The 60948-nt window shown below is 22.8% G+C and overlaps 1 protein-coding gene across 1 annotated transcript; it reads right to left on the minus strand.

Annotated features, from left to right (window-relative positions):
* Nucleotides 1-36177: 36177 nt before the first annotated feature.
* LOC145849232 (uncharacterized) lies at nucleotides 36178-56629 on the minus strand. The gene is made up of 3 exons (XM_082954374.1): nucleotides 56618-56629; nucleotides 55663-56500; nucleotides 36178-36431 (listed from the first exon to the last, which is right to left on the minus strand). Exons 1-3 carry the CDS (start codon nucleotides 56627-56629, stop codon nucleotides 36178-36180), a joined length of 1104 nt encoding a protein of 367 aa, XP_082810500.1.
* Between the last annotated feature and the right edge of the window lie 4319 nt (nucleotides 56630-60948).

Genomic DNA, 60948 nt, shown 5'->3' on the forward strand with positions numbered 1-60948 from the left:
AAATTCTAAAAATGTTTAATAAGAGGGGAAAATGTAACGCCTCTGGCTAAAAATTAAATTTAGCAAAAGAGTTTTCTCTAATTAGGGGTTTTTTATTAATTTGTTAACTTTGCCGCCTTTAGTTTTAAATGATCAGATTTGCAAAAAGCTCAAGCTGAACTTCCTGGTGCTAAATTGTGAGTATTGTCATTAATCTATTATTTTCTAGTTCTGTCTCTTAAATTGAAATTTCTAAATTAGTTAAATTGAAGTTAATTTTACTGTGGTTTGCATAAATTTGAATAAACTCTGCTGTTGATAAAATAAAATTGTAGTTAATTGTACTTTTGATTTTGCATAAATTTAAATAACTAAACTTTGGTGTTAATAGATCATTATATTGAAATTATCTGTAAATTGGTTATACAAAATTGAATAAATAAGCTTTGTTGTGGATAATTAGTTAAGAAGCAAGCTGCTTTTTGGTGCTCTTAATAATCTCTGAAATTTACAAACCAAATTTGATTAATCTAAATATCTAAAATATCTAAATATCTAAATATCTAAAATATCTAAAATATCTAGAATATCTAAATTTAATTAAATAACTAGTGGGCCATACCTAACTATTATATAGTATATAGTGGGTATAGCATAATGAGTAATAGAGCCAAGCCCACCAAAAAGGATAGTATGTTCTCTAAAGAGAACATACATCATGCCTTAGACAAGGTCAACAACCCCGAAACTCGCTGTAGCCAGCGAAACATTGACAGAGGAATCAATAAAAGGGGTGTTGACCCACACTCTTCGCGCCGTAGCCAACCTGGTCCATCAGACCAACCACAACCTACGTGTGAAAGATACTATAATTTCATATACTCTTTATACTTATATTCAGCAAAAATAAAATTCGAAATAGAAACATTTGCATTCAGAAGCTAACTATGAAGTATGTAGTTAATTTTCGTGGTTAATATATATAAATATTTAGACTCATTTAATTAGGTTATACAAACATTATATAATTCGGTGAAAAAAAGTTAATAAGTCACTAAACTGTAACTAAACAAATGTTGAAAATATTTTACTGTGGAAAATGTACTTCGTTACCAATGTTGAAATAAACTTTTTTTTTTAATTAGCTGTTGGTGTAACATACAAGTGACATTTTTTCGGAAGGTGTTTTTACTGACAAAATATTAGATTTTTAAAATATTTTAAAAGCGTGTATCTGATAAATTTATTTATTTTTACATATAAATTTCATTACATAGTTATATTTAACGAACTTTACCACAAGACCAACAACAAAAGGATCCAAGACAACCTACGTCCGGTTTTATCCTAATTAAAACTCATCAGGTATCATAAATAAGTTCTAAAATGTAGAAGTATTGTTTTAAATTATTGAACTTTTGTAGTAACTAAGTAAAAAAAAAAACTTCTGTTTGAAGAAAGCTTTCAAAGCTAAACAACTTACTATAACGGCCTTTTAAACAACTTTTTTTTTACTTTGCCTTTTAAAAATTATTCTTCCATAATTATAAAATTGATAAGCAATTTTTAAATTAATTCTAGTAAATTTAAACTCTAAATGACTTTAGTAAAAATTAAAACAATAAAAACAATAAAATAAAAGATAAAATACTAAGAACATGTGTAAGTGCAGTGTGCTATAAATAAACTTAATTTGATAAAAAAGAAAAACTTTGTTTATTTTTGTACTTATACATAGCAATAAACTTAAGAATTTTTTTTAAACAATCAAATTGAATTAAAATCCACAATGTAACTTTTTTTTTCTACTTTTGCACGAGAATTAATTTAATAACCATTAAAAACTATGCTTATATTATCATACTTAATTTAGTATCAGATAAAATATGATGTATTCACAAATAGTCTTTTTTCAAACGTATTTACAATTGTAATGTTCGAATAAGATAGAACTTAATTCACTTTTAATAAACAAAGTTTACTTTAAACTTAGAGCGTTTAAATTTCAGCTTTATTTTAAATAGGAGAAACTGTTATATATATACTATTTTGAAAAATTCACTTTTACATACTTATTGTAATAAAACAAAAACACTGTTTTCTTTTCTTTGTACTACTATTTGATATATCGGGTAGTGTATTACCATTTTGTTTAAATCTTGAGATAATAAAGAAAAAACTTCTGTTTAAAGAAAACATTACTTATAGCTATATTACTTACTTATATAGACTCGCTTTTCTTGGCTTTTCTACAAAAATGTAGTTTATTTTTATAGGGTAATAAAAATTACTTTATATGCAAGCTGTACAGCTTGTTTCTAATGTTGTTTAATTTATTATCATAAAAATATGATTGTTTAAATTCTATATACTTTAATTTGTATTAAAAAAATATATAAATTAGTATAAAGTTTAAACGTGTAAGTATTCTTTTAGGTTTATAAAAGTATTACATTAAGAAACAAGCTAAAAAACGAAAACAAACACTACATATACTTTCCATAAACGCTCTAATTACATTTATGTAAAAATAACATTTTTTTACAGCATATACAAGCTGTTTTAAATTTCAATTTGTTTGAAGACCGTCTTTAAACCTTAATTTATAAATTATATCTATGTTTGCGTAGCTTTATGTTGCTAATTACACTTGATGACGTCAACAAGTGAATATTTGTACTAAACTTTACTAAAAAAGATATTGCTAAAAGTTTTTTCCGATAATATTTCCTGGATGTTTTCTAACAACTAAAGTTTAATACTTTTTTTGTTGTGTTATAATTTGAATGTTAGACCACAAGTCTGTTTAATTTATGATTTATTTGATATATAATGTACATTACATATAAGATATAATTATAAAATTTGTACTTAAATTTACATCATATTTTATTCCTTATTATTATATTTATGTCTTAAACAACAGTTTTTAAAAATAATATAATTAATTACAAAGTTCCTAAAATTACAAAGTGTGTCTTTTTTTATTTTACATTACTTTTTTAATAGTCAAAAAAAGACTAATTTTTTTTATTGTTTGTTCACTTATAATGTCTAATGTAACAAGTTATATTAATTTTTAAAAGCTTGATTTAAATAAAATAATTTAATTAATTACAAACAGACATTTTTCATAACTTTTTTTATGAATAAACTAATATAACAACAAATATAAAACAATAGTTTTAAAAAATTTTAAAGTTATTTTAAGTAAAAAAGTCGTTAAAACTAATAGTAATTTTTTATCGCAATACTAGTAAAGCAACAGAAACTTTTGGTTACTTATAGTGTAAATAAAATCAGTTTAAAGCTTTTAAAGATCAATTTTGAAAAATCTTATAAAAATATCGAGTACTTATGTTAAATGTTATGTGTTTATAAAATAAATATTGTTTATAGTAAAAAAAAAACTTTATACATAACACTTAATTAAAAGTAACAAAATTTATACTCATTAAAGCATACGATATTTCTTGTAATATTGTTCATATTTACAGACTTTTAACCTAAGCAATATAAATAATTGGTTTGAAAAAATAATTACTGCCAAACTGATTATTTTACATACTACTTAAACAAGTTTAAAAAACTGTAAAGTTCAATATAAATAAGGTTTTATATAAGTTTTATTTTTTCTCCTTTGTTTATAATTTTTGTTCACAGTTTTAATTAATAAAGATTTAACTTTTTGCTACTACTCATTTATTTACATAAGCAATTCATGTTTAGTTAGTAAGGTGTTGATATCTATCTTTACCTGAATAAATATATAAGTTTTTAAATTGTATTCTTAAAGCATATTTATTTTTTTTCTTAAAACTTTGATTAAACTAAAAACTGCAATTGACTTTTATTTAAAGCATTAGGTTTCAAATATTTGTTAAAAATAAATAACTAACCTGTTTTTAACATAAGTAAAATTACAATTAAAAAAGATCACAGGTATAGAATGCACACAAAAAACTAATGTAACCAGAAACTTTAGTTTTATATTTATTCAAAACAAAGATGTTAAATTTAGCGCACATATTTTAAAAAAATAACAATTAATATATGGCGTTGTAAACAAACTTTGAATTTAACAAGCTAAACAGATAGAAGCAGAACAAAACTCGTAGACTTTTAGTTTTAGCAGTAATAAAATTATTTTATATATGTGTGCAATTTTTAAAAGTTTGTTAAATGTACCTCATAAACTCATATGTAAACTTTTTTGAAGCTGTCTATAACGTATGTACCTTAATACATGTAAAAATTCATAAACTTTTCACTTATATCAAGAACTTCCCCGATGTTATTAGGTTTCTGTAAATAAAAGTTTGTATAATTTTATTACGTCAATCATCAGTAATTTTTAAACTTGCAAATTAAATTAAAGCTTCACGATGTTGTAAAACTAGCAGTTTTATAATGAAATAACAAGTTTTCAAAATTTATTAGGTTTATCTAATGCTTCCGAGGTAACGCCCGTGGTACAAGTTTATCGGCTTTGAAAACTTGTTTTAATACAACAGAATAGTTTTTAACAAACATTATACTTATATTTTGAATTTTTGTTTTATAAACAAGCTGTATTTTTTTTTATTTGTAATTTCATAAAAAAACTGTTTAAACAAGCAATAAAAGCTACAATTCATTTTTAAACATATTCGCTTTTGTCTTCTTTGCTTCTAAAATGTAGTTTGTTCTTATATAAAAAAGCAAAATTTCATAAACAAGCTTTAAAATTTTTTTTTAATAAAGTTTACTTTAATTTATATATATGTATGCATCGTTTACATTCAACTTTATTTAGTAAGACAGGTCTAAGTGTTTACAAATAACGCTAAGAACGCTACTAAAAATGGGTACTAATCTAGAATTAAATTTTTGAATCTAATACTTTTAATTTAACACAATAACTGTTATAACCGATGTAACAGCTTATTTCAGTTTTAAAACACTAAAAGTTTAAAACTAAAGTAAACGTCTATTTAATAAAGCTTGGAGACCACTGGTAAATTTAATAAGTATATTGGCTTTAACGAGCTTGTTTTTACAAAATAGAAAATTTATCACACTCTTTACACTAAAATTTGTCAATATGCAAAATTCTTACTTTTTCTGTATTTTAAACTTTTAAGATACATATGACGTAGGTAGTTTACTTAGAGTAATAATTTCAAAAAAATACTACTTAAACTAGTAATTTAGCCTATTTTTTATCTGCTTCTAGATCTTGTTATTTTAAGTCACATAAACGTGACCAAACCAAAATCAAAAACTATAACAGTATAAGTTGTATGTTTTTAATCGTAATTAGCTCATCACCAGCTTTAAAAGTTAGTATTTTTAGTATAAAAAGTTTGTAACTATATTGAAAATGCAACTACATCTAAAATTATTTTCTTAATAAAAATCAAAGCTTAAAAATATTTTTTTTCTTACAGTATTTAGCGTGAAAGAATGCAGTTTACTTATATGATTTCTTATCTACTTTTGAAAAGTGACTTTTTGTTAATATGGATTATATAAGCCAATGACACTAGATAAAGTTTAATAATGTAATACGAATTTTTGTCGAATTTCTTTATTTGTTTAACAAAATTTTGCCTAGTTTTATTCAATTATTTGAAAATACGTAAAATGTTTAAATATACATGCTAAGTATTAGTATATAAATGTTCAAAACTGTTCTGTTTTGGTAATATAATAAAATCACTTACTTAACACATGTTCCTAGTATCTTAAGTTAAGATATTCTTAAGATAACTTTTAAAGTTCTTTGTTCTCATTTTAAGTTTAAAGACACACATGACTACTAAAACAAAGTTAAATTCGATAAAAAACAAACTTTTTTAAGTTTTTTAATACTTTCAAAAACAAATAATTTTTTAAGAAGCAAAACTGGAGTACGCAAATATTTATGAAAGGATAGTTTAATGCGAAGTTCTTTGTTTAAACAGAAGTCTTTTTTTTTCTTTATCACCAAAAACTAAAACAATAATTTTACGTCTTAATAAATTTTTTTGCAACTTATATATAAAACAAACTAGATTAATATGATAAAGCTACGTAAAATATTATAAAAAACAGACAAGTTTATCAATAGAAATAGTTTCTCTAATAATATTTTACATTCTGTTTTTTTTTATCTAATAATTTTTTACAGCCTGTTTAGTAATCTGTTCATTTTAATACAGCTAAAGCTATTAAATTAATTGAAACTTAAAAAGTATAAAAGCATCACTTTTTATAACAATTTAATAATAATTAAGTCACAGTTTCGTGACTTATAAATAATCTAATTACTTTAAAAAATCTAAAAAATAGATAAAATAGAGAGTTTTTTACACAAAAATAAACTACGCTACGTTAATAATAGTGCAAATTTTCAAGTATTTAAGAATGTAAAACACTGAGAGTTTTATTGAAAAAAGTATTTTAGAACCGATACTCTAGTTCGCAAAGCAATACCAACTATTTTTCAATTAATACTTAAAGTTAAACGCTTGAAGCTAAAAATAAAATATACTTATTCAAATTAACTTAAGCATCATATAAACTGAACTTAACACTTCGCCTATATGACTTTTTATCTACATTTAATAAGAGACTGTTTGTAAACATGTTTTGTCCGATTATCTTACACTAATCAAAATTTGATAATATAAGTGCAACTTATGTTGATTATTTCAGGTTTAGTGTGAAATTATAAAAAAAAAACAAAAGTAGCCTCAATCTTAAGCTACATTTATTTTTTAGCCTCATATTTGTACAATTTTAACACAAAAGTTTTACAAATTTTTGTATTGCATAATACTAATATTGTAAATTAACAAAATAGTTTTGTTTCATTAAATTAGGTGTATCAAGAAAACTTCAAATGTTCTTAGTTTTATATATTAACATATTAATTATTTTTTTTATTAACTAAAATAATCTCAAGTTTAGTGATACAAATATTTACTGAAAATAAACAATCCTAAACAAGCTTTACTAAAGACTTATATAGCTTTATTGTTACATTTGAAAAATAATTACTATTTTTGAAGCAAATCATAAGAAAGCAAAGTAATTTAGCTTTGTATGCCTTGTTTAAAAAATTACTACAAAAGTTTTACTAAGAAAAATTTTCTAAGAAATAGCTTGAAATGCTCTTTAAAAACAGTTTAAGTTTTTTATTATTAAAACAAAACTAGAACAATAATTCTATATTTTATAAAATATTGTAAAATTTTGATGTAAAACAAACTAGATCAAGACAAATATATATAAAATTTTGAATAAAGCAATAAGTACATGAGGAGAAATATTTTTGAATAATGATACTATATATTTTGCAGAAACTTTGTTTTAGTAGTCATGTGTGTCTTTAAACTTAAAATGAGAACAAAGAACTTTAAAAGTTATCTTAAGAATATCTTAACTTAAGATACTAGGAACATGTGTTAAGTAAGTGATTTTATTATATTACCAAAACAGAACAGTTTTGAACATTTATATACTAATACTTAGCATGTATATTTAAACATTTTACGTATTTTCAAATAATTGAATAAAACTAGGCAAAATTTTGTTAAACAAATAAAGAAATTCGACAAAAATTCGTTTTACATTATTAAACTTTATCTAGTGTCAGTGGCTTATACAATCCATATTAACAAAAAGTCACTTTTCAAAAGTAGATAAGAAATCATATAAGTAAACTGCATTCTTTCACGCTAAATACTGTAAGAAAAAAAAAAATTTTTAAGCTTTGTTTTTTATTAAGAAAATAATTTTAGATGTAGTTGCATTTTCAATATAGTTACAAACTTTTTATACTAAAAATTTGCAGCACAAAATTTGTGAAATTTTGAAACATTTTAACTCTGAAGCTATTTATGACGTTTTTTGTTTTTGTTTTTTTCGTAAAAAAATTCTATAAATGGTTTATGTAAATTAGTAAGTTATTTATTGTTTAACAATATCTAAGAAGTATATTTTAATGTAACAAAAACGTGACTAAAACAATGTAAAACGATAAGCTGTACTCTTTAAATTTTAAATATTTAATTACTAGTTTTAGCCATATTGAATGAAAATACTATTTAAGTGACCTATTAGTACTAAACATATGACATCATTAATAGAGAATTAATTTTTCCTTGATATACTTGTATGTTTTATACAAAGATATTAAAATCTGTATTTGGCTTTTTTTTGTTAAAATTTCAACAAAAATTTAATAAGTTTTAAAATTATTGCTTTAGTTTAAAAAAAAAAAATATGTTTAAACAAAGCTGTTAAATCTAAATTATTTTTTTTTAAATCTTTACTTTTTGCAGCTTTTCTTAGCAAAATGTAATTTATTTTCTAACGTTAAAAAATATTTGAATAAACAAGTTATAAAACTTAACTTTCTTTCAATTAAGTAATATATTTCATTTTTAATTATTGCTCCTTAGTATAAGTAAAACTTAGTTGAACTTAGCTTAGTTTAAGTAGTAAGTTTCATTTACAATGTTATTTGAGTGAGAATGATTTTGTTTACAGTTTTTTAAACTGCGTTAAAATTAAGCAAATTTTACCAAAATTTTGGTAAACGCAAATCAGTTATCGTGATTGTATTGTATTTCGTTAATATACTTTGCTGTGAACCAAGTTGTTGCGAGTAAATATTATAATTTATATGACGTCACTACTGAATTTGATATTTTTTTTGAAAATTAGATATACACTTTTCTAACCTTATATAAGCACTACATAAAGAACTGAGCTAAAAGTTAATTAATTACAGCGTAAACCAGCTGTTTTAAATTTTTGTACTCTTCACTGTACTAATTTTAAGTTAATCAGTATGATTATTATTAAATATACGTTTGTGAAGTTTAATATTGCTGTTTACTGCTGGTGATGTTAGTAAGCGCTAGTTTCTTTTTTTGTAATTTTTTTCTTATGAAATATTATTTAATGTAAACAAGAGTTTTTTTTAATACTAGTATTGATGCATTTATTTTACAATAAAATTTAAGTATTTTTTTAACATTATATTTTTTATGGAACATTTTTAATAATAATCATTCATTCTTTTGAATTATAACTTATTTTAAAAGTCTTAAAAAACACTTTACAAAGAATAACAGGAACAAAATTATTCAAAATTTCGAAATTTAATTATTTTATTTCATACTTCAATAAAATAATTACCTATAAAAACTTAAAATATTTACTTTATACTTATTACTTAAGTTTTTTTTTTTTTTGTTTTTGCATTTTACATAATAATTATTATCTTTTATCTATGTTTTATATAAAACAGAGTAAAACCTTTTATATTTGTCGTTTTGTTTTAGCTTTTAAGTAAATTTGTTGCATCAGTTTAAAAAACAAACTGTGAAAAAACTAAATTATGCTGTTTTAACAAGGTGTTATATTTTCAATAAAATTACTACTTAATATTTTTTGAGTCGTCTACTAAGCTAATATCAAAATATTATCAGGCTTGTTTTTTAAACAAAAATGTAGAAAAAAAAAATCTAAAGTCTATTAACGTGTTAAGTCTAATTAACTTTCTCATGCGATTAAAGTATAAAGTTTTTTTAAAGCTAAAAACAAGCTAGTTTGATGTTCAAAGCAGATAAATTCTTCTAATTGCAAAAAATTTTTAAAGTTTTCTGTTGTTTTAGTTGATTACTTATAGTGTATTGGTTAAATTATCTTTTATGTGTACTTTAAGATAAGTTTGTATATATTTTAAACCTACAAAAGTGTTATACTATGAAACAAGCTCATAAATATTTTGCTGTTAACAGTTAATGACGTCACTAAGTCAATAAAACATTGATCGACAAACAAAATACTGAATAGCATTTTGAAGCGAGGCAGTAATTAAGTAACCAAAGTAGATATATAAACATTGTAAGTTTAAATTTATAGCTAAATTTGAATCAACTTTAAATTAATAGTTTAATAGTTTAAGTATTTGTATGCTAAAGAAAGATGAGTATTTTATGTTGGCTAAAAAAAAATTAATTTAAAATAATTATTATTTAATTAGAGTTAAAAGACTTTAGGTACTAAATAAAAATAAAATCCTAATGTTTAGTATAGTTTAATGCAGGCAAAACTTGGAGCATTTTTCGCAACAAGTTTAACTTCCGCAACAATAATGCGACTTTTTTTAAATTTAATTAAACTTGTGTATACTTTCGTTTTTAAATACTGTAAGTGTTTTATTTCAAAATATTTCTACAATTTTTTGTCTATTTTATTTTAAAATTTATATATTATAATCTGGTTTTACTGATGGTTGTTATAAAAAAAGAATTAGTTTTTACGGTTTTCAAAATGTTACAACTTATTAAGAAATATTAATTTGTATACATACCTATTTTACTATAATTTAAAATAATAATTATTAAACATTTAAAACTGTTTAAGTTTGTTGTTCACAATTTAAAAACCATGAAAACAGTTATTGTTCAAAAATTCTAAATTTATTAAAAAATATAAAGAATATAATGATAAATTTAAAACTAAGCGACATCAGAATTTAGATTAAAATGATAAATTTAAGCTTACATGAAACATTAATTGATATTTTATCCAACAAAAAAATATATTGGAGTCAAAAATAAAAGCATGTGTACTATTACTTTAACCTAATCTATTATTGAAACAAAGTATAATAAAAATATTATTACGGCTTTTTTTTTTCTCTATTAATAAAAAATCTGAGATTAAAATAAAACGCATAGAAAAGTATTGTTTTACAGCATGTACTAGCTGTTCTAATAAAAGGCAAAATGTTTGGAATGAACCAATTTTTTTAGTTTCCGTTTTGTTCAATCAAGTTTCTATAATATCCGTTTTGATGTTACTCAAAGTTGTGAAGCGTCGTGTCGCAGGAAAGTGTAAATGACGTCACTAGGTGCAAAAAATTAAAACTAAAAGAATTTAGAAATATATTTTTTCTAATAGTATCATTGACTCTTTAAGTTAGCTAATTTTACTGATTGTACTAAGTTTTAGTCTGATTTCATTATTTTTTACATTAAGGTCTAACTATTATTTTTTTAAATAATAATTAATAATATTAGTTATTATATTTATAGTTTAATAAAGTTATGTTTTAAATAGTTTTTAAAGTTACAATTTAAGTTTATGTTTATGTTTTAAGTTTACTGTATAATTTATTTTTTGTAAATTGTTTTAAATCAAACAATTCAAAGTTTTCGACTTAAATGTATTTAAATTCTTATATTTTGTTTGTTTTAACGGTTTCTTGGTAACAGGACAATGCTTCACTCTTGTGTGCAAATGTGGGAGTGAGGCATTTTTTAAATAACAGTGAGGATCCCCTATATGCAAATATGGGAATGAAAGATTGTTTTGTTAGTGATGAACTGTTGTAATAGGTGGTGTACATAATTTAGATTCTACTTTTAAACTTAGTTTTACATATAGTTATTTAGCTATTTGTTAAGTTTTCTTCAGAGTATATTTGTACATTAAAACGTATTATTTCTTCATATATAGATATTTTCATTGCAATTAGTTTTTACAACGATTATAGTTATGAGAATTAGTAATCATAATTGAGCAGTAAAATATGTTATGTTAGAAGTACTTTATATATGTTTTTTTTGAATAAATTTAGATACATACTAAAAAATTTAAAGATATTATTAAAGTATATTATGATTTACAGCTATTGTTATATTCTTGTGATTTTCTTATTTTTATATTTTTAGATGAAAAAAAAAAATTCTAATGCATTACTACGACTTCTCCCTTTTAATGTTATTATGGAACTTTATATTGCATTTTCAATGGCGTTCTTATAAAAAGAGCAAGAAGAAAAGTGTTAACGTACATAATCGTAAAAATTGGGGAAGAGATTGTGCTCATTATAGAGCAGGGGTCGGCAAACTGCCGCCCGCGGGCCAAATGCGGCCCACGAAGGGTTAATCTGCGGCCCGCGAGCATGTTATTTTTTTAAATGGAATGCGGCCCGCGAAATAAAATTTTGCGGCCCGCGAGCATGTAGATGTGGCCCGCTGAGCAAAAATATATTTGGAGTTAATTTTGTCTGATACATTTTGTTTTAAATTCCTGTATAACATTTTTAAACAATTGTTACATTAGCCGATCATAGAGTATAGATTCCATAGTAAATTATTGGCAGATTAAGGTATGAAAAAAGATTGCACACCAACTTTTTCATTAAAAAGTAATATTGTTTATGTTAATTTAATTTCTTGTTGATTTTAAGTTTAATTTTTATTGTTTAAATTAAAACTGCTTAAATAGTGTTATAAACTTTACGGTGCGAGGCTCGATGACCAAAAGGACCCTAGTATTGACATGTAGCTTTCACGTTTTTCTTTCTTAATACCTTTACACAAAAAAAAAATTAAGAACTCTAATTGCAAGAAATTATAGTTTTCAACAAAAATTAGTAGCTTGATTTATAGTCGATCTTGTACAGTTAACTAAAATTGTAAGTAAACTCGGTAACAATACACATAAAGCAAAATAATATAGCATATAATTAATCATTCGCATTGCAGACATTAAATTACAGGCTGTTGTATTGTCTTGTTACCTAGAGCTTTTCTATATCGTAATTAATTCTTCACTATAAAACTTATAGCATTTATAATTTTTTTAGTACTTATTATACAGTATCTTATCTACAATGAAGTATTTCTTAATCACTATAATTCAAAAAAAAATCGTTTTCAACTTATTACTTTCATTAGAACGCAAATTTTGACAAAATAAAATCAAAGGTGTTACAAAATATAAACAAAACAAATCGGGTTGTCAACAAAGTTGAAATAATTTGTTTCACAAAGAGTTTTTGAAATTTTATTAATACATATTCAAAAGTAAATTTATGTTTTGGGTACTTTTTGTAATGTGGAATCATTTTAATAAGTTTTAAATAAGAAAAAAGTTTCCAAATATTTTTTTTTTTTAATGATTATATAAAATAGTATAGGTAAACGTTTACGTTTGATTCAAATTTTCTTTTAGTAAAAAAATACTTTCAACTTTAAGCATTTATTTAAGCAGGAAGTAAATTAAGTTCCATTAAAAAGTGCTTAACAAATTCTTTTTATTGCGTTGAAAAGTATTTGACATTTTACAAAGGAAAGCCAAGGAAAGCGTAGATTTATAAATAAGAATATAAAGTTTCAATGCTATGTTTAAGTATAAGTTTTTTTCATTACAACTAAGCTAAAGCAATATTTTCCCATTTTAATACATTTTTTGAAACTTATAAAAAAAACAAACTAAATATACCTATTTAAACCATTGAATAAAATAGACAAGTGTTTCAATAAAAACTACTTATTAAATAAAGATATCTTATACAAAAAGTTAGTTTACAAAGTATTTTATCATTATGGCTTGTGCTGGTAATTAAATATCTAAGATTTGAAAAATATAACTCTTAACATTGATTTAGTCATGTAATCGTGACATCTAAAAAATTACGTAAAACAGAATTGAAATGTGAAATAGTTACTAGTTTACATATAAAATAATTTGTAATTTATACACCGAAAAAAATACATACGTCATAAATAACTTTAAACTGAAAGTACTTCAAAATTTTTCAAATATTTTAATTGCAAATATTTGATTTAAAAAGTTTCTAAAAATTGATTTAACTCTTTTATTAACTAGGTTTTTTAAACTATAACAAGAGCTTAAAATTATTTATTTTTTGCCAAAATAAGTTTTAAATAAAAATTATACGATGCTAAAATGATTCTTATCTACAGTTAAAGAGATATTTTTTGTAAATATATCTACTAAGCCTCTTATTCTGAATAAAAACTTATACTAAAAAATTAAATTTTATTAATTACTAAATGTTATGTGTAAATAATACAAAATCATCACAATTTTAAGTTTGAAATTGTATTGAAAATTCATAAAAAATTTAAGTTTTAACAATATAACTAAATTAGATTTTTATTACAAAATGTTAGTGTAAAGACGTTTAAAACCGTTCTGTTTTATAAAAAATATATCAGGTACACTATTATTTTTTTTTTTAGGTATTTAATTTAATAAACTATAATAATATTAACAATAAATATAATAACGTTAACACTTACACATGCTCATTAAAAGTAACTTACAATATCTAAAAAACAAGCTTGCTCATAAAAATTTTCATAGAATTTTAAAAGTAATTATATTTTGTGAAGCAAAGCCGTAGGAAGTAAATAGTTTTAAGAAAGTATTTTAGTTATAAATGCGTTATTTATTTATTTTTCCTTAATTTTGCTTATAAACTAATTCTGTAACTCTAAATTTTTGACATTTTTGTGACATTTAAATGTATAAACAAACTGGATTTCTAAAATACACCCTTTTATAATTACATATAAAACAGTTTAAGTGTTTTATAATATATATACATTTTTTATATTTTTCATTATGTACAAATATTAAGTTCGATTTTTTTTTAATATGACTAAATCTGGTATTACTATTTAAAATATTAATTTAAATGTTTGTTAACAAAAGATCCTATCGAAACAAGTTCACTTGAATATAATAAAAACAAATTATACAGTAATCTTCCTTTATTGTACCAACATTAACAACGTTATCACAAAGAAACATATGATGGTACAAGAAAGGAAGATTACTATATAATTAGTTTTATTTTTAAAATCTGGTATTAGAGTTTCTGCGGTAATTGATTTACTAAGTAACATTTATAATTAGCACATCACTGCTTTATTTTTTGAGGTTTATACGCAACTAGAAAATTGCTTGTAAACGAACGACACAGCGATAACTTTAAACTAAAGGTATTTCGGTCAAAAAAAAAAAACATTGTTGAAATTTTGTTCGTGTTAAACACAAAAGTCTTTAAAATCTTTTATCGAGCTAATTTTATTTTAATAGTTTAAAATTAGATAAACAGCTTTGGTTGACCCCAAGGAGCATCAAAAGGTTCCGTGTTTTCACAGCTGATCAATCAGGAGATTTAAATTTAAGAAAAATGAAACGCTTCTCGTTTGATGGTCGGCAGGATATATTAAATATATAGTGTAATGATAATTCAAACCTATAGATTAAACTATTATAAAACAAGTACAGTACATACCGTCTATATTTTTAAAAAGGTTTTAATTTTTACCATTTAATGCTTCTCTTTAACTAAAATTAAAACTAGCTCGTTTAGAACCCTTTTTTCTGTTTATTAAAAAAAAAAAATCAGAGCAATAGTTTGATATCTTTTTATAGATTTGTAAAACTAATGTATAATATTTAAAAAAATTTAAAACATATAAATATAATTTATACAAGTTAAAGTTTTTGGAAAAACTCTTATAATAATAAAAGTTTATACTAATTTTAAGTTTTAGTTAGCATACTTTTGATGCATTTTCATATAAAAAAGACATAGTGCATGTCTAGAACTTGAATAAATATTTAGACATAGTTGTCCAAATTAGAAAAAAAATACTAACTTGTTGAATACTAAAAAAAAACTTATTAAGCTGGAGTATTATTTGTAATGCTATAACAGTACTTTGCAAAATTCTAACATTATAGAGTATTTAATACTATTTATTTAGCTTAAGCTGATAGTAAATTACGTATAATTAAAAACATCCATTTAAATAGTTTTTTAAAATCATTTTAGTCACAGTCTTGTGACTTCTAAAACATTTTGTATACTTAAATGCTAAGCTTTAGCAAATTTACCTGTTTCTATAGAAAATTTATGATATTTTTAAACGATAATAAACTAAATTAAGTCATGAGTAGAATTAGAGTTCTCAAATATTTAAAGTTTATTAATTTTTTTACCGTATATTTCTAATATAAAGAAAGTAAAAAAATTGTTCGGTTTTACTAAAACCATCTTTTTAAAATCAATAGATGTAATGCTATTTGAACTTTTTCGTTTTTGAGAGAACTTATATTTGTTTAAAGCGCAATTTACGTTCGAGCTTGGCTAAATTTAGTCATCGTTGTAGTTTTAACAACCATAATCCTATAGTCACTAAACTTGCTACTCGCGTAACGACGTTGTATGTTTTAAGCTAATAGCTTTAGAAAGCCTAAGTCCAAATATATAGTTTAGCTGTAAAATTTAAAGTTATGAATGCATATATAAAGGCATACAGATAAGAATTACATAAAAGTATAGTGGTGTTAGCTGAAGGTTGGTTACAGCATGGGAAAATTAAATTAATATAAGTTTAATAAACGATAATTGCTGTGATTTCCCAAGTAGATTTTATAAATTTTCAATTCGATAGTTTTCAAAAGACTATTATAACTGAGGATCTCATTAATCTTATTAATTAACTTTTTATACATTGTTTTGTGAAAATTATATTTAAATCAATAAGTTTTGATTATGAATAACAACGGATTGCAAATATTGTAGATTAATGTATGAAGTCCTTTATATATTAATTTATATAACTACATAATAAATTTATCAAGTACAATATACTTATACTTATGTGCTTTAGATCACTTTTTTTTGATATGACTTAATGAAAGTTTTGTCAGTACAAGTTTGAATTTTTGTTGTTTTTTTAAGGTTATAACCTGTAAGATTTATTACACTAATTTTAAAATTTATTTCACTAACCTTTTAAGAAAAAAAATAGCTGTCGACATACGCACATTTGTATATATAATTATATTTTTGTAAATGAATATTTCGATCAAAAGCTTTAAAATACTTTATTCTGTAACCATTTATATATTAAAAACTAGTGCTTCTTATAATGGTTTTTATCATTTTAATAAAGCGATTACTATACTATATACTTATATATAATATAGTTATATATTAAAACTATATTCTTTTTTTATAACTTATAGTTTTAATATATAACTTTTATCAAAATCCATACAATAAATTTTTTTTTTTTAACCCGTTTTTTTGTTAACAAAATGTTTATGACTTTGATATTTTAAAATTGTTAGTTGTCTCAAAGGCGATTTCAATCATATTCGAATAAAATTATAAATTTACATATTTTTTTACAGTTTTAAGTAATTTCAAAAATCTTTAAAAACTTAACTATTTAAAAAATTTAAGAGTTATAAAAGCAATATTAAAAATGTTTTGATATTATTTTGATAGTACGTTTTTTAAACAAAAAAAAAATAACTGTCATAAGATTATACTAATGCGGTGCACTAACTATTTGCCTACTGTTTGAGTCTTAATTCTTATGAAGTTAATGAACTTTAAAAATGTTTCCTTATGGAGTTTTTCATCAACATCGGTGCGCATTTGCAATTATGCACCGAATCAGTATACTGGGTAAATTCCCTAACTTGTCACTAATTGGTATTCGAAATTTCGTTTTACTTTTCAAATACTAGTAAAAAATAGTTGAAAAAAGGCAAATTCAGCAGAAAAAATAAACAGTAAAGGATAAAAAGATTGCATTTTTTTTTACTTTTTTTTTTTTTGGTGGCACGCATGCGCCATTGTCCCTTCCCACGCTACGCCCTTGGTTTACTCGTATTTTGTTTGATTAGTTAACTTTTGTAAGTATTTATTTTGTTTTGACAAGGAAATTAGTTAATTTTTGAAACAATAAACCGCTTAAATGAAAAAAAATTGTTATTAGAAATTAATTGGTACATAAAATCATGTAAACATCTTTCGCTATATTATGTTTCTCTAAAAATTAAAATGTAAAGGTTTTGACCTCATTTAAAGTATTTCCTTAAGTTGATGACTTTTATATGTTTCCTAATCAGTCGTTCTTCAGTACGATATATCCAATCGTTGTGATGTCTAGTTTTTTATAGAGTAGCTTTAAGTATTAGCATCTTTAACAGTTATATCAAATTAACTTTTTGTTTATTGTTGGTCATAGTACACGTTTAAACTACAATATAGCCATACTGTTTATTAAGTAACGTAATCTTCTTTTTATGCAGCTTATAGTGTAAACAAATTTATTAAACTGACAACAAAAAAGTAAATATCACTAAACACTGTGTTTTTGTTCATAGCTATTTATTTTTTCTTAAAAGGTAAGTGAATAAAATTTTGAGTCGAGTATAATAAGTCTTACAAGTTAAAACCTTATAAAAACAAAAGTTGAAATTTTTACTAACAAAAATGTTTTTAAGTTATATCAAAAAAAACTAATGTAAAGCACATAGGTATAAGTATTTTTTAGTTGATCTATTTATCATGTGTTTTTACAAAAAGGACTACATATATTAATTCACAATATTTACAATCCATTGTTTTCATAACTAAAACTTCGATCAAAATCCACCCGCGTTCAAAATCCACCCAATAAAAAATCCGAAATTAAATTCGAAAATAGCTTACCAAACGAAGGTAAGGGTTAGTGGTAACAGTAATAGTAAAAAATAAGAAAATTTTATTAAAAAAATGCAAAACTTATATAAAATAGATTAGAAATAAAGAAAATGTGAAAAAGTCGTGTAGATTTTGATAGCATACCAAGGGAAAATAAAGGCAAACTTTTATACTTTATTTGAAATGAATTTAAGAAAAAAAAAATTTCATTATGGTTGAAAAATATGTTAAATATAGCTTTTACAAGAAATGTATAAAATTAAAAAACTTTTTCTAACAAAAATTTGCCACTAAAAATTTTCTAAAATTTAAACCATTTGCTCTTTAAAGTACTTTATTTATTGTGGTTTATTTTCGTGTAAAAATTACAGCAATTATATATTTAAACTAGTAAATTATAAATACTTTAGCTCTTTACCACGTATGATATTTTGATATTACATTAAAATGGACTAAAGCAACGTCAAAAAATTGAAGTTGTACGTCTTAAATCGTAAAAATTTTATTAACAGCTTTAGCCATATTGAAATAAACTACTTGGTAAATTGGATATTCGTTCAAAATATAAGGTTTTATTGTTATAGAAGTAATGTTTATTGACATACTTGTCTGTTTTATACAATGAGTTTAGTAGCTGTATTTAGTTAGTTTTTACTTATAAACTTCACACTAAATGTATAATTAATTCTTTAATTTTGTGGTAATAAAAAAAAACTACTGTTTTAACATTACATTAAAGTTTGTTTTATGTTTTTAGAAATCTTCACTTTCCTCGGCTTTGCTTCGCAGAATTTCTTTTCCAAAGCAATATAAAAAGTAAAATAAGCAAATTTTTAAGTCTGTTTTTAATAAACTTAACTTTCTTTCATTAAGCATGTATGTGTACATTTAAACTTAAAATTATTTATTATATAGTAAAAGTATAGTTAAGATATATCACTAAAAATATGTGTAAAAAACTTGATTGTCTTGTTTTAACAAACCATAACGGTTTTAGAATATTTTATACTTATTCTTACCGATGTGTAAAAATTTTACAAACTTTCAAATTAGTAAGTTAAATACAATCCTCAATATTGTCAAAGTTATTATTTTTCTTAAACTAAACGCTATTTTCTATTTGAGACAGAAATATTTACATTATTAAACTTTATTTAGTTTAAGAGGCTTAATTAAAATATTCTCACAAAAAGTCTCTTTTCAAATGTAGATTAGCAGTTGTATAGCAAGCAGTAAAGTTGACTACAGATGAAGCTTAATTTATTTCCAAAAAATAATTTATTTTAATCATTAAGAGTTTGAATTATGCTTTAAACAACAAAAAAAAACAGTTAAAAGTAATTTTAATTTAACAAGATTATCGGCTTTAAAACTTATTTCAATAAAATAGAACAGCTTTTCATACTCTTTATATTAAACTTCCGCTATTAATTGTGCTAATACTGAAATATTTGTACTTTAGAATTATCTTTGAAGTATTTAGTTGATTTAGGTAGTTGAATTTTAAATCTTTTATGTAAGAAGAATAACAAACTTTTATAGCTAAAAAAATAAAAACGTTTTAAGCTTCACAGGTCTTTGACTACATTAATTTAGTAAAAAGTATTTTAGTGGAAATCGTGTATTTTAACCATAAACATATCCTTAATTATTATCATAATATTAAATATAAATATTGAGTTAAAATAGCTATAATTATTTAAAAAATTCATAAGATCTTTTTTTTAATGAATTTAGCATTGCTTTATATTTTTTTTAATTTCTTCACATGCAACAAGTCTTCTACTCAATTAAAACGGTACAAAAACTAGTTCTTTAGCAAAAAAATCAATTTATTAAAGTCATTAAGTTAAGATATAATACTAAGAACATGTATAAAAAACTTATTAGTCTCGTTTTAATAAAACAGAAGAAACTTAAGCATTTTCATAGTAGTACTTAGCATGCATGTTTGAAAATATTTTTATATTTTCAAATTAGTAACTTAAATGTAAGTTTCGCATTGTTACAACTTAAGTTTTTAAACAATTATTATTAATTAAATTTTTAACACTATTAAACTTTGTTTAATGCAAAAAGTAAGACAACAGATTCTTTCGAAATCTAGACAAGTAATCATATAATTAAAATGTTATATTTGACCAAATGTTACTTTTTTAATTTCTAATATAAAAATTTTCTTAACTTTAAATTATAATTAAAAAAGTAGGTTAAATGTAGTGTTTAGAACAATAATATTAGCTTTTACAAACTAGTTTAAATTAAACAGAGCTTTTAATTATATTTTAATAATATAATTCGCAACGTTTTTTTAAGAATTAATTTATGGAACTTTTAACCTTTTTTATTTAAATCAAAACTTTGCAACGTTATATTTATTTTTTTTTAATTTACAGTGAATTTTTAATATGAAATAATTTTTTTGCTCATATTATTAAATTAGGTTCAGTATCATAGAATTAAATAAGATGTTTTTACAAATAGTTATTTTTTTAAATGATGAATAAGAATCAATGTAATGTTTAATAAAAATCTTACTTAATTTAATTTCAGTAATGAAAAATTTCTTTATATTTTTATTTTTTAACATGAGCTCTAGTTTTATAAAACTAAAAAAAAAACTAAATATTTTTTTTGGAAAAAAAGTATAGACTTTGAAAAGCTTGTTTTAATAAAACATGGCAATTTCTTTTGCTTTTCGTTCTAAAATTTTGTTACATGAAAAATTGTTTAGTTTCTGAATTATTTGCAAGACTTTTAAAAGCTTGTTTTAATAATCTATAGCAGCTTCTTACATTCTTTATACCAATATTTTGCATTATTTTTTGTTACAATATTTGCTCTCCGAAGCTTTTTATTACGTTTGTAATTTTATTAATTTTTTAAACTATTTAGTTTATTTATACTTTTAAGTAGACAATAATAATAACTGTGTTTTATTTGCATTTTTCTATCAATCACAACACTATGACTAAATCAACTATTAAATTTTCATACATTTAATCGCTTAAATTATTTATAACGCAGTAGATTATTTTAATTTTTTTTTTTTAATTTTAAACAGTAAATACTTTTATTTTAATGACACAATTTATATATACATTATGTTAAATGTAAAGTCTAATATTATAAGTTTTGCTTTGGCGCTTTAAGAATAAATTATTAAAAAAAAGTTATACTTTAGATAACCATAGAAGAATTATAATTAAAAAATTTTTGTTGAAAACTTGTCCAAACAACCTTTAAGTTTTATGTTTATTAATCAAATTTTTGATTTATACAGTTTTTTTAAATAAATGATCCAGAACTTGTTCTTAGACCAAATAAAATTTTATTAATTAGTATAAATAAAAAAAACTGTAAGTTTTTTTTTCAAATAAGCTATAGTGGCAATAGAAAAAAGTTGTTTGGTTTTTATTGTAATATTACTCAGGGCTTTAAAGGATTCTACGGCTAGTAAGCTGTTTAAAATGTTAATATTTTAATTTTTCGTTTATTTGTAGTGCAAACACTTTTTTGTTTGTTTATATATAAGCATGTGAAGCTAGTTGTTGTGGTTTAGAATTATTGACGTTACTAAGAAAATAACTATTTTAAATACCAGTTTAATAAAAAACACATTATAAGTTTAAAATTTATTCGCATGACGACGTTTTGACTATCCATTAGTCATTATTAACAAAATACTGTGCAAAATTCACCAAACAAATACTTTACTATAAACTAAACTAAAAATTATACAAAAAAATATATTTATGAATCATTTAAACTGCTCATGCGAGCTGTGAAAAAGTTAAAGGTTTTTTTGCTCAGAACAATACTAAATCTAAAATTTAACTTTTATTTATATACAATTATATGAAGCTTATTTTATGGGTAAGTACTAATGACGTCACTGATAACATTGAAAACAAATTTATATATAGTTTAAAAGAGTATACAATACATACAGTTTGATTTTTTTACATTCTATATATACTGAATTATTTTCATAATTTTTTTGTACGATTTTAATTAATACTCAGTATTGAAAATGCTTCTATTATGATTTATACATATAATATTGCGTAAATTTTAATGTTTTAGTACTTAGTTTTATAAAAAGTTATACTACTATTTTTAAAACTTTATGTTAAGTTAACTAACTGAAATTATCTAACAAGATTATGAATTGTTTATCTTTTAAAATAATCTAATTAAAAAATAAGAATAATATTATAATAGTTTATGTAAAATAAAGGTTAAAACTAAAAATAAAGTAGTTATAGAAATATTAAAAATACTACAAAAAATTTAAGTATATTTTGGTGAAGATCCCAGGACAATTTAATGTTTGCTAAAATGTGCCAATAATTATTATTGGTAAAATAAGACAAACTTCACAATAAAAGTTTATATACATTATAAGCAATTATATGTAATATCTTTTAATTTTTCCTAATCTGATAAAAATATTGAGTAACTAAGTTAACATTGTTTTTTTTTTAATCAGTATTCTTTTTAAACTTTAAATAATTTTAGTAATCTAAAATAATTATTAATAAAGCAAAATAGGTTTTATACTTAATAGAACTTTTTTGTAAACTTTATGACATTTTTGCATCGTTTTAATGCACAGAATTTTGTTTACTGAAAAATATTATAGTTATACTTAACATACCATTTAAATAAGCTTGAAAAACTTTAAAACTAATTAAAATTAAATTTTAATTTTTTTTTTGGTAGTAAAAACAATTGAAAGTTATAACGATTTATTTTTTGCAACTATTTGTTTCAAATTATACAACAATCATAAATAAACTAAAGAACACTTTTTTTTTCAAAACTTATATATAACTGTTTCTTGAACTGACGAAAAAAAAACTAAACAGATTTGATCTTAATAGAAATTTAGAAAAAAAACTAAAGATATATTCAATTTATGTTAAATAAACTATTAGTATTTATTGATAAAACTAATTACTATTAATAACGTCATACGAATTGAATTTATCCAGTTAAGTTATAAATATCAGTAATGTTATAAATTAAGTGAAGTTACTCAATATAAATAAAATAAAAAAGAACTATATGTCTTACTTTAGTTTATTTATTAAAATACAAAGATAAGTCTATTTGTTTTCATAATCAAGTTTACACATTCTTGTGTAAAGAAAGTCGGAATAAGGTATAAATATGATAACAGATGATATTACTCTTTATGAGGAGACACTTCTTCTCTATGATATCTGTATAGAATGTAACATAACTTTTGTTTTATTGCTAATTGTTAGTAATTTAAGAGCTGCTCACCTTACTACTGTTTTGAACTGTATAAATCAGTTTAAAGCTTAACAATTTCACAGTTATTAACACTTTATAAGCAAAGCCTAAAAAAGTGCTATTTAACAAAGTGATTTACCTATCAATGCTTTGTTTAAAAACAAGTACTAAAGAATTGCAAAATGTTAATAGATAAGTAATTTAGTTTTAAATGCTTTGTTTTAGAGGATTTCGAAAACTTATAAAACTTTTGTTGGTAGAAGTTGAAAATTTACAAAAAAAAGTATACAGTTTTTCTAACTAATAAGTTGAAGCTTGTATAATTTTTATGTAAGATATTTGAAAGTATCGAATTTACCTGTAAAACTTTCTTAAAATAAATACAATTAGTTCTTTTGCAATTTTATGGATAATTTTTTTTATTTAAATTCCATAAAAAATATTACATTAATCTTTTCATGATCAAACATGCTGTATCACTTAATTAAAACAAAATGTTTACGTGTTCATAACTAGTTAAAGTTACAGTTGCTTATTTACAAGAATTACTACTTTTAAATGTAAATATTTTCCCCTTAATCTTTATGTACAACAAATTACAAAATCAACAGTTTACAACCAAAGTTTGACATTTTGTTTTTAAAACATTTTACTTAATTAACTAAGAAAAACTATGTAATGGTCACTTTATTTGCATCAATTTTAATTCAAGGCTTTATTAGAAGAACATAAAATTAACGCTTTGATTACTTTAAAAATGTTGCTTAGCTGTATTAGTTTTAAATTATATTTATTTATTAAAGTTAAACAAATTTATATCATTTTTATACCTTACGTCACAACAAGCTTCTGACTACAGTTGATATTTGTTAAAAATTACAAGAATTTTTTTATTTATTCACTGCAGTTTGTAAGACTTTACTCTTCGAAAAAAAAAGGCTTCTTATTATCGAGTTTAATTTTGTATAAACTTCACTAAAAAGAAAAAGAAGTTAAATTTGTTTAGTGATAATGAACAAAAATAAAACATAGTCAAAAAATAAAAAGTCTTAACTGTTAAAAAACAACAAAACAAATTAAAATGTTACTTGTATGATAAATCAAAAAATTTATATAGGACAGACATTTTCATAAAAACTTGGATATTTGTCAGGACAAAATTAGATATTTTGATGATAACAACACAAAAAAATGAATATGAAACAGTTTTTTGTTTAAGGGGAAATCCCAGAAAGAAATAGATGAAAATGCTTATGCAAATTTGAAAGAGTTTAGATAACAAAATAAAAAACAGCATTCACGAGTTTACTGATGCAAGTTTGCATTTCCATATTACAGCTGTATATAAATAATAATCATTTGAAGTAAGTAATCAGTCTAAATCACTTGCTGCTGCTAACATGCTGTTCATGTAGACATTTGTATCATTTGTTGCTTATTGTAAAGTTCGTTTTTAAACAATACATTTTTTACAAGATGTTTTTTGACATAAATTATAAGTAGGTAAATGTAATGTTGTTTTATATATTCTGAAATATGTTTATCTAAGAAATAAAATGTAAAAGTTTAGATCACACTTTAAGTATTTTTTTAAGTTAGTGTGTTTTATATGTTTCCTAATCAATTGCTTTTTAGTACAATATGATCATTTATTGTAATTCCTAGTTTTATATAGAGTAGCTTTAAGTTTAAATATCAGTAATGGTTCGATTTATTTTATTATTAATTTACTATTGGTTGTAGGGTAGGTTTAAAGTACACTATAAAGCAAAGTAATCTCTGTTTTATGTAGGTTATAGTAAAAAGAACTTTATGAACTTGACAACAAAATGTAAATATTAATTAAACACGAAACGTTTAATGTTCAACGTTTTGTACAAAATATCTCAAGTTAATAAGTGTTATACTAGGGGTTCTTAAAAATAAAACATACACATAAACAAGTATTTTTTCTAATTCCCCTTTCTAATATTTGTGTAAAGCCTTTACAAACTTTTAAATTACGAAACGAATTGAAAATTTACGTGATGACGATTTTCTTTATTCTTAAAATTGATACAAATAACAAAAACTAATCTTATATTATCAAATTCTATTTAGTGTCAAAATTATAAATAACATATACCTAGAAAAAGTCTTTTTTCGAATATGGATACGGGATCAAATAACTGTATATTTTGCTTTAAATGAAACTTCATTTACTTAAGAAATAAAAGTTACATTCAACTTTAAGCGCTTTAAATTGAAACAAAGTTAAATTCAATATTTCGAATAATTGAATAGACTTTGACAAGCTTGTTTTAATAAAACAAAACAATTCCTACAATCTTATCATTAACATTTCGCAACATGAAAAATATTAATTTTAGAAATATTTGTGCTCTAAAGCTGTTTATGACGTATATAAATTATTTTAGTATGAAAATAACATAAATTCTTTATTTAAACTAATAAATTATATTTAGACCTAAGTGTCATCAATTGGAAAAACTTTATAAGTCACAAGACCGTGTGGCTAATTTATTTTTCAATATATTAAAACCCTAATTGTTGGATTCGTTTCTTTTAACCGTATTATTATTACAAAACTTTATCAAAGAAATTAAAAAAACTTAAACTAAATAGTGTTTCAACAATACCTTGGAACTAATTAATTAAAATTAATTACTGTTCGTTTTACTCATGAAATTAACAGTTTTAAAATGGTTGTTTAAATTGTTATAGTGAATTAAATTTTAAATTTATTATTGTTATTAAAACTTGAAAATTAGAAATAAACTTTTGATTTTATAACGATTTATTGCCTAAAATTTGCTTTGCACAATTCTACTTTTAGTTTCAGTCTTTGACAAACTTCTTACAGTAATATGGACTCTAAAACATTTGAATTCTAAAGTTAATTATGACGTATGTAGTTGATTTTTAATTGAAAAGTTTATAAGTTAGCACAAATTCTAAAACAACACCTAAGTACTGTAGTATGTAAAGTAGTTAAGTAAAAAAAAACAAAGCTGTTATAAAATCAATGTTTTAAAATAAGAACATTGGAAATTGTAACTTTTTAATTGCAAGTAAGTAGTAAATAACAGCCGAAAATAAACAAAATAGATAAAACACTTTTAAAATAGTAATTATAAAAACTATTATAATAATAATACAAGTAATACTCTGGCTAAATAATGTTTGATCTATTTTGAAAATTATTGTTGTTTGTTTTTCTAATGAGTATAATTAAATTTTTAACTTTTACTTCAATTCTTACTTTTATCAAATCTTTAATTCAATTAAAACGACATAAAAACCTTTTAAGAAAAACTTCGAAATTAAACAAATTTTTGATTTTTAAATTAAGTATTGTGGAAAATTTACTTCAAAAAAATTGTTCTTTAGTTTCAAGTTCTGAAAAACTTTTTTTTCGAACGAAACGTTTTTCTTACACTTTTTATACAAATATTTCACAATAAGTAATTCAACTAAACTTTTTAAACATTGAACTTTTTAAGCTATTTATGACATATGTAGATTATTTACTTGTAAAAATTTAATACTTTTTATACTAATTATTAAGTTTGCAAAATGTGATAACTTAAAAGTTCACATTATTCTAAAAGTTATAAGACCTTAACTGAATCGACGTAAAATATTATTAATAGTAGAAGTTTTACTTTTAAATGTAAATATTCTAATAGAACATGTGTAGTGTGCTTAATAGACTTGATTTAATGAAAAAGATTTGCTAATTTCCCATTCTAATATTTAACTTTTGTGCAAAACCTTCATAAGCTTTTAAATAACAAAATAAATTAAAATTCTTCATCATTACTATTTGCATGATGACTATAACTTAAAGTTATACAATTCACAGAAGTTAGTACTATGTTATCAAACTTTATTCATTTTAAAAGTTTAAATTAATTGTACTTACAAAACGTCTCTTTTCAAATATAAATCAAATAACTGTATATTTCGCTTTAAAATGAAATTAACTTACTTCGATAAATCTAAATTACTTTTCACTTAAAGCGTTTACTTTTAAACCTCGATTCAAAATTGAAGCTAAGTGGAATATATAAATTAGAACAAGTTTTTAGACTTTGACAAGCTTGTTTATTACAATATCTTTTGAAAATCTTATTGCTAAAATTTACAAACATAAAAAAATTGTTATTTTTTAAAATATTTGTGTTCTGAAGCTATTTATTTCAGTGTGAAATTATCATAATTTTTCTATTTGAAGTAGTAAATCTAAATAAAATTTAAATGTAAATAAAGTGAAACAGTTTGTAAGTCACTAGACTGTGTGACTAAGTAAGTGTAACAAAAAGGGTTAAGGTAGTATCATTCAATTAAAAAATATTTTTACAGAATCTTATTAAAATGCTATATATGATACTTAGCTTTATTATATTTGATTGTTTATACTTTTTTAAATATAATATTTTATTTAAACCAGCTTATTTTTTTTAATTTACAAAGTACTAAACCTTTTTCTCAAATTAAATTTACATAAATATTAAAATCATGAATACCTTTTTAAACTAAAATTTTTATACAAACAATGAAGTTGCTCTCATGTTGAAAAAATAAACAAAATTTCTATACATTAAACTAAAATGTAAGCGTCATAAAAACCATTTATTTTTTAAATAATTGTTAATAATTCTTAAAATTTTTTATTTTTTTTATTCTACTCTACTAAAGAGGTTGTATACTACTTAAAATCTGACTCAAATAATAAAAAAAAGTTTTGTATTTTATTATCGGAAAATATACGCAAAGTAATTATGTTTTTAACTTTTGCGGAAAAGATTTTTCGATTTCTTTTTATCACCCAGTTACAAGATTAGCTTCCCTCACTCAAACAAAAATTCTCTAGATTGTTTTGTATTCATATTTTTTTTTTATTGTATTTCAAAAAAAAATCAAGGACTACATAGCTAAAAAATTTAATTCTTAGATCAAATTCTTATTTGAGATGAGAAACTAGATTAATTTTATACTTTTAATAAATGATAAATCAAAAGGTGATTTTTTTTGAGATTATAAATAAAACTCTCTAAGTATTTTTTTAACGATCGTCTAAAGTTTTTAAAACAACTATTCTTTAAAACATAATATAACTAAATTTTTAATACTCCTAAGAATTAAATACTTAGTGCAAACTAAAGTATTCACTTTTGCATTTTTTTTATCATACAAACTAAAGAGAGTTTTCAAGAATTAAATTTAACTAAAAAAGGGTATCATCATCACTTTTGGGACGATTATGGGTTAAAAAAGGTTTTTAAGGACATTGTATAAAATAATAACTATTAATCTTAAAATTTTCTGCCAAAATGCTAGTTATCAGTACATGTTTGGAATTATTATAGCATAAAATTTTTCTTAACAGGTATAAGTTACGAGTTGTTACTAAAACTTTAATCATTGTGATTGATAGAACAGTAAAACTAATATTGAGTTACAAAAAACGAAATTTATCTATTTTCATTATTTTTAAGCTGTGTAAATAACAATATTTAATTCTACTGTTTTTCACTAGCACTAGTAACTAAAAGTTGCTTTTGTATAATATACAATTGTTTTTAGCTAGTCGTCGTGGTTAACTACTATTTTTGTCACAAAAATACAAATTCTTAATAATATTACATCTTATTAAGAAATTTACAAGTCTAATTTAATAGTTTAATCTCTTAAAAACTTGTTTTATTTAGTAACATGTTTGTTTCATGTTTTTTAAATATATAGATAAAGTTTAAATATTATTGTAACCGTCCTCAATAACGATGTTGTAAGGTTGGTTTAGCTGCTCTTAAATAAGATAACAAGAAACGGTTATTTAAAGTATTACAGACGTTCAGATGGAACGCAGGCTTTATTTGATATACTAGTACTTACCATAAAAATAATAATATAAAAACTAGTTATTAGTGCACGTGATTTTATATACAAAATTAATAAACACATTGTGAAATAAGTGAAAGAAGAGAAATTAAAACCAATGACTTCTGATAAGAGCCCAGTAGGCACATATACTAACTACTAAACATTTTGTTGAAATGTACAGAAAGTAGACTGTACGATCAAGTATTCTATCCACATTCTATCAATAAAACCCTTCTCGATTGTTCATCATACGATTCGCAATCCTATCGTCTACACGTAGTTTTGTGCGTTCTCTCCCCGGTAGTAATACGCCGACTCGCGTCTCTCCCGTCACTAATCCGCCGACTCGCGTCTGCAAGCTAAGTTTTAAACTCTTTCTCTCAAATTTACTTCATGCTTCTTTCTCTCAATTTCTATTCTCAATACTATTGTGACGTCACTGAAAACATTGAAATTCTTTAATTTTAACTCTTCTGAAATAAAACGAAACATAAAATGTAATGATTGGTTCGTTACATTTTCTGTTGCTTAATTTTTTTTTCTTTTTTTCTTGCTTTTTATTTTATATTTTTCTAAATCTAGTCTCTTACCTTACCTCTCTATTTTGTCTTCATTTTAAGATTTTTTTTTTTTTTAATTCTATTTCTGACTAGTATCAGTTTCTATCAACATTTTTATACTTAAGATTGTTATATCAACATTACCTTTTAATGTATCAATAATCATTTACGTCTATCATTTAGCACCTGCACCCACAAACTCCTTCCGAAACCATTGGTAGAATAAAAAAAAAAATAAATAAAAGATAAAAAAACAAGTAAATAGAAAAAAAAAATTGTACATAAGTTTATTATTTAACAAGAATATGGTATTTTTAATTACATGTGTATATACTTTTCTTAATTAAAAATAATTAAATAAGTCAGTAATTCATAGTTTAAACAAAATAATAGTTTTGAAATTAAAAAACTGTAAATTGTTGTTGGTGCTTAAAATATAAAATTTGATTGAAATGTTAATAAAAAGTTAGTGAGTAATGGATTAAAAACACGGCAAAAAATTACAAACCATAACAAAACATTTTCTAAAGAAAACTAATTAATTGATTCAGTAATTCATAATTTGTAAGAATAAGGTTTGGTGTTACAAAAACTATAAACATAGACAATCATTGTTTAACATACATATTACAATTAATTTTTTTATTTGCCTGTTTGCAGAGCAGGAGTTATGTAAGTAAAAGTGTATGTAGAATTAAAAATCTTATCTTAAGCTAATTAAATCTTAAAAAAACTGATGTTTATGTTATTTTGAAAATTGAATGTTATTTAAAGTTAAGTAATTAAAAAAATTACATAAAAAAACTTATAACAAAACCTAAATGTTGTTTTTCTTCATTTTTTTGATGCAATAAAGTCAATGTAAGTTATTTTTTTTTGTGAATTCCTCGTCAACTTCTTCGTCTCCACCGAATCTTCCATATCAACTTATTCGTCCACACATCATCTTCCATATCAACTTATTCGTCTCCACACATCTTCCATATCAAGTTAATCGTCTCCACACATCTTCCATGTCAACTTATTCGTCTCCACACATCTTCCATGTCAACTTATTCGTCTCCACACATCTTCCATGTCAACTTATTCGTCTCCACACATCTTCCATGTCAACTTATTCGTCTCCACACATCTTCCATGTCAACTTATTCGTCTCCACACATCTTCCATGTCAACTTATTCGTCTCCACACATCTTCCATGTCAACTTATTCGTCTCCACACATCTTCCATGTCAACTTATTCGTCTCCACACATCTTCCATGTCAACTTATTCGTCTCCACACATCTTCCATATCAACTTATTCGTCTCCACACATCTTCCATATCAACTTATTCGTCTCCACACATCTTCCATGTCAACTTATTCGTCTCCACACATCTTCCATGTCGACTTATTCGTCTCCACACATCTTCCATGTCAACTTATTCGTCTCCACACATCTTCCATGTCAACTTATTCGTCTCCACACATCTTCCATGTCAACTTATTCGTCTCCACACATCTTCCATGTCAACTTATTCGTCTCCACATATCATCTTCCATGTCAACTTATTTGTCTCCACATATCATCTTCCATGTCAACTTCTTTGTCTCCACACATCATCTTCCATATCAACTTCTTCGTTTTTTTGATTTATTTTGATTTTCAGTTAATTTAGTTTGTTGCTTGTGCCGTTTTATTCGTGATTCTTGAACTTAAATATCTTTAAGCACTCATATTTTTAAAATATCTTTATTAGAACTTGTTTTGACTTATAACAATGATAATGAATTATTCTTAGTATATATTTATAAAAAGGGTTATTTCATTTCTATTAAATAAAATACTGTTAAGAACTTTAAAAATAAAATTGAACTTTAGCAGACAGCAGGCTATATCATTAAACTTAAGTTTGAATTTTTATATACAAGTTGTGCTTCTTAAAAGTTACTTTTTTTGTGTTAGTACTTAGACATAAGTAGTTCGACTATCTTTCAGTTAATATTACTGGAGATGTTTACTTTTCCAAACTTTAAAAAACAAATCTTTTCCTCACATAAAATAATAAATATTTCTGAGTTCAGCCAACGAAGTTCGTATAAAATATTGATAAATTGAGAAGTTTCATTGTGTAGTGTCACGGGAATAGAATGCGTGAGCGTTTCACGACTTTTATGTTGTGGCACAGGATTGATAAATACGTAACTTTGACGTGAACATTTCGTTTTCTTTGTTTGGTGACACTGGAGTAGTAGGTAATTTCTGATCACAAAATTAATAATGTGTATCCCACAACTACTGAATAAAAAAATTAATGAAAAACTCTCGCAATAACAAGTTAAATATTAAAAATGCTGCTGACCCTAAAATTTGCATGTCTTTTATGCGAAAAGAAAGTACACTTATTATAGTTTTGAACAAAGTATTTGCGATCTCCAGACTTTTTAAAAACTGTATTAGAATAGCACTCATCTCTGGTTGTTTAATAACTTACAGTTTCTTATTTGTTTAAAGTTTTACTTATTCAATAATTTTTGTGAAAACAAGCCTGCTGCTGATTAATGGCTGATTTTGAAATATTAGTACCAAAAATTATATTATTTTACCTGATTATATTTGAAAAATTATACACACAATTGCTTGTCATAAAACGTTAAGTTTTTTATTTGAAAATAAGAGTTTTTTAAGGTAGGAATTCAAAATAATATAGTTTCTAAACTTATTACTACTAAATCACTTGACAAACCACTATCTTTTAAAACTCTTCTGTATGTTTTTATTAACTAATAAATAATTATTTTTTATGAGCTTTAACACTCGAAGTTAAAATATTTATTAAAATAATTAAAGTTATATAAGACTGAATGTAAATTACAGTATTAAACTATATATATTTCATTAGTTGAATATTTGTAATATTTATTAGAATTAGTTGACCTATAAATTGATAGAGTAACAAAGACATAGAGTAACTCGGATGTTAATTTACTGTTACAATTTTTGACATTTAACTTAACAATTTTATCACTTGACAATTTTAAAACACTTGATTTGTGGTTATTCTACTTGCTTAAAATGAAAAACAAAACTAAGTTTATATTATTTTTTGTTGATATAAAATGCACTAAGATTAATATAATTAAATGAATACTGAAACTTTTTTATTTTTTATAGTTTTATTATATTTACTTACAAAACACATTTTTTAATTTAGAAAGAGTGTTTTTTTGTTTTTGTAAGTTATTTTTTGTAATATACAACATTTTTAAAAACAAAAGCAGTTAATGCTTTAATTTAAACTATCAAAAATTTAAGGAAACTTTTCATACTTATAAATTTTAAAGAAAAGCTTCAATCGTAATTGTAATTGAACTTGACATTGACTTTAGTAACAAAGATTTAAGATTCATTTTTACCATTTTACGAGCATTAAGAGAAGCTGAAAATTCACTGTTAACATGCCATGCGAAGTTGCTTACGAGTTAAGTAGTTAAACTAGCAATTTAAAAAGGACCAGAACTTTGCGCTTTTTTTTAAAAACCTAAATTTCTTCATTATAAAACCAAATAACATCAACAATATATATATACAAGAAAAAAAATAAGATAATTAATATGAAAACTACAACAGACAGACTATACATATAGTAACTATAAATCATAATATACTTCTAAGCATGACATAATGAGAATAAACTTAATAAGTAATTTGTAGTTTAAGACAACGAAAGTCCTCCATCGATGCTCAAACCCATAAAATGCCTTATGCATAATATCAACATTATTGTTACCTCAACAAATCACAACCTCTTGTGAAGCTATAATCAAAAGTTTATACACCTATTGTTTATACACTTTTTAAGCAAACATTAGTGGAATTTTTTAGACATTAAGTAAGATTGTTAAAAAATAGATAAAGCTACTCATACTTTATATTTTTTTATAGTTCATTTTAATAAACTAAATTAATAAGTTATTAATGCAAAATATTTATTATATTATTTAGATAATTTAATGAAAATATTTAAATGATAACAGTTTTTTTAATCTATGTTCACAGAAATATGTTTGATAGTTATTGTATCATTATAGCAATCAATAGTTAAATATTAAATGTATTAATTAACTTTTACTGAATTATCATTATAACTTTATCAATAGATATAAATCACTATAAGTATTTAAAATAATTTTAAACCTACAGAGAAAACTAATTATTAAACTACAAGTTTGCCGTACAATGTGACGTAATATCAATTGAATTTGAATTAAGTTTTATTTTTTTCATGCTATGTTACAAGAGAACAATAAGACAATTAATTAATAAAATAAAGTGTTTTGGTAAGAAAAACTTCATAGTATGTATTTTTAGGTTCTGTTTTGTTATCGATTTATAGTCAAACGCCATACTAATTAAATTAAAACCAGATGTTATAGAATTTAACAATTGTTATTTACTCCTAACGTTTTAGATTTTACCGATAAAAAAATAAAATCCAACTGAAATTTAAATTGATAAGAAAGTTTATCTTTTACGACAGTAACTATAAAAAATTATCAGATGCTTGTAAAACGAAAATAGCAAGTTTTATTTTGTTATTGTTTGAAAAATTTATTTTTGACAATTTTTTTATGTGAAAATTTTCAAATACTGTCAACCAGTACTCCTATTTGTTTATGATTAAAGTACAATTTTACTGCTAAAATTTAAGTTAACAATGTCGATTTTTTATACGACGGGAATTTTATCAGTAACAGGTGCGGTTAAAATAATTTAAACTCCTTCCGTTGTTCACAAATTTTAAAATAAAACAAGTTGTTAAAAAAAGATTAAAATTTAGGCTATAAGATTGTATCGTAATAATTTAAAGTTTAAAAACAAACATTTTTAAAGTTATTAAGTATTGTGTAGTTTATTATACATAAGTTGTAGTTAGAGTATACTAAAACATTCTACACCTCTTATATTCTTAATGAAAACCACACTAACAAAAATAATAGCAACATAATAATACACATGACATAGTTAATTAGTTTGTAAATTTAAACAATAAAACTTTTTTTATTTTTTTATTATATAATATTTGCAATTTTTATGGTTTTTTGTCATATCTTTTAATTTTATGTACTTTTTATATTATTTTTATTATTTTACCAATTAAACATATGAAATAAAATAACTTAAAAATTTAGTATATGGTAGTAACAAACAAAAAAAAATCCTTTAATTGTTTCGATATTTTGAATAAAAATTGTTTTAACAAAACTTTAAGTATAGATGCAAATTAATCCATATTAATAGTTTCCGAATTAAATACGGAAAATTTATAACCTACACCGCAAACACTTGAACAAATTTAATTTGCACTTAAATCAATTCTGAAAGTTACTTAACTACACATTATGTCACTTCTTATACAAAAGTTATTTTCGAAATGTTATAACTTCACTTGTTTAATTGTTATTAACTTAAATACTTCTCGTTTAAACTTATTGTTTTATAGTTATGATGTAAAACACATACAAAGTATCAAAAAAAATCAAAAACCTGATTTAAGTGATTGAAGTTTTGATCTTAAAACCAATAATTATTAGGTGAAGTCATTACTGTTAGTATTAGTCGAAAAATAAGATTTGTTTTAAACGAAGGAGTTACTTTAAGTGTCTTTAGAATTTGTTTTGAAAATGTTTTGTCTATTTTTAAAATCAAAATATTTAATTTTTAAATAACTTAAATAACATAAATGAAACCATATAAATTTTTCATTTCTAATTTATAAGTTACATTTTAAGGTATTATAATATAATATTCTAAAATATGTAAAAAATTGAATATTTATTATTATGTAACTATTGTAAAAAGTAGTGGTGCTTGAAAAATAATAAACAAATTTTAATTAATGGCAAAAAATGTAGTTAATATGTATAAAATGTTGAAATAGTAACTAACAGTTAGATTGATGTACATCCGAATGAGCTGAATTATTCTAAGAACATCTTGTTATAGTTGAAAATATTTGGTCAAACCTCAAAAAACCCATTCACAACCTCTTCGTGGCCGTCCATTCACAATTTTGACTAGCATTCACAATCTCTCCGTCCACGAAATCGGTTGGTTTCCTGGATTCCCATGTCCAGTCCCTGGCCGGGTCGGTTGTACATTCCTCTGAGCGGTTCCGCATTTTTTATGTTCTAGGTTGTCAGTTTTTGCGTAATTTGATTCTCATTTGCTTGTGGTTCGATAGTTATTAGTCTTCGTGAGCGCTTTCGACTGTTAATCGAAAGGTTGGTGGTTCGTGCCCACCCGAGGACGCCATTATAACCACTGACCGATGGCTCGGTCGTAGTTAGGTTAGGTAATTGCTTATTATTGCTTTTCGCCTTAGTTTGCGACCGCGTCATGCGTTTTATGTCGTCCATCGATAAGCGTTTGGACGACATGAAATCTTAGTTAAAATATATATATATAATATTAAAACGTTCTAATATATATTCTAATATATATTCTAATATAATTATAAAACGTTCTAATGGAACGATCAATAACTTTAATGTATTGAGCTTATTTATAATCTAGTATCTAGAAAACAACTTTAAGTGAATGGTGAATTTATATACATTTAAAAACAAAACACGACAATGTGATAAAGTAACGTGATGAAGTTCTACCACAACTGACTCGAGGTTTTCTTAAGCTTAGTGACTGTACGCTGGTTACAATTTACAAAACTCAAGCAATTCTACTATCCTTTGCAGAGCTTCTATTCCCTTAGCCCAATCCGTCAACAACAACAACAACAACCCCAAAACATCCTTTTAACACACTAAGAAAAACTTATTTATTTTTTTACTCTCTTCTCTACTTACTACGTCACGCACAAGTCTTTCTGTAATTTTCCACTTAAAACTTTGACTCCTTTGATGTAAATTCCACTTAACTTATCTTTGACTCCTTCATTGTACTTCTCGAAACAAGTAGTAAACTACTACTTGTTATACTACCCTTCCTACCTTACTTAATTGATTTGTTTTTATCTTCTGAGTGCTAAAATATTTGAAGTTATTTTCTCGTTCTAGCTTTTGAAACAAGTAGAAGCTACTACTTGTTATATTATTTAACACCAGTTTAGAGCTTTATTTACTCAATAAAACTTTTTTATGATTAGTTTAGTTCAATGTTGGAAAAGTTTAACAAATTTTTTGCAATAAGTTTAAATTTCGCATAAAAATTCGATTATTTTATTTTTGAATAAATTGTGTGTATACTTTTGTTTTTAAATAGTTTAAGCGTTTGAATTTTTACAACATTTTAATTTTTTTTTTGGTTATTCGGTTTTTAAAAACTAGAATAGAAATAAATGAAATCAAAAATGTATAAAAAAATGACATATAAAAAATATATTAAACCTGTTAGACTGATGTTTTTTAATAATAACTTTATTAGAGAAGAAGTTAGTTATGTGATTTTAAAAGATTTTTTAAACTTTGTTATAATTATATTTTTGTAAAAGTGCTTATTTTACTGAAATTTTAATAACTATCTACTGAACATTTATATCCTATTAAGTTCAGTTGTTTAAAACTTTAAAACCTTTAAAATAATTTATGTCATTTTAAAAAATGCTTATTACATTTTCATAGGTATCAAATGATATGAAATTTTAAAAATGTAAGTATTACTAAAAATTAGAATAAAATATTTGACTGAAGGTTTTATAAAAATTAATTTATATTTTAACCATTGAAAAACAATATATATTACCTTTCAAGTGAAAAAACAACCCTGTGTACTTTCATTTTAACCAAATCTATTATATCAGAAAAAAGTCATAAAAAAAAAAGTTTTATAGCCAAGTACCGTTTTTAGAGCTTTCTTATTAAACATTTGAGTTGGAAACAAAAAGCAAATGTGTGTAAAAGTTTTGTTACATCATGTACCTGCTGTCTAAAATAACCTACAGTGGATTTCGTATTCGTTCAACTGATAATAGGTTTTTTTATTTGTTTATTTGTTTAAGTTGGAGAAATACGTAACACTAAAAATTATAATGAAATATTAAACTAAACATTGACTAAAATAAAAATTAAATTTTAACCATCTAAACATATTATTTAAATTGTTTGAACTGAAAAAACAAATCTTATATAGTATTATTTTAATAAAACTATTTGCAAAGAAACAAACTTATAAAAAGATAAAGATTTTTGAAGCTTTCTACCTAAACCTCTGTGTTTTGAAAAAAAATCTAATTTGTGTAAAAAATAAACTTATTACAGCACGTTCTAGCTGTTAGAAAAATGAAGTTTATATTTGTTCAACTGACATCGTTTATTCTGTTTTATTTATATACAGTTTTGTGAAGAGCTTTGTTGCGGGAAAGCTTCAAAGACATCAGTAGATGCATAAGTTAATTTATTTAGTAACTTTATAAAAATTTTATAAAATTAAGTGTTATAGATTCATGTTTTAGCTTTTCTTTTTTCAATATGTTTTTAAACTTTTTTTTAGGAGTAGTGATCGCGTTTTTTAATTTTAAAGCTAATTTTAAGTTTTTAGTTTTCTTTAAAATTTATTTTAGTTTTATATATTTTACTAGTGCAGATAAGAATTATTATTATAAAATTTAAAAGTGCAATATGAACTTGTTAATGTAACTTTTTAGTTTTTACTTAGTAGTAATTTATCATAAATACATGTATTAAACCAATTATATAAAAATCACAGATTTAAAAAAAATCTAGTAGTGAAAGTACCTATTTGACTACCTAAAACTAATCGATGACATTTTCTGTAAAATTATAAAATAATGTTTAAATTTTATAAATGTTAAATTAGCTGGAAATATCTAGATCAGTTAAGTATGTACCATTTGTAGCACAAAATTACGCTTTTTTTAATATTTTAGATTTAGAAGAATTTTATAGGTCATCGCTACGTCATTTTACGCTAAAAAACACGAGAAAATAAATTTCTGTCTGAAAAGAGGTAATTAAATTAATGTTTAAAATTTGTAGCTGTAATAAACAGCTCAATAGATTTCATTATGAAAAACGGAAATAGAGTTTGCTGTATAAAGTCCTTGGATTAAAACCATATTAAACATTTTTTGCTAAGATAAACAGTTTGCAAAAGTCAAAACTTGTTGAACATTTATTTTGGTACCATATTAAAATATGATTTTATTTATAACGAATTTGGCAAATTTTACAGGTTATAGCATGCATAACGAACTTTTTAAGATATAAAAATAACGTTGAAAGATTTTGTCGAGAAATTACGTGACAAAGCAAATAATAAGATAAGAAAAGAGTTTTTGCCCAAAGTTGATATTCTTACGTAATACTTTTGTAATACTACAATTTCGCTTCATTTAGAAATTTTTCAATTATCATTATTTTAATTAAAAAAATTTTTATAGGGCATATGTTTTCTTCAACGTAGTAAAAAATAATCATAATATTATAAAATATTTATCCAGGGTTATAACTTACAAATATAAAACATCTTTTTACTTATACATTATCTAGACAAAAATTTGTTATAAATATAAAATACTTTATATATTTACTAAAAAACTTTAATATTTTTGCTTGGCTGAAATAATAAAATATTACTATATAGTTAATTTACTCTAAATATATAAAAATCTAAATTTTAACATTCATATTTCAGTTTTTTTTATTCACAGCCTTTAAGTTATGTTTTTAAGTTTTAAAACTAATGAAAAAATTTACTGATAAAGCAGCAACATATTGCTAGCTTGATATAAGTTTAAAAGTTTCAAATAGTTTTTAGATTATTGTTATAATTACTACATTTTCTAAAAGTAGTTGATTAAGTATGCTAATATTTTTATTTACTTTAAGCTTAAAACTATATAAATAGATATTTTCTTACTTTGTAAAAAACATTCTAACTATTTATAAGATTTGTAATCCAATAAGAAAATTAAAGAAAAACAAATAATAAAATTGCATATTAAACTTACACTAATTATATTCACAAAATGAAAAAAATATCTAAACTTTTTTAGTAGTCTACAAAAAATTAAACCAGTAAAATATTTTAATATCATAATCTTGCAAAAAAACAAAGCAATGCATCTTTTTCAATCGAAAATCATCGCATTTTAAAGGTTATAACCTAACTACGCAGTTATAAAAAAGAAAAAAAAAATGAAGTAAGATATTCAAAACTAAGTGAAGTATAATCACAATTTATTTTTACATTACAATTCTTCCTCAACTCAAAAGTTTGCAGATTTAATAAAAATTTATTAGGGTTCTAAAATATTCAAACAACAACCTGTTTTTGTTTAACGTTGTTGATAATCTAAAGTTTCAAGCCACAATAAAAACTTTAAGAAAACTAAACTAAACCTGCAAAATAGAACTTTTTATTAAAATTACAAAAATATTTATAATCGTACAGGGAAAAAGTTAAAGAAATGTTTACAATTTTATACGTCTATTACACCTAAGTTTAATTGCATAACATAACTTAAACTATTTTTAGCATTTGTTATACAAGAAAACTTAAATGTATATCTTAGTTTAGTTATAAATATAAGTTTAAATAAACACTTGCGTTTTTTTATTTAATTTTTTTTTTTAAATAAAAGTTATAAAAAATAAATAAGTAAATAACAATTTAGCAATCCTAAGATACTTAAACAGAAATCAAACAGTTTCACAATATTACAAATATTGGAATTACATAGTTTTAAAGGAACAGCTGGTTATAGCTCTTTTTAAAATTCATCAAATTGATACACGAAGTAGAATTCAACTTTTTTAAAAAACTTCCTTAATCATATATGGTTGCATTAAGCTAGTTGTTTGTAGCAAACATTAATGACGTCACTAAAAGCTTAGCTTTTATTAAAAATATAAAACTAAGTTTCAAAGTTAAATAATTCAATACTCTTTGAAAGTAAAATATATAAAATTTATACGTATTAAGAATGTTTAAATGAAATGACTTGATTATTATTTTTATTAATTTTACAAAACGCTATTAAAACGAAAAAAAAATATTTAAGTCATTGGTTGCTCGAAATAACTATGACTTAAAATTTATATACACATATAACTTCTAATCACTAAATCTAATTCTTGTTTTCTTAATTTTTCTAAAGTTAGTTGAAACATATTTTACAGCTTTTTTAACTGTTGTAAAGTTTTTATGGACGATATCAGATTTATTACACAAACAAAAATTGTCGCATTTAATTAATTTTCTGCACACACTGATTACTGACGTCACCTTAGCATTTGTTTTTATTAATTGACTGACTCTATAAGTTTAGATACATTTTTAATAAGTCATGTAAAATGAAGTTAATATTTTATTCCCTTGTTGTGCAAAGTCTTAGTTGATAAATTAACTTGATAGCTAAACTATGCTCTTTTAAGTTTGCTTACAAATTATTCAGCTGTTGTTTAATAGCAAATATCTTTTATATTATTATGAAAAAAGAGTTTAATATTTTTAATAGTTTTTTTCAGATTTTTTTTATTTAAATTCGTTTTTTATTTAAGTTGTTATTCTTTTTTGATACAAAATTTAAATTTCAAATTAGAAAATTAAAAAATTCAATTTAAAAAGTTTACTAACAACTTTTTACGACCTTTAACATAATATTTTTACTTTTCTCTTAATAACTTTTTTTATTGCAAAATTAAGCCCAATCACCACTTTTCTTTTGTTTTCGTTCTACCTATTAATATAGTTAGTAACTTTGAACTAGACCTTTTTGTTCAAATAACTATGTTTTTGATTTTCAAACCTAAGTTATAATTGCAAATCTAATTACTTATACTTTTTGACTAAGTTAACTATTGCTTTATGAAAAAGTAGTGAATTAAGTTTTTTTAAACAGTTGCTGTTTTATAAAACACTTTATATTTAATTTAGAAAATGTTTTTAAGTTTTTTTTCTAAAAACGAAACTAGTAGGCGTGGTGTTTTAGTTATAGCATGAAATTAAGTAAACAATAAAATGTATATTTATTATAACAAAAAAATAAAAAATAAAAAATTATTATTTACATATATGAGCTATAAAATTAAACATTTGTATACATATTATTTACCAAAAAAAAATGTTAATTGGAAATTACTTAAGTTTCGACTAATCAAGCTTTCCATTAAATAAGAAATAAATATATGTTGTAGCTGTTTTGAACAGCTTGCAAAAGATAAACTTACACAGAGTTATGTTATACAATTTGTATAATGTTTACTATGTTTTAGCATATGTAATACATCATTAACGCAATTTATAGGTTATTTCGTACATTACGTCACAAAACGCTGTTGAAAAATATTGTCGCAAAATCGTGTCGCAAAGTTTTGTAAGCTTTACTTTTTAGCTTCGAATAAAAAATTAATGATTTTTTTTCCTTAACAGTAAATTAAAAAACATTTTCTAGCTTTATTTAACCATTGTATGAAAGTATTTATTTTAAAAATAAAGCAACAATATTTTTTATTTGAAAATTAAACTGTAAAGTAAAATAAATTAATTTCCTTGAGTTTTAAGAAATCTATTATATTAAAACGGTAGCTGTTAAAATTGCACGAGCGTACAAAATTGCACGAGTGCACAAAATTGCACGAAGTAACTTTTGCACGAAGACACTTTTGCACAGAGATATTTTTGCACAGATTGAAATTTTGATTTGATATATATATACATTTTATATATATTTTTTTTTACTATCACTATTACCTCTCACCTTTATTCTCGGTCAGTAGCATTTTTTTTTTCTTAATTATTTTAGTTATTTATTTATTTTAATTTTTTGATATTTTATGTATTTTTTTTACTATCACTATAACACCTAACCCTTACTCTCTATCAATAGATGTTATTTTTGTTTTTTTTATCTTTTCTGTTTTTTTTTAACCTCGTGCAAAATTGACCTTTGAAGCAAAATTGTCTTGTTAAAATTTTGGTTATTTGTGCAATTTTGTCTTTGTGAAATTTTGATCTGTTCCTATTAAACACAAATAACTAGCTTTTAAAACAGTATTTACTCAATTCTAATTTTAGTATGATATTATGAAAGTATGCAATTGTATTAGTTAATATAAACAACTAAAAATCCTACAAAACTGTAAGTTGGAAAAAATATGAAAGTAGTATCTAAAAGACTTTTGAAAAAGCTCGCAAAATTTGATTTTTTATCCAAATTGCTCCAATCAAGCATTATATGCTTAGAATTGCATTTCGTTTATAAAAGGTAAATTTAAGACATTCTAACACGATTCAAACAATTTACATCACAATGCGTTTAAGAAAAATACTCTATGAAGTTATAATTTTTTTTTCTACCTATAAAATTTGAAACATTTTGTTATATTTTTATATGATTTATCTATGGAGTTTAGACTTTTTAAAAACAGTTGAACTTTTTACAAGTTTTGTACAGCTTTTTTTTTTATTTATTTTACAAAAATATGTGTTAAGAAGCTAGTTATAATAAATCTAAATCTATTTAAGTGTTTTAAACAAAATAAAAGTGCTGAAATAAATTTAAAATTTTGTTTTAATTGTTTAAAATTGAATTATTTAAGGTAACTACAACAGTTTTAAAGATATAGAAGTTTAATATTTCGAAAAAATATTCTTTTCTTTACTTAAAAGTCTATTGTTATCAAATAGCATTAAACTAAAAAAATTAACAATTGATTCCTGGAAACAACAATTTAGTACATATTTATTTTTTATTGCACTTTTTGTTCAATGTAGTTACTTAAACCTATATTATTATTCAAGTAATTTAATTATTTTTATACTTACCGTGTATGTCGAAATCTTGTATTCATAAAAATATATGCTTTAAAGGCATATGTCTGAAGTTAGCTTTGTTTTACAAAGGTTAATATGTAACTATATTAAAAATATCGACTATATTTATATAATAATTAGTATTTTAGCACTATATTACGTCAAAAAATTGCAAAAGTGCTGTTAACCTTTAAATTTTTATAACATTTTTTCTGCCTAAAATATTTTTTTTAGCTGCTCTTTCACAAATACAACTAATTGCTAATTAATTAAAGAAATAAAATTTTAAATAGTACACCAGAAAAAAAATTAAACAACTTATTAACAATATTTCCTTTTAAGAAAACAAAAACTTATACATGCCCGTGTTTTAATGCAATAACAATACTACTCAAAATAAAATACAATATCTTTTTTTTCAACACCACCTATAGCAACTTTAAGTGATTTTTGAATGTTTCCGTATTTTTCAGCTTTTAAGGCTGTTTTAAATATTTTCAAGTTTTTTTCCTTCTAACAGAATACATTGTTACAACAAATTTATATAAAACTCGTACAACTAATTGTTGCGAGTTAGAATAGGTGACCTTATTGAAGCATAAAATATGCTTAAAGTTTAAAGTTGTTGTTATTTGTTGCAATTTTTTTTTTTAGTTTTAATTTTTGATTCACTTTGTTTTTTTTTTTTTAATTTGTTATAAAATTGTTAATGAATCTAAACGGATTTGCTTTTTTTAAAACAGGATATTTAAAAACAAAATATTTGCAAAAAATTTGCTAGAAATTTTCAAGTTTAAAAATATCAGTTTACATAAGTTTTTGCTTTGAAAAAGTTTTCTTTCTATTTAATTGTTTTTGATAGTATAAGAATAAATTTTTGATTATGTCTCGTCATTGGCAAACCAGAAGAAAAAATCAAACCGATATTTCTAATAAAACTAAAACTTCTCTGGTTAAACTGTGTATTTTATAAAACATTTAGTTTTTTTTTTAAATGGTGGTTTAATTCTTAACTTAAAAAAAAATTCTATTTAAAAAAGAATTAAAAATTTACTAATGGTTAACAAAAAGGTATTGCTAAATGTAATTCAGATTTTAAGTGATAAATTATAATTGCAAGTATTGCTAAACTAAATTTTTAGCTATTAATTTAGACTTTTCTAAATAAGTGTATAACTACTTTAAGTTTATATTTACATATTTTTTCCTTGTAAGTAAACTGTTTACTAATTTGTGTTTATTTAATGTTTATTAATAAAACTACTTAAAAATATAATATAACCAAGTTCAAGTTTCTTAAAAAATGCAAAATAATCTCCTTTTCTAGTTGTGAGTAAAACAGCCGCCCATTTTACATTTAATTTTAAACTTTATTATTAACTTTTAATTCAAAATAAACGAAATATTACTTCAAAGTATTTTTAAAATCATTATTTTAAATTAGAAATTAAAATCGTAATTATAGACTTCATCTGATTGGTTTAAAATTTATGTTTTTTTTTTAATGGTTTTTTGGCTAAAAAACAAAGTTTATGTTGAATCAGTAATATAGTTACTCGAATATAATTAATTAAGATTAAATTAATTTAGTTTTATTTAGGTATTTTACTAGTTTATTTGAAAAATATTTAAACATTTGTCAGTTATTTTTTTTTCCAGATTATAATATTATTCTAAGTAGTAAGCTATCTATTTTCTATCTAATTTCATAATTTTATTAATATTTTTGTTAACCAAACTAAAAATCATAAAACTATAAAAACTCAGCAGGTATTTTTAAGTTAGACTTTTTAAAACTATACTAATTCATTGTTCTTGAAGTTAAAAATTAGTTAAATAATCTAAGTAGTCTGAATTAGTGTAATAAGTACTTAATTTTGATAAAGAGTTCTAGACTAGAATAGTTTTTTAAACTCAAAAAATTAACGCATTTAAAAGATATTATAACATCGAAAAGCCCTTAAAAAATTGTAATTTTAGCTTGATGTTCAGAATTGTGAAATTTTTTTTTCTCAAAATTAACTGATAAATTACAAGCTATTAAATTAAAATAAACATTTAATTGATTTTGAAAGACTTATAAAACTACTAAGATTAAAAACAAGGTAATGAAAGAAAAAATAACAGTTAAGTATAGAATTAAAGTTTTTTTACAGCATGTACCAGCTGCTTCAAATTGCCAATCTACAAGCTTGATTAATCTTAACATTTTGGTTTTTATAATATATACGTTTGCGTAGCTTCGTGTTGCTGTTTACACTTGATGACGTCAATAAGTGAATATATACAATATTTTACTAAAAAAAATGTTACAAAAAATTTTTATTACTTTCTAACAACTAACTATGATACTTTATTTGATGTCTTATAACTTTAATAATAAACTACAAGTTGTAAAAGTTTTTGTTAAATATAAAAAATGCGCTCAAAATATTTGGTCCATGGAACTGATGCTTAAAAAAACTTTTTAGTTATTGAGTCGCACTTGGATAACTTTTAAAGTCTTGTCCATACAAGTTACTTGTATTAAGTTGTTAAAAAAACGAACATAAATTCTAGTATTAAGAAGCATGGTCTCGAGAACAAAAGTGCTTGATAAGCTTTCTTTAACTGACAGAAAAGTTTTGTAAACTTCGTAATATTTGCGCTTTTAAGTTGTTTGTGACGTAGAGTAGTTATATTGTAAAAAGAAATATTTTTTATTTAATTTTTGAAAATTATTAACCAACTATGCAAAGTCTCTACGAAAACATTTGTAGGCGATAAGCTACCTATAACAAAAAAATTAATGCAACATTTTGAAGCTAATATATTAAAGACAACTAAATTATTACTTTTTTTAAATTTACTATAAAAAATTATTTTAGATAATTCCGTTTCATTGTAGCTGTTATTATTTTAAATACATAACTAAGTAGATCTTTTTTACAATTAATTTAGGAACAATTTTTATAAGTTTTATACATATAGATTACCCAAATAGTTTGTATCAATAAGTAAATGTTCTGTTAATATTTTTTACTGAATCACATCACATTGTTTTAGGATCTTTGGTTCGAACAGTTTATTAAATTCTTTTATATAGGTTTAAGCTTAGTAACATTATTTTAATCAACTTTTGACCAAGTAAGTTTGGTAGAAAGACCATAAGCTGATTATTATTTTTATTGTTTTTTTACGCTAAACATTAGTAATTAAGTGAAGTTAATTATTCTTCTTTTTATCAAATTTATTTAGTTAAAGAAGTTTTTTTTAAATGTTGTTACAAATAATCTTTTTTCAAATAAAAGTATTCTCATAATCAAACTATAATATTTACTTAAAATGGAAATTTACTTTCTTTACATAATATAACTTTTAATTAAATTTAAGCGTTAACGTCAAGTTGTTGTTAGAAAAAAAATTAATTTGTTATTTTGCACAAGTAAATCGGTTTTGACAAATTTATTTTAATGAAACAGAAAAATTTCTTACACTTTTTATACTAAAATTTTGCAAAATCCAAACTATTCAAAAGTTTTTAAAAAATCAGATGTTCTTTTTGACGTATTTAACTAATTTTCAAAGAAACTACATAATGTTTTCATTTAGATTAGTTTAAAACTATATTTTTCTGACTAAAGGAGAACAAAATAATTTTGTAAGTCACCAAGCTGTGACTAAATCAAGTATTAAATTTTGAAGCAATTGGATTACTTTTTTAACCATAGATATTTAGTTAACTTTATCTATATTTAAAAATAATTGTATTATTAATGGGCGTAAAAAAATTAATGTATAAGCAAATTTTATTACTTGATTCAAGTATACTTTATTTTCAACTTTAATCGTTTAATTTTAAACATTCCAAAAAAAAGTATACTATTTAGAAACAAGCCGTATTTTGATTTTTAAGTACGGCTATGACAAGCTTGTATTGAATGTAATATAATTTATTAAAATATTATTATATGTTTAAAGTAGTAAAATATTCTTAGTTACAAGACCTTGACTAAAACAATGTTTTTAATTTATTATATAAGAAGTTATATTATTTAAACATAAATTGATAGTTTATATTGAAAGTTTTTATAACTATTGTGTTAATACTTTGCAAACTTTTAAAATATTAAGTTAAATGGAAACTTAACACTATTGTATTTTGTTTTTGTTTGTTTTTCACTCAACTGTTTAAAAATAATTTATGTTGTTCTCTTATAAAAAAAATTGTTCACTAGAAGACTTTTGAGAGAAACATCATTACACTTTTAATTTTTTTAAGTATAGTTACTAATTTATTAAAGCAATTTACTAAGTTCGATTTAAATTTATTTGAAAAAAAAAACGTTTAGCTCATATTTTATAAATGAAAATAAATCTTAACTATAGTATCTAGAACAAAAGTGATAGCTATGTAAAGTTTATTTAAATAAAACATAACAACTTATCACATTTTTATAGCAGTATTTGTCTAAAAAAATATTAAACTATGAAAAATCTGCTCTCTAAAGCTACTTGTGACGTATGTAATTTATACCTATACAAAGACTTTAAACATTTTCTATATATGCTACTAAATGAAATGCAATGGTTAACTGTGTCACTATTACTTTATTTGTAAGTCACAGCAAAGTGAATGAATCAGTGTGATAATACTTTAGTGGTGCAAGTTGTATCATTTAAATCGTAAATAACGTGTTATAAGATCAATTTAACAAGACTTTGTTTTAAATTCCGGTAAATAAAAACATATCAAAACTTTGCAACCTTTTGCTAAATTCATATCTTTTTGTTTATAATTATAGTTTTAAAGTTAAATTACATACTATTTTTTGGAAACATTCTAAAGTTTGTGGTCAAATGTAAAATCATATTTATATAACATTGACTTGATAAATATTAGTGTTACTGATCGTAAATTTTATATTAGTGCTAAAATTTTGTCACTAGCTTACGATAAAGTAATATAATTAAAAATTTTGTGTTTAAACAGAAGCTTGCAAAAACTTATACAAGTTATTTTAATTTCAGTTGCATCATTTTAGCGTATACTCGACATACTTTTTAACTTATAACAGATTAAATAAAATAAAACTGTACTTTACAATGATTATTTAGTTGGCTATACTAGTTAGATTTTCAGCACAAATTAGTGTTTGCAAAATCATTGTTTCATTTAAAGATAGATTTTTGGTATTTTCTTGAATGTTTACGATACAACTTACCAAAATAATGCTTAAACAACATTTTACATGCTCGATCACAAACTAATTATTCAATAAAAAGCTGTATAAGTTACTGTGACTTCAAGCAAGAAACTGAAAACTGAAATGTTTTCTCAAATACTGTTATTATCATACTTTTGTAAGTAAATTAGGTTTAAGTAAACTATTTTTCATATTTTTTTATTTAATTTTAACTTCATATCATTCCAGTAAATAAAACTTACTTTTAACTATAAACTTTTATTTGAAATTTTAAAACGGTAAATATACTATTTAGAAAAAGTGTATCGGCTTTAAATAGTTTGTTTTAATAAAACAGAAATTTTTCTTTCATTCTTCAGACTAAAATTTGTCTATAAAATTTTGTTAATATTTTAGGATATTTCTACTACAACGCTGTTTTTGACGTAATGTAGTTTATTTACTGTTAAAAATACATGCATTTTCTATTTAAACTAGTAAAGTACTTGAATGTTATTTAAACAAATAAATAAGGAATTTATAGGTCACAAGACTGTGACCAAATCTGTATAGTTGTAATCAAGCAGTAGAAGCTGTAGCTTTTTTAACAATAGTTATTATATTAACAGATTTAGCTATGTTTACATAAACTCCTTTCTAAATTGGCTTTGCAAGGTGATTAAAGCGTTTTTGTATGAAAATTAGAAAATTTGCAGTTTTTTTTTTTGACGTATTGACATTAAAAATAAACTAAATAATGGTTATTATTGTTTTATATTAATAAATTTAAATATTTAAATTTAAATTATTGCAGTTGAAAACTTCAACTTTATTTTATGTGTTGGAATATATTCTTACAGTATAAAAATATAACATACTTCTACTTTTATTTTTCTACCTGAAATTAGTTTACTTTAGTAATCAATTGTATCTATAAATTTTAAGTTTATGTAGTTGATATTAAAACAGTTAAAAACGTAATTTACAATACTAAGGGTATGTTTAAAATATGTAATAGTCTTGTTCAAACAAATACTAAGTTTTGAAAATTACTTTATTACAGTTGAACAAAACAAAAACTTCTACAATTTATGTGTTCAAATTTCAAATTTTTTGAACAAGTAAATTTAATTGATACTTCGCATTATTATTTTTTTTGTTTTTTTACACTAACCTTTCAATAATTAACAGAAATTGTTCTTATATAATCCAAGTTAATCTAGTTTCAAAAACTTAAATAAGACAAATTTAAAAACAGTCTGATTTCATATTTAAATTAATAATTGTATTAGCAATCTTTTATGTATGATTAACATTTACTTTTAATTTAAAAAACCGTTACTTATAAGTATTTAACTGATTTTCATTAGGAAAACAAAATTCATACAATATTTATAACAAGTGTATCGGCTTTGACAAACTTATTATATTAACACAGAACCATATTTCATATTCTCTATAAAATTTTAATCTTTATAAAGGTCGCAATTTTTTAATTTTGAAATATTTACCATAAAAGTTTTTCATGACGTTTGTTTTTTATTTTACGGTTGAAAATATACAAAATATTTTATATATTTGTAAATTTATCAAATTACTACATTAGGAACAGTTGAATTTTTAAAAATCTCGGTCAACTCTAAATCAACGCTAAAAAATAATAAATTTGAAAATTGTCATTTTTTGTTGTTTTTAGTTTAAAACCAGCTTCGGCGTCTTGAAACAAGTTGTTTCTAGTTTGGGTATTTTACTAATAAAACTTATATATTTTTAAATACTATTTTTTATGATTTACTTGACTGTTTCGTATAATATTCTAAAAAGGTGTATGTATTCCATTTAGTCTGTTTAAATTATAGATTTTACAAAAATGTAACATAATGCATAATTTTTGTTTATTTTGGTGGTTTTTACGAAAAAAAGACATTATAAGCTGAACTACTTTCGATTTTTTTTCTTTTCAAATGTAATAATTAGATTTTACGAGAGCTGTATAGAAAGCTTTCAGTAGGCATGTGTATAGCTTGTTTTTAATTAAATAAATTTTAATTTTAAGTAAGCATATGTATCTTTAAAATTGAAATGATTTTAATGAAGTACAGAAAGAAAAACTTGAGATAAAAAACCAATAACATGTTTAGTGTACTTGACAATGTTTAAATGAAAAAACAGTTTTTTATACAAGTATTTAGGAAAAACTTAACAAACTTTGAACTGAAAAAATATTTAGAAATGATTAGTTTTGTTTCATTTTGTTACACGAAACGTTTAGTAATAAGCATAATATATTTTATATTTTTAAATTTCAACTAGTAGAGGAGGCCTAAAGTAAGACATATTTACAAAAGTTACCTTAACAAAGTAGATACGGAATAATTTTGAAAACCGTTATAATTCGTTTAAATAAAATTTAACTTAATTTAATTGAACAAAAGTTACTTTTAGCTTTAAAAGATTAACTTTAAATTCTAAAAAAAAAATAGATATAGTATTTACAACAATTATACTAGATTTAAAAAAATTATTTTAGTTAAACAATTATTTCTCATACTGTTTATAAAATTATTTTCGCAATATAAAATTTATTAAACTTTACTTAGGAGCTACCAATGACGTACGTAGTTTAGTTAAAATTAAAAATTTCATAAATTATTGTATATGAATAAGTGAGTGATCAGATAGAACAAAGCACGTAAATATATAAGTTTATAAACCATGATACAGTTATTACATAAATATGATTTAGTTAAAGCATCTGAAGTGTATGAGAGTGGAATTTGTAACCTTATAATCGAAAATATGTAGTTAACTTTTGCTATACTTAACTATTTTTTTATCTCTTTTTAATTTATAAACATAAATGTATTATCAAATTGTATTGTTTGATTAAAATATAACTTTATTTACTAAATATAGAAAGTTTACGTTCAACTTAAGTCGTTTAACTTTAAGCTCCGATGAAAAAAAAGTAAAATATAGTATTGAAAATATGTCTAACGGTTCTTTGATAAAACACACAACCATTTATTTTACATTATATAATAATACTTAGCCATTAAGTTTTTATTAAGTCTTGAAATATTTGCACTCTGAATATATTTATGGTTTTTGTAATTTTTTGATAAAATTAAATAATGTTTTTTTATATAAAAAAGTATAAAAGATTAATGTATCACTAAAAAAATGAGTAGTGTTCTTGATTAACTTTTTGAAACGAAACAAAACTATTTTGCCCTTTTTTTCACTTAATTTAACACCACAAAAATTTGTAAAAATGTCTGTGTGACAATTTCATAAACTTTAAAATTAGTTAGATAATTAAAAACTTCACTTTTTTTGTATCTTTTTTAGACTAAACTTTAAAGTTAAAGGAATTTTACATATTTAAATTTCGTTTAGTTTCAGATGCTTAAACAAGGCATGGTTTTATAAACAATTTGGTTTTAAATATAAATAAGAAATTATATAGTCAAACTGTAATGTTTGATTCAAATAAAATTTGATTAAATTTTAAAAAGTAAAATCTACTTAATTCTCAATCATTTAATTTTCAGCTCTGATTTAAATAAAACAATTAAAAAGAATTTAAAACATTTCCATAAATATAACGAGAGTATGTGCTTAGTTATGTGTGTAACGCGGGCGTTGCTGTAATTTAGATAATGCTTGATACATAATGCGCAATTCAAAGTTAATCTTGATACTATTTTTGTTATCTAATACGTCTATAAAATGTTTAATCAATTTCTACTATTATTAAACTGTAATCAAGTCTGTGAGTAAAAACGTATTTTAGAATGAATAATTGTAAACAAAAGTAACAATAATAACTTTCACGTAATAATAACAAATAGTTAGTTAAACAAACGACAACAAATCAAAAATACTAGCAACGAATTTAAGCTAGGGTTAACAGCCTAGCTTAAAACATATAACGTCGTTACAAGAGTAGCGAGTTTAGTGACTATAGGTTCATGGTTGTTGAAGCTAGAACGATGACTAAATTTAGCTAAGCTCGAATGTAAATTGCGCTTTAAACAAATTTACGTTCTCTCAAAAACGATATAATTCAAAAAAGCTATACATCTATTGGTTTTAAAAAGAGGGTTTTAGTAAAACCGTACAATTTTTTGCTTATTTTATGTTAAAAATATTTAGTAAAAACATTAATAAATATTGAGATGACTCGTAATCTTCTCGTGACATAATGTAGTTTATTCTCGTTTAAAAATATTATAAATTTTCTATAAAAACAGGTAAGATTAATTAGTAAGTAAACTTGAATTAGTAAGTAAAATTGAAATTTCTTTGAACTTATTTATGACGTAATGTAGTTTATTCCCATGTAAAATACTTATAAATTTTCTATATAATATAGTCAGTAATGAAAGATTTATGTTCTTGAAATTTATTAACTTTTGTAAGCCACGAAACTGTGGCTAAGTCAATATTTAATAATTAAAACGGTGAAAGTTTTATACTTTTTTACTTTAGATAGTTTATTAGATGTGATTTTAATAATACAGTTTATATACATGATTTTAATTGAAAATTGTAGATCTATAATTTTATTACGAAAAAGTTATTGGGTACACTTAAGTTTGTAGTTATCCTAAAAAAAAATAAAACTTAAAAGGATATGTAATTTGTTTTTTAACTGTAAATATAACTTAACGTAAATCTATTAAATTTCCGAAGTTTAAATACTACCTTTGATTATTTTTTTTTTTCAAATTGGTTGCTTATTCAAAATTAAAGTATCGTTATTTGGAATATACTTTCATTGATGAATTGTTGTATAATATTTCAAATGACTGTTTTTTTAATTTATCTAGTTAATTTCAAACTTAAATTTTTGATAGATAAAAAGAGTGTAGATATATAGATTTAGTTACATTGTAATAAAGAAAAAAAAATCATTTTGAAAAAATCACTTAAACCTACTTTATTTTCAAGAAAATATTTGTTTTTTTTGCCTTTGCTTAAAAAATGTAGTTTGTTTCATTAACGATTAGCGTAAATACTAACGTAATAAACTTAATCTTTTAAGAGCAAGCTTTTAAGCTTGTTCTTAACTATATTTACTCTTAATAAAAATGAATACTTTTAAGCTTTAAACGAATTTTATTTAAATAAAAAGAATCAAAAGCTTAACATAAAATACCAAGAGCATGTGTAGTATATTTGACAGATATTATAAAAAAACAGTTTTGCACATTTATACAAGTAATTAGGATAAAACTTATTAAAATGTTGAACAAAAAAATAAAAAAACTTTAACTGTGATTATTTTTGTTCTTTTTCATTACATTAAACACTTAATAATTAACACAAGCTGTTTTTATTATATTAAATTTTATTTAGTGTCAGAGGCTTTAAGTATAACTTGTCTTCATTTAAGTTTAGATAAAGAATCTCAACACTTTTATTACAACTTTTAAAAAAGTTTGAATAAACTGGAACTAAATTTAGTCCTAATAAACATTATTATGTTTTTAACGTTATGTAACTTTAAGTGTTTTACTTTTTGCTGTGATTTAGAAGGAAATAAAAAATAGTATTTAAACATTTTCATCGATTTTTACAAATGTGTTTAAATAAACGACTTTAATTTTTTATGCTTTTTTTGCTACTGTTTTACAATATATATATATATTATTAATGTATGTGATACTTTGATAAAACAAATGTCGTGACGTTTGTCTTTATTTTGTGTAAAAAACTATATTAATTTTTAGTAAATACCAGTAGGTTTCATAAAACTTACTAACGACTATAAAAAACACGATTTTAAGTCATAAAACTATGACTAAATCATTGGTTGAAAAAAACAAAATTATTAAAACTATAGTTTTTTAATCGTAAATAGTTTAATACCTACCGGAGCCACATTTAAATAAACCTGCTTTTTAAATTTACAATTTTAACAAAACTTAAGATTTCATTGTTTTAGATCCTATTTCTGTTGATACACTTAACTGTTTTACATACTGTTTTAAACAGGTGTACCCTAATAATCCAGGTTTTTTAAAAAAATTTTCATAAAAATATAGCAAAATGCATAATATACCTTATAATTAATTAAACAAGTAAAGTTAAACAAGTAAGTAAACAAGTAATTATTCTAAACGTATCACATTAACATAAAGGAATATTTTTTTTTTATAAATTTATTATATAACTTTTTAGTACTACATATCTTGTACAGAAATCTAAGACAAAATTCATTCAAAAACATCTTTATTAAAGCAACAAACAAGTAAAATCGATTTCGGCTAACGCTTTTCAATTACTTTAGTTAGCAACTAATTTTAAGATTAAATTTTGAGTATATAAATAGTTAAAGGTTACATCAGAAAAATCAATTAACACTAATTAGCATAATTGAGCAAAATTAATTAGACATTCACAATTCATAAAACAGTTTATCAGTAATTTAACTAAGATAAGCAACATTAAAAATAAAATAAAATAAGCGACAAAATTCAAATAAAATCTATAACAACTTATAAAGATTAGATTTATAAACATATTGTTGCTTACACAATTTAGGTTTATATGTTTTTATAAATAGAGATTCTAAAACACTAAGGTGATAATCGTTACGAGCTTGACTTAAAATTGAAAAGTTACTATCATTATAGTTCTTTGCGCAATCTGAATTGTTTAATAAGTGTTCAGCTATCGCTGATGATCTATTAGATGGTTTTTTTAAACCAGTGTCCATCCATCTTCTGAGGGAATTAAAAACGTGTTGGTCCCTTCTAATATGGAATCTTTGAGACGTTCTGCCAATGTACTCACTGTCACAGTGGCACTTGTACATATAAATAATTTTGCTTTTTTCCTGATCGGCAGTACGGTCTTTACAAATTCCATTTAAGGGCTTTCTTGTAGCATGACTGATTCTTAGTTGTACAGAGTTAAAAGTGGAGTTTACAGTGTATTTTACAGTCTTTTCTAGAGCAGTTGCTACTTTACCGAAATATGGCAATCTCAAATATACAGGGCATTTTCTAGGACCAAATTTAACCGGTTTTTCAAATTTTGAGATTGTATTTTTAATTGTCTTTCTGACTATATGCGATGGATAACCAAGAGCTTCAAAAATATTTTTTATTTTATCTAATTCCTCTTCAAACAACTTTTTCGAGCAAATCTTGTGTGCTCTGAATACCAAACAAGAGATTAAACCGAGTTTTTGAGATAAAGGGCAGAATGACTGAAATGGAATATACTGACCAGCAAATGTAGGTTTTCTGTAAACAGTGGTAAGCAACTCGGAAGATGTACGCAACAGATGTACATCCAAGAAAGGTAAGCAATTGTCTTTTTCTTTTTCAATAGTAAATTTTAAATTTGGGTGTAAATTCGAAATTTTGCTAAATAATTCCTCAATGTTATATTCATCATTGTAAGACACAAAAATGTCATCAACATACCTAATATAGTTTATTGGTTTTTCATACTTGGAAAAGAGCAATGTTTCAAAGTATCCCACAAAAATGTTGGCTAAAATAGGGCCAAGTGGACTACCCATCGCTACTCCATCTATCTGTTTATAAATTTATTGTGAAAGTTTTACAAATGTTCGAACTGTAACTTAACTTTTGAATTATTATTGTTTATGTAAATTACACTTAATATTTTGATCAATAAAAATTATTCTCACACTATCAGACATCATTTAGAATTAAAGAGTTAATTAAAGCATATTTACAAAATGCTGAATTTTAAATGTAGATGAGGAAATATATAAGCAAACTGTATAATATGATTGAATTGGAATTTGCATTAATTTTGGTAAATAAAGTTTACTGTTAATTTTAAGTTCTGATATAGAAAATAGTTGAATATAGTTTTTAAAGCAAATTTAACAGCATTAAAAATGCAGTTTTAAAAAACACAACAATTTCTTACAATCTTTATACTTGTATTTTAAAAATAAAGGTTTATTAAGTTTTGCAGTTATTTTTAACTCAGAAGCTGTCTATGACGTATATAATTTATTTTAAATTAAAACTAACATAAATTTCTATACATATATAAGTAATTTTGCCAATCTTTATCACGCTCAGTAACATAATACTTTATAAGGCAGACTGTGACTAAGTTAGTTTTCAAAGTATATGACAGTGGAAGTTGTAACTTTTCAATTGTGAATAGCTAATTACCAGCTGTCAACATGCTAAAAAAAATAAATTTTGCAAATTTACTCTTGTAGAATGATTGAATTGCAGCTAATTTTTCTATAAATCATTAATTATATTAAATGCGTTAGTTCATATTTATATTTATTTTTGTTTCAGACTTTTCATTGTTAATAAAGAACAAAATAAAAATATTTTCAAATGAGGACAGTTGTATAAAAAATCCAATTCTTAAATGCGACTACTAGGAGCGAGATCAACATAGTTTAACATTGGCACAAAAGGTCATTTTGACATTGAGTCATTATTATGGCATTATCATTGTTGTGATATTTCCGATCTCAACTGTTGTGATCTCAACCGACAATTTAGTTGACAGCACCTGAGAGCTGTTCAAAAAATAAAAAGAACACAAGCATAAAAAGAAAAGGTTAGTCAATAAGAGCTGTGTTTTTATAATATTATTTGAAGCTTGGTGTTGCGGGTATGTATGAATGACGTCACAAGGCCTTAAAAAACTTTTTAGTTATATATATAGTTTTATCGTTATGTATGTAAAAAAGTAAAATACTAAGTACATAATTATCGTCGAAAAAACCGTACCCATAAGTTTTAAAAACTCAACTCAATATTTTTTTCCGGTTTACATAAAATTATATTTATTGTTTTTGCAAAAAAAAATCGCAACAAAAAAAAAAGATCACCTCAAAACTAGCTAGCAAGGTACAACAATTTAACAAATTAAATTTCTAACATAAAGTAATAATTCTTCGGTATTCTCACAAAAGATAATTTTAACAACATAAACTTGAAAGTATATTTATACTTTATACGATTAAACGATAATAACAATATAACGATTAAAATGAAGTTTTGAAAACATTCTTATATAAAATGTATGTATTAATACACTTAGACAGGAAGGAGTCTTTTACTTCTCTTTAATATCTTATAAGCATTACAACCTTTTATAAATTAATGCAGTTGAAAACTATAACTTAATTTTTTGTATTATTTTATATTTTTACAGTTAAATAGTAAAATACTTCGTCTTTTTTATTACATATAGTATTATATACCAAATTAATCAAACTCTACACAAAAAGTTAAATTTAATTCAATATATTTATTAAATTTAAACTATATAATACTTAGTTCAAAATTCTTAATAACATTCATTTTACTTTTTAAAAGTGAACTTTGCTAATTTTTGAGCAATTTTTTATTATATAGACGTGCAAAAAAATTTAGTCTCACCAGAAGCTATTTACTATTATATTGTTCTCAAAAATAAAATATAAAGTTCTGTTTACAGTTTTTTAAACTTTAAAATTTAGTAAATTCCATTAGGATTTTATAAACACATCTATGTTAAGTTGTCTTGTGTTATGATCATTAACTAGATGGTGAACCTAGTTGCTGCGAGAAAATTTCTCTTACGTCACTAGTTGCACAACATTTGATTTTTTTTTACTTTCTTTCAACATTACATATACTATACTTTAAATAACAATTTTTATGCACTACCAAAACTAAGTACTAGTTGTTTTTAAATGTTCTTATAGTGAAGCTAGTATTTATTAAAAAACTTTAAATTTTAAGATATAATTTATTTAATTAAAACTAAATTGAACGCTCTTTTAAAAATTTAATACTTAATAAAATTAAATTACCACAAAACTTGTTGTATAGGGTTCGTATAAACTATTAATGCAAGTAAAATGTTTATAATAGCTGCCATAAAATTTAAAATAAGACTTTTTTAACCTTCCTAAGATTAACTTAAAAATTAAAAGCTCATTCCTACTTGAAATATAAAATCTAATATTAAACTTTACATGCTAAAGCATAATACTTCTGTTTAGTACTTATAAACTTTTTTGTATATTTTCTATCATTCATAAAATAAAATTCATTGTGTGTAAATTTTTATAACAAAAATATATTTAACTAGACAATTTTTTTTTTCTAAACTAGGCAGTATTGCCACCCAGATTGCAGTAATAAAGGGAATGAAAACCAAAAAATAAAGTTAAATCGAATTAGGGAAATAATTAATAGAGTAATAGTTACTTTTTATATTCCTGTCAGGTGAACATTTAAAAAAAATAATTTTCTGAAACCCTAATCTAAAACTTATACTAATCGTAACTAAGTACTAAAACTAGTTCTCAGATAAAATTTATTAATTTTATTGCTTGTTGCCACTACAATAAAGATATTGTGTAATTTGTATAAATTAAAGGTAGAGTTGAAATATTTTCTGTTAATGAAACCAATTTATGCTGTTGACATATTAAAGTTGATATTTTTTTTAAAAGCGATTATACGGATAAAACTATTAGTGTATTGAAAATAAATCGTATTATCTAATTCTATAAAATACTAATATATTCTATTATTTATAGTTTTTAAAGATGTATCAAACAAGTTTTTATACAAAAAATTTTGTTTAATTATATGATAACATATAATTTTATTACAAATAATCGTCAGCTACTGATATACATGTAAATTATATTTTTAATCCTAAACAAAATGTTAATAAAATATTTTCATGATCTAAAATCATCAGCTCTGTAACGCTCTATGTCAAATATTTGTTAATAATTACTCTTACCACAAAACTTCTTTTATATAAACTAAATTTTATTATATTATTTTAGATAGTTTGTTTGACAACCCTCGAAACCGCACAAAATGAAAAGAAATGGAGAAGATAAAAGAGATCTAGTTAAATTAAAAACAGCATTGTTAAAATAATGATTTTTGAAGCTTGTTGTTGCGGGTAAACATAAATGACGTCACCAGGTGCATTAAACTTTTTCTTTAATTTAGTGAACGTATTCTTCTTTGTGTTATTTAGATAATATAAGCATTTAATTGCATTTTTATGAGTTCAGATTTTATTAGTTTTTGAGGTAGTAAAAAAGAGTTATCTAGAGAAACAAAATATTTCTGAAAACATTATGCACATTAATTTTAAAACTTATATTAACAGATTTATGCTTTAGAGTTTTTTTGTTTAATCATCTAACTATATTGTTTTTATTAAAATACAAAAATTGAAAGAATAACTAGTGCTTCGCTGTTAATTTAAATAAAAAAAAATAATGAGCAGTAGCATATTTTTTAGTTATAATTTTTATTACCTTTTTTTCCTTTAGTATTATAAAATTTTTTGAAAAATGATACAAGAATAAATTTTAAATGTAGCTATATATAAAAAAATTTCAAAATTATAGCTAATAAAAATTCTGAATTATTAGATTTCTAATTTCAACAATTAAAACATGCATCTGTTTTTTATGTTTATATACTATAATATTTTTTAATTTTGTTTAATGGTTTTAAAAATAATAACTTTGTTTTTAATAAACATAATTTATGCAATTACAAAATTATACATTATGGTATGGTAAAAATGTCAGAAGTCAACAAACTTTTCTTTTTTGTTTTTTTACAAAGCTGTTTCTACTTTTAAGATTTTAATTAAAGAATATAGTTTTGAGATGACGTGTATTTATAGGCTTTGACAGACTTGTATTTTGATAAAGTATAATAATTTTTAACTGTTTTATCTCGAGTATAAAATGTTTTCAAATTTTAAAACATTTCAACTTTAAAGTTATTTATAATGTATCTAGTTTTTTACTAGTTTTATAAATAGATAAATTTTTTTAAAACTTTTAACAGCAATAGTAGAAAATAGTAATAAAATATTTAATATCTACATGTCACAACATTACAACTAAATGTCTATAAACTGAAGGAAATTTTTTTAAATAGTCAAATATTCTGCTAACTCTAGTTACAACACTAAAAACAATACTTAAGCTAACTAATATTTGAC

This window comes from Thalia democratica, chromosome 1 (assembly GCF_965202585.1).
Source record: "Thalia democratica chromosome 1, ktThaDemo2.hap1.1, whole genome shotgun sequence".
In the NCBI taxonomy this organism is placed as follows: Eukaryota; Metazoa; Chordata; class Thaliacea; order Salpida; family Salpidae; genus Thalia; species Thalia democratica.

Coding starts and splice junctions, on each gene's coding strand:
- LOC145849232 (XM_082954374.1), bottom strand. Junction 36,432..55,662: donor CAGAAGATGGATGGACACTG/GTTTAAAAAAAC, acceptor ATTTTAACTAAG/ATTTCATGTCGTCCAAACGC.